The sequence below is a fragment of the Corylus avellana genome, chromosome ca9 (assembly GCF_901000735.1).
Source record: "Corylus avellana chromosome ca9, CavTom2PMs-1.0".
In the NCBI taxonomy this organism is placed as follows: Eukaryota; Viridiplantae; Streptophyta; class Magnoliopsida; order Fagales; family Betulaceae; genus Corylus; species Corylus avellana.
Window position 1 is genome coordinate 4,308,315 of NC_081549.1, and position 72,089 is coordinate 4,380,403.

Below are 72,089 nucleotides of genomic sequence, written 5' to 3' on the forward strand. Positions count from 1 at the left end.
AAGTAAAGTTTATTAAAAAAATATGTTTCTACTTTTTTTATAAATAAAAAATAAAATCATTATTATTGAATTTGTTGCCATGCCATTTTAAAATGAGGAACGTTAAGCTTACAAATAAATTTTATAGAAAAAAATTTACAAAGTAATGTGGCAGAACATGATTAGATATAAAATAAGTTCAAATTTTAAAAAACTTAATCATGTTGTGCGATATCAGTTTGTAAAATTTTTTCTATAAAATTTATTTGTAAGCCTCATATTCCTCTTAAAAAATAAAGAACAAAAGAAAAAAAACAAAAACCAAAGAAAGTTAAGGAAGCGAGTAGACCTGTGAAGGTGTAGACGGGCGAGTAGCGACGCCATGCATCTTCTATCCATAGGTCCATCATATGACATCGACCTCGATGATCGCAAAGCCTGTAAAAATTGTAATCTTGAAATATGCACCGTCGATTTTGGGATTTCATTGATGGACGGCTGTCAGCTAGTTCCACCTGGCCTAGAGCTTCTGTATCCAGATCCAGCATACGTAATCTGCTGCATCTTTTGTTCACCAATGACCTCGTGCCACGTAACAACTTATCTTAGTTTTCATGTGGTGCACTGGTGATCGATTGGAATTTACTACGTGGAAGGTGTAAAATGTCTCTCATAGACTCATAGCCGTAGGATGATAGGAATAAAGAAACCGAATATTATTTAGGCCTCCACCCAAAAGAAAAAGAAAATTGTTTAGGCCCAAAGGCCCATTCACTACACAATCGTCCAAATCTAAGCTTATTTGGGCCAACAGACTTTGAGTTAAGCTTGGAAGCCAGGCATATATGCTTAGCCCAACTCAACACTTGAGCTCAAACGACAAACAACATGTTGTTTGGTAACGTGTTTGTATAAATATTTTCTCTTTTTAAAAATAAAAATACTTTTTTTTTTTTTTTGGAATAAGTTACCAACGAAATACTTTTTTAAATAATAAAATATAAAATAGTGTTAGAAATAAAGTACAAAATACTTTTCAAAAAACATTTCTAAAAGTATGTGTATTTTTTACAAGCCTATAATCACCTCCACCGGAGGAGAGGGGTGGTCATACCTGGCAGTCACCGGCCCAACCACCCCCAACAAAATAGAGTAAAAGGGTGGTTGCATGGCCACGCCTTTTATTTTCTTTTCCATTTTAGAAACACTTTTTAGATATTTTTTAATTTTTAAACAACGCTAAAGCCTAACACACACTTTTCAAAAAGTTTACCAAACAATTTTCTTTTATAACCCCATAAATAATACTATTTGAATGTGAATATCCCACCAAAAATCATTTTCAACTTTCCATCACATTAACTATTTGGGTCTAATTAAATAGAAAAAAAAAAAAAAAGAATAGAAAAAATAGGAATAAACGTTATAATAGACCAAATAGACCTCTAAGAATATTTAAAAAGAGCTTAAGTACTACGCTATCCTAGCTGATGATCAAAGTTATGCATGTTTTATATGTAATAACATGCTTATAAGCCATGTTCGGAGTTGAAATGCATTCTAGAAACTCATAACCTCGTCTTTTTAGTTGAATTTAGATCGCAATCGAGGCATGCATGCCAAATAAACAAATATTAAAAAAAATGCAATGAATTCGGCACCCTCCATAAAAATAAAAATAAAAAATAAAAAAGCCGAGGTTTGTCTCATCTCTAAGTGACATTTCAACCACCGATTATTAGTTATTCCATTTTTAGCCCTAAATTAGGTTGATTTGTTTCATACTTAGACACGACTTGAGAACTCGATGCAAATTCAAAATAAAATTAGCGAATTAAAGTTAAGAGATTTAATCTGTTTAGTTAAATAAATTATATTAAAATTGACCTATATAATTTTATATTGCTATCGGAGTAAGACCCAGGCGCATAAACAGAAATTGCTACCGCACTTTTCGCACCATCATTATTTCGCGGGATCCCAGTGGGAAAACAATCCCATGGTTGGTGAGGAGGCTTAGAGAGGACAAAAGCAGCTGACAATTGGAATTAGAAAATGTAGAAGAAAGAAAGGGTTCTAATTAAATCAAGTCAAGAAAGCTCAGCTGCCCAACCAGAACTCCTTCGTACGTGTCCAAATGCCCTGCATTTCTTCCACCCCCCATTCATTACAGCACGTGCGATGCACGCTCTCATCGCTAATCGAGGGAGCATATATATGGGTCCCACGTAAATATTCACCCCGGAAGAGCTAGAAGCATTTGGTCAACCAAACTTAGTCTAAGAGATTGGCTATGATGAGGGTTGTGTCAGAACTTTACAGCAAATTACTGCATCCGGAGCCCTCATATGCTGACCAAAATGTTCATAGTTTGGTCAATAGTGCAACTCTTTTGGGAATTATAGGTGTTGTTCGGTACAATTCTTCAAATAAATAGTAATTTAACAGAGTATTAGAGTTGAAAATTTTGATTCTGTTATTCACCCGTGTCTCTAATCTCGATGAATTGAGATTCTCGAGAATTTGTTGTCCAAATTGTAATCAAGAGATCGAATTTATATAAAATTTATTTATCCAAATAAATTTTAAGATGTCAAACTATCTACTTGGACAGACAAATGAATCAATATGCTCAATTGTCTTGTTTGTCTTTTTGAATGAAGTGGTGGTGTAGTTATCACACGCGCTTAACTGGTAAGTGAGAGTAAATACTTTATAATGAGAGATTTTGGGCATGGAAATGATGGAATAGCACAGAAAGTCAAAGAAGTCGCTGTTCTAATGGAAAACTAAGAAAAAAGAAGAAGAGGGTTTTGTGATGGAGAATTGAAGAAATCAAAATTCAACAATGGAAGAAATTGGCACGTTGGATTGGGATTTGAGGCAACAAAGAATGTTGAAAGAAGGGCAGACCTGAAGGACTTTAACAAACATTACTTTATTTTTATAGTAGAAAAATATTACAATTGGAGATAATTAAGCCCACACGTGTCTGTCGATCTTGACCGTTTATCCAAACGGTTGGACCCATAAGATAGATGTGATACATGGGTTTTTCGTGAAATTGTTTTGATATGATTAGACAATTATCAATGCATGATTGTTTTTACACCTAGCTATATGCATGCATGCTGCTCAAGATTCCATCGACATCCACCATTTGACCCAACAATATAACCATTTCATATATATATAATGTTTTGTCGAGTTGTGCATTTCTATATATATATATATGCTAGATTAACTAGAAGTATTTGAAATTTGGAATATATAGGATTCTATTGGTTTCAGTTTTTACGGTTTAAATTTTATTTTGTTATATTAAACAGTGTACATGATACCACGTCAATTAAAAGATTTAAATAGCATGGCAAGATATTCACCTATGTGATAACATATATATCATTAGATTTGTAAAACATAATCTGACCCATAAAATGATAAGAATATGACTCAGTCATAAACTTACGAGACTGTAATGCATGTGGATAAGGATTCACAACATTTACGTGCCTAAATTGCTAATAATCTAGACAAATAATGTGAAATATCTTAATGAATCTCATATATCGTCTTTCACATTAATTACCAGATAATTATTGTAGAACCCAGTCCATTGAATGTGATATGTTGTTAATTGACCGGTCAAAATCACGACCCTAGCCATGGATCAGTATTTGAAGGTCTAAATAACAACATGATCGTATGGTGGACGGTGTCCATTCTTAAGTAAGAATACTTCTGGATGCACAGTATCCTTCCAAGACAAAAATGATGTACATAGTATAAATAATAATATGCATGAGCATGAATTTTCTCACTATAAAGAAGTGGTAGGGTTAGTACATACGTTTCAACCATTACCTTTAATTTCTTTCAGAAGGAAGATTGAGAGAGAGAGGGAGAGAGAGAAGAGAGAAGAAGAGGCCCTTGCATTTCTCATGAACTGTGGAGTCGTGTTGGGTTTCTATTGTTGGGGTTGGGAGTTCTTAACTGCCCTTCTTCTCTTCTCCTCTTATCATCCATAATCTTCTTCTTCTTCCTCTTCCTCTTCCTCTTCTGGTAAGAAACTTCTCTCTATCTCTTTTTCTCTCAAGAAAATATGGAGGGTGTGTGTGAAAAGGGTTTGTTGGAATATGTGAGGAAGTCAAGCCCGCCACCTTTCTTGCTGAAGACGTACATGATGGTGGAGGATCCAGCCACCGACGACGTGATATCGTGGAATGCAGAGGGGACTGCGTTCGTGGTGTGGCAGCCGGCGGAGTTCGCCCGGGATCTCCTCCCAACACTTTTCAAGCATAGCAACTTCTCTAGCTTTATCCGGCAGCTCAATACCTATGTACGTTTAACTAATTAATAACCCCACCACTCTTCCAATATATATACTCCTTTTTTAATTATCTCTCAAAACCCTAATTTCAAATCTCCATCTCATCATGTACATCAACACAAAACCAAAAAAAAAAAAAAAAAAATTCTCTATATTTTGGGCAGTTGATCACTGAGTTCTTAGTTTTCTTGTTCATAAAAATTATTTTTTATGAATAATTTTATTTATTTATTCCTTTTCTTTGGACAAATTAACCATGAAAATTCATGGGCTAGCTTTTTGGAGGAGGCTAAAAACAAAAGACATTTTAGATCTTAGATGATCATGGAATTCCTGTTCAACTTTTTTGATTAATATTGTTTATTTATTCTTGACAACTTCATTTATCATTTTGGGTTAGAATTTAATGGAATAGCGTGAGTGGGTTAAAAGTTAAAACCAAGCTTTTGGTATCAAACCATGAGGTTTTTAACTTAATTTTAATTATCACCTGGGTTAGGTGGCCGGCATCCCACTGTAGGACAGCTGGAATAATATTATGAGCTCCTGCTGGGTCAAAATTGGAAATAACTAATTAATTGACCATTAAGCCGAATAAAAGAGAAGTCAAGGCTCAAACCTTCGATTAATAAATTGCTTGTGAAATTTAATTTCGACTATATATATATATATTTTGTTTCTATTTCACTTCCTATTTCCAGCGTGGCCAAGTTGGATATTAGTCAAGACTCGAGAAGAGTCAAGAACAGGCTAGTAAAATATTATAAACGACAAGCCTATAATTCCAACGTAGGCTGTAAACGATAATATTAACTAAGGAAACATATATGTTTGGAATTCTTATAACATTAATTAAAATATCGTGGCATCCTTCAGCTTAAGGCCCACTTTTCTACTACTTTACTTTAATTTAATTGTTTTTGTATTTACTATTCCTACCAACACTTGGACAAACTTTTCTTTTAAATTGGGTTTCAAGAAATTATTGCAAACTTACTCTATTAAAAATTCCTGCAACATTTTGTAATAGGTTGTCTCACAGAATATTGTTGACTTCTTAGTATACAACTTACGTTCTTGTATTATGATGCATGCATAGGGTTTTCGAAAAGTTGCAACAAACCGGTGGGAGTTCTGCAATGAAATGTTCAGAAAGGGTGAAAAAGAGTCGCTATGTAAAATTCGTCGTAGAAAAGCATGGGCTAACAAGCAACAAGCGGCGGCGGCAGCGGTGGTACCACAAGAGTTTGATGAAGATCAAAGGTCATCGTCAATGTCATCGTCGTCAGGTTATGGTAGCCTTATTGATGAAAACAAACGTCTCAAGAAAGAGAACGGGGTCTTGAATTCCGAGCTCACGAGCATGAAAAGGAAGTGTAAGGAGCTTCTTGATTTGGTGGCTAAGAACGCACTTTCGGATAAAGAAGAGGAAGATGAAAGGCCAAAGTTGTTTGGAGTGAGATTGGAAGTTCAAGGAGAGAGGGAGATGAAGAGAAGGAGGGCAGAGATTCGTGAAAGTGCAAGCATTTTACTATCTCAACCCTACAAACAAGTTTCATGCAGTCTAATCTAAGTAGTTAGCTACTTCAAAAGTTTAGTGGCTTACTATGCATGTACTACACCGCCGATGAACGAATAAGTGTGTTAAAATATTAATTAAATTATGAAATCAACTATCTCTATCAGCTTAAGCTTTTAGAATAAGAAAAAAAAAATGTAATTTAACAATGTGAAAATAGTTTAAGGAATATATGTAAATTGTTATATGTACTCCTAGAAATTAAGGTGATAAAACAGGTACAAGCCTGTTAAACTTGTACAAGTATGCATCAATGCGATGTGTCTCTCCTTTGATGATAAATTAGATAATTTACTTTTCTTTTTCTGTTTTTTAAAATGTAGAGGTATCATTTATCCTATATTGTTAATGTTATATATATTTTCCGTATATTCTAACAGTTAATATACCCATGCAATACATAGACTAATCATAAAGTGAAGAATGTCGGATGCCAGGCCAAGCCAACAAGATGTCAGATGCTCTAGGGAAAGCAGTCTGTATTGATAGTGTGTTTTTCAATAAGATGGTGCCGCGTGACCCAAACTACTACACCCACTTTCTTATAATTCTTAAGAATCATTCACTAACTTAGGCATCAAAGTGTTCTTTGTCTGCACTTTCAATTGGTCACTCTTGTTTCCTATCTTTGCAGGTCTCATTGACTGAATTACTGGCTTGCAATCAACTATACTAAATATGAATATGAATTTGTATCGACTTAATTGTTGACTTTGATAAGAGGGAAAGAGAAATATAAATTTGTCACTTAGAATTTCTTGTAATAGAATTTCAGATGTTGTGTTTTATTTCTTTTTAAAACTTTTGGTCATGGAGACTCACTAAGAGTAATTTTTTCTTTTTCATTCAAATTTTTAATTAATAAAAACTAAAAAAACACAAGAAAAAACCTTTGTGAGTGACATGGTAAAAAAAAAGAAAGAAAGTGTATACGTATTATACCCACAGTGAGCCATTATCCATAGGTAAATACGACAAGTACTAAGACCCAATATATATATATATATATATATATATATATATATATATATTTTGAGAAATATTATTATTCTATATGTGTGACTAGCTCTCTCTCTCTCTCTCTCATAGTCTGGTATATCATTAAACAAAAAAAAATTGGGAAATTGGGTTGTTGGGTGAAGGGAGCTTGGGGTTTAAAAGCTATTTTCAGTTGACTCCTGTATTCGTTTATTGCGTTCGATATAAGCTCCTTTCATGGTTCCTTCCAAGAAATTAATAGGCAGCCTTCTTTTCCCAACTATTTCATATCCCAAATTGGGGGAACCTACACTTATTTTCCTCTGACTACTACCATATTTACAATATTTTTTAATTTATTCTTAGGGTTACAATCTCCTCCTTACTCTAGGATTTAATCTAATGGGAGGGGAATAATAATGGTTATTTTATGCGATTCAAAATGAAAAAAAAAAAAGAAAAAAAAAAAGGAAAAGCAAGTTAATCAGAAAAAGGAAAAAGAAAAAGGAAACAAAAAACCCAGAAAAGACAAAAACGAAAAAGGAAAAAAATTTCAGAAAAATGAAAAAAAAAAAAAAAAAGAAGAAGCAAAAAATAGAAAAAAAAAAGGAAAAAAAAATAAAAAATGAACAAAAAGCAAAGAAAACTAACGGCTAAGTGCCAAACCCACAACCTCGTAGTGGGTCACCTCCTGACCCACAACTAGGCCGTCAGCTAGAAAGTGATTGGACATTTTACGTCACATATAGATCAAGTGATTGCTCTTACCTTTTGACTTAATATAATTTACTAGTGAAAGGAGACATTGCAACCCCAATGATAGATTGGAGTTGGAGATATTGTAAAAAATTAAAAGATTGAGAAGATATTACAAATTTAGTAGTAGATTGAAGAGATAAATATAATTTTCTCTGAAATTGCATGCATTAGCTTAATTAGTAAACTTATTCAAGCTTGTGGCTCAAAGTCAAATTTTTCTAATATATAAAATATTAGATTTTACTAAACGATTAACAGGAAATCTGAGATCATACAATTACAAGTCATTCTACTTCAGCTTTGGTTCGCACCTACAAATACGTAAAACATGAGCTATTCGTTTAAGCATAAGAATTAATGGCCTGCCATCAACTAGATTTCATTTTCAGGGATGAAGTGAACGTGCAATGTACAAGAGATTATACAAGTTGCCGCATAATGAAAGAATGATTTTCATTACCACATTAGAGAGTGTGCACTTGAGATTGCATGAGGCATTTCTCATTTATAATTGATGCTATGAAGAAATGATGATTGATGGTAAGAATGATATTTTACTGTCTCCAAGTAGGTAAGAAAACTATCTACTTGGAAGAAATATCAGTAATACCTAATTAATCCTTCACCCTTTAGGGATGCATGAGTGGATGATCCTTCACCCTTTAATTTATTTAATTTTTAATATTTAATAAATAAGTTAATATTATTTTAATATGGTATAGCAAAAAATGCTGACATGGCTTAACAAAACACATACGAAAAGACCCATTTTAAATCCATGACAAAGTAAACAGTTAAATTCAATTCTTAAGAATTCAAACACTGATTGTAAAAGACTCATTTACTCAATCAATTATTATACATTTACCCTAATAAAAAAGACAATTATAAAACCACACATGCAGAGGTCATACTTCACAAATGACTTCTGTGATCCATTTGTTGTCTTATTTATTTTTATTTTTTAAAGATATTTGTTTTCTTATTTTCACTTTCAAGTTCACAGCTCTTCCCAATTCAAAACCAACCAATTTAGGATGTACTGTAGTATAACAATGTCATTCATATATAAGGCATGGAAAAGTGTTACCTTTAAAATCAATTAACTTGACTTTATAATCTAGGGATAAATGCATTTTTTGTCCATGTGATTTGAAGTTTTGACACAGCTCATTTGAGTTTTAACCGATTAATTTGTTCTTTTTTGCTTATTTCAAGAAGTGATTAATCATTTTTTTAAACTCGGGAGTTATTTGTCAAAATCACAAACCACATGCCTATATATATATATATATCATTCAGTACTAAGTGATTCATAAATATGTTAATTTTCATGAAACCAAGCTCAGCACAATGCACGTAGGACGACCAATACTATTTAGTTTTGACGTGGTAGTGAAAATCACCATATTATTTATATAAAGGCATGAATCATTGCCACACTTTGAATACAAAAACTTGGATTTTTTATTGCCATAGAAGAAGTCCAGTCCCACTCCTTCTATGAAGTATACATAAGAATTTGAAGCAGAATGTATGTTCCATGTACTGACAACGTTTAAAGCCATCGCTTGTATGATGTTGGGATGCAAGCTTTGATCAAGGCAACAGCCAACATTTCCATAGGCAAATGTTTCGACTTGTACACAATTATGTCACTTTCCGATATATACAAATGGCCTTAAAACCTTGTCAGACAGACTCAACCTTTTACAGGGAAACACGAGAGCTACATGTATAATATGATCCTCCTACACTGAGTGAGTGAAAAATGGTTCAAGAAGACCATAATACCTCATGGGTTTGCAGCAAAATGATTAAATATGGTCTCCAGAGTAGATTGACTGATACTGTATTCTGCAATGCCCAGCTGAACTCTGAGAGATTAAACGAAACACTGGTCAGCTTGATTGACAAGAAAGGAACATGAAAAACAAGAAATGTATGAACATATCTAACCTATTTTGTTCCAGGTGTCCAAAAACATCTGCAAGTGAGAGGCCTTCTCCAAATGGCAACTGCAACAAAATTCAAGATCAACCACTATAGGAGTTGTAGAAGCTCATAATAGATATACAATTGCAAATACTTGAAAACACACACCCACACATCTCCATACAATTGCCCATGTTAGGTCACAACTAGTCACCAAATCCCAAATGCATAGGAGGATTATTTGAATTGCAATATGAGTATCCGAAAGTCATTACTGATTTTACCTGATATTTAACACTCAACCCATTGCATCCTTTGAATGTGACACCAGGAAATGAAGAGAGTACAAATGAATCGATCACAGAGAACTTTTCTTTCGCTAACCACCACTCGGAAAATATTGGTAATGGTATGCCACCTACGCCAACTCAAATAATTAGTAAAACGGTAGCAAGACAGAAAAAATAGGAGTTGCAAAATGATTAATAATGTTGACCATCGATTTGAAGAACCAAACATACATGACATAAAATCCAGAACATAATGATTTTTTTCCTTTTTTTTTTACAATTGGTGGCATGCACATGCACGTAATGGGCCTTGAACGCAGACCTCACCTTCCACCCCAATCTTATGGATAGACAAGGTACTATTTGAGCTAGAATTTATTGGCATCCATAACATATTGCTATTTTGGAGCAAAAAAAAAAGGAAAAAAAAAAAAGTAAATTGCACTAGCCATAAGTGAAATTTATAGCGACCTCCCTCATATTATCAAAAAATTGATAATAACACCCCATGCTAGAATAGTTTTTCATATACAACTTCAGCGCTGAACATAAGTGGCAAATTACCACTTATTCCAAAAACTTAAAATAATAAAAAAATAAAAATTTTAAGAATTTAACCACTACTTTAACATATGTTTGAGACCCAGATTCCCCTGTATAAGTAGGGATACATGGAATATTTTATTATGTTGAAGGTATAGAATATAGATTGGGTTTTGAACTCATGATGCCTACTTTAATATTATACTAAATTATCCTTTTCCATTAACTTAAGTTTTGAAGACAAGTAGGCTTTCAACTCTACTGTTAGTTGAAGTAATGGTTTTGGTGTAGCAAATTCTGTAATAGGAGTTAGAAATGGTAATGAAGATGAGGTTCACAATATTGATATATGATATATCCTATTAAGAATTATGTTGTGATACAAATAAGAAGTGGTGAATGGGTGAGGATGAGAATGATATAAACTTTCTACACAGTTCAAACATGGCTACAGTGTAATTCTAAAAATGTGTGGAATGGTTACAATAATTTCACCTAATCCAAAGGAAGATTAGTGTAACTTACCCTAAAATAGGAAAGGAAAACATAAGAAAAAGGAAGAACTTAAAATGTTCAAGAAGCATAACTCACTTTCTATACTGACCAGGAGTAATTACTTCTCAGTAATTGGGAAAAAAAATATAAGAATCAGTTTGCTAAAGTTAGCTTAGGAAGTAATTTATTTCAGCATCTTGCTGTAAGAGATGGAAAAGCCACACAGATAAAAGTGTGCAAGTGAATCTCGTTAAATTGTCTTACGTTAAACAACAAACAATCTTCTAAAACATAAGACAAGCAAGCTGCAGATGCCAAGAAATAAATGCCTTAATTCAAGTCGGACTTAGATGAAAAGTGCAAAAAGTTTATTGAGAACACTTAATTCCGGTCACTAACAAAAATTAAAGGATAACTTGTATAGGAACAAAAGAATCAAAGATCTGGGAAAAAATACATGAAAGCTGGAAGTAGTAGTAGCAGTGGTGGTAGTAGTAGTAGTAGAAGCAATAATAATAATAAAAAGGAGACACTACATTCACCCCCTCAAACTTGCACTCAAATTGTAATGTTACCCCAAACTATTAAAAGTTACAATTGACCCCCTAACCATTAGCCCCTTTCACTTAGCGCCACCGTTAAAATTTTCTATAACTTGGATGACAAACGCATCACGTGATGTGAAATGTCCATTATGTGAGATGCGTGAAAATACCAATATGCCCTTAGATTAAAAAAAAAATTATCTGGCAATGACCCACAGCTGCCCAGGCAGGCCGTGGATGACATTTAAAACAAAAAATTAATGCAGGAATATTATTGTCATTTGGGGTCATGTGTCTTGCAAGTGGTCCATTTTCTGTTTGCTTTAACAAAAAATCTAACAGAGGGTGCTAAGTGAAAGGGCTCCTAGTTTGAGGGTCAAAGTTGACATTGCAATTTACTAACAAAAGTGATGATAATCATAACAATAATAGTAATAATATCGTTAACTTTGTGAAGATGGAGCCCAAAAGCTTATAAAACATTCCATACATATTTCCAACAAAGCAAAAGGTATCAACAGGGAAAAAAAAAAAAGCAACAACAAAAATGAAGCACATAAATCAGCATATGCAAAAGTGCACATACCATGTCGAACCAACTGCTCAGATAGCTGTTCACCAAAATTCCCATCAGAAACAGGTGTGGACAATACAAGTGCCTTTGTTCTTTCTTCATTGCCAAGATAGCGTCCAATTGCAATTATCATTTCCTTTGACAGACTAATCTCTGCTGCGGATGCATTCTCTGATGCTATGGAATCAATACCCCCAATGCAAACTTCAAGATCATCAAGTAAACTTCTTGGGTGAGAAGGAATGTCAAAAAGCCTTTCTCGAATAATTTGGCAAAGGTTTTCCAAGTCCACAGTACTGACTTCAGCAGGTTTAACCTGAAGACAGGGAACAGAGAATTAGATTCCTTAAAATGCTCCAAAAGTTCACAATTCAGCATACATACCTCTAGCTCAAGGTGATTTCCAAATCGTGTTTTCAGATGCTGAGGACTCCCAATGCATCTTAGTCGGCCTCCAACCTTCAAATCAAACACAAAAGAGGCAAAGTAAATGGTTATGTGACACAAGTTCTTCAAGCTTGTAGGGAGCAAAGAAATTGTACCATTATCCCAATCCTAGTGCACAGAGCTTGAGCTTCATTCATGCTGTGTGTTGTAAGAATCACTGCTGTTTTTCCTTGTCTTGTAGATAAACGAGAAATCACTTCCCACATGAATCGTTTGGCAAGAGGATCCATACCTAGGATTATTAATTATTAATAACAATGACAAAATTAGTTGATTGGAAATAGCACTGACAAAGAAGAGAAGATGTTACATGGAGCATGTAACATTTTCATAAAAGGCTTGGGTAGGGAGATGACTTCACAATTGAATCATGAACAAACAAATAATAGGATAAGTCAATGGAGCATTAACTACAAGATAAACTGTAGAACTAGTAAAAGAGAAGTTTTGTGGTAGAGACACGACTCATGTAACCTTATAACTTGAATTTCATGATTTACAGATGCAATTGTAGATAACAATTTGATGTGTCAAAGCTTTTGTGCTGTCAGACCATTAGATGCACTAATTATAATTTTACAAAAATCAAGGCTTTGGACTAGTGCCATAGGTTCAAGGATGCAATAGATCTTCTATCGCTCTTCAAACGCATTTATAAATTATAGGTAAAGAAAACATGATTCAGTTTAACCGATCCCTTTAGGGTAAGTGGTTGTGAAGGTTTGTTACGGAGAGGGAAGCTTTGTGGAGAAAGGTGGCAAACATTCAATATGATAGTATGCGGGGAGGTTGGTGTTTTAAGGAGATTGGAGCCCTATGGTGTGGGAGTGTGGAAATGTATAAGGAAGGAGTGAGACGATTTTGCTAATCATGTGAGATATGTGGTAGGAGATGGTTCTAAAGTGCTGTTTGGGTATGATGTTTGGTGTGGAGAGTAACCTTTGAAGGTCTCATTTGCTGAATTGTTCACTATTGCTTGTGGTAAGGATGTGTGGGTGGCAGAGAATATGCAACTCCATAATGGAAACATTCAATGGAATATTATACTTACTAGACCTGTGCATGATTAGGAGGTGGAAGTGGTTTATGAGTTTTTTGAGTTGTTGTATTCTCAAAGAATAAGGCAAGGAGGCGATGATACAATTTGTTGGATTCCATCTAAAAGGAACTTATTTGAAGTGAAGTATTATTTACGAAAGATGAATATTATTGTGGTGGAGTAGTGCTAGAAATGTGAGGAATTTAGATCATCTTCTCCTTCATTGTGAGGTTGCTATAACAGAACATATGGAGGTTGGCTCCTTTGTATTTGACGTGGTGTCTTTGGAGAGAGCGGAATGCAAGGAGCTTTGAAGATTCTCAAGTGAGAATGGATTGCTAGAAATGAAGAAGATGATTACAATACCTATATATATGGAGAGTGGAATAGAATAGTTAGCTTATTTCTAATTTTTCTGAGTTTTTGGAATTATGTTCTTTTTCTATAAGGGGGTTCTCTTGTATATTCTTTGTGTACTAGAATTGCGCCCCTCTGCGCAATATACATTACTTATCCAAAAATAAAGGGTAAAGAAAACAATATCTATATAATTAGAATGTCTACCAAAGTCAACAAAAGAATTTTGTGACTTAAATAGCCGAAAGTAATAAATGTGAACGAATCTCACCCATGTAAGAGCATAGAACAGGTTAACCTTTCATAATGCCAATTGTGTGCAATTTCTTCATAGACATACCTTGTCAGGTCATGGTAAGATTTTCTAGGGTTTCAGAGTATTATCAAAACCATAAGAAGCTTAATAAAGAACTAACCCGACACATATTTGATTTAGCAAAGAGAATAATTTAAACATAAGCAATCTAGTATTCCAAAACCACTTTAGCCCTTGGGCCAAGACTATTTTTTGAAGACCATCTATTAAATGAATTGCACCAAGAACAGTAAGAGAAGTTTAGCATCTTATTCAGATTCATTGGGCTTCAAGACCCACCAACCATGTTCACCAGTTTTACAAGCCGAAACTGCCTTAAAAACAAGGACACCAAGATTCTCCAACTCATTGACATGCTCACTTAACTGAACGACAGCAGATCCTGACAACATGATAAATGTTGCATTGACTTTTTTCTCACACCCAACCAAAATAATTAGAAAAGGAACCAAATATATATCAATAGGGCTGCGTCATTTATTTCATGCACTCCCTTTTAATTTTTGTTTACCTACACTGATGTGGTCATTTTGGGGCTTATTGTTGGATTGCTCAACCCTTTGTTGTTTGTTATAATTTCTTTGTTGATGTATTATAATAAAAAAAAACACAAAAACAAAAACAAAAAAACATGCCGTGGGGGGAAACTGGGCACAATCTAAGAACTTCCTCTATAACCCGTTGATTTTGTCTATGCAATTTCAAACTTAGATACTTTTAATGAGGCAATGGGCTTCAAGGGGCTGCTCTCCCATCTCCACTACCCTAAAAGGTATATATAATAATAATAATAATAATAATAATAATAATTTGCTAACTAGATTTAATAAAACCTAATATAACTCAAACTAAGGCAAGTTTACCATTTAAAAACAATATTGCTACCTACATTTGATAACAAAAGATTAGGATAGAAAATATTTGTCAAACTTGTCTAGCAAGGTGTAGAATAAAAAGAAGCAGTGTCTATACCTGTGGATGGCTCATCTAGAATGACTATTGGAGGATCTCCCACCATTGCAATTGCAACAGATAATTTGCGCTTGTTTCCACCACTAAGGGAAAATGAAGGCTTGTCCACATGCTTCAACAAATCAAACTCCTCTAACTTTTCCATTACAACCTGTTCAAATGGCTTGAGGCATTATGGATCCCACATGTGATTGACACTATGTACTAAATCATACAATTAAAGTCAAATTTCTCCTACGCAGAATATTCAATATTTGATTGTGCAGGAGAACAATAAACTAGATCATCATTATTACTACTTCTCTCCCCCGTTTTTTTTTTGAAAGAGAAACAAAAATGGCTGAGCACAACATACTGAACCAGATTCTCTAACTAATACATTTAACCCCAAATTGAGGAAAGGACCTAGAAGAAAGACGTCTCATTGATGCACAATCAAATTCTTGCATATCATCAGAAGAAAGAGATTCTGATTAAACCACCTGCTCAAGCAATAAAAATTACTGTAAGGCTTCAACTAAATTACATACATCATCTATCCTGTATTCTGGAACTCCTTTTATTCTTGCGTAAAGCTCAAGGTGCTCTCGGACAGTTAAAAATTCTAATAGAGCATCGAATTGTGGACAATACCCGATCTGAAAGTGAATTAAAAAAAAAAAAAAAAAAAGTCAACTAGGTTCAATCAGTATATTATAGATAGTGTACATTTCAATTTTTTTTTTTTTTTTTAAAAAAGGAAAGTTTAAAAATGAACTAAATAAGATTTACATGTCGACGAGCAGCCTTGGGATTGGAGCATATGTCTTTGCCAAAAATATAAGCAGTTCCACCAGTTGGCAATTCTTCTCCTGCATGGTAAATATTTGGACAAAAGCAGGCATCTCAGCAAATATTTCAAAATTCAGAAATATGATAACAAAATGCAAAAGCATGCAGAGTTGCAGATATTTCAGTTATTAGCTATTAAAAATTAGAACCCTCTATGGTGGTATAATTGTTGAATATCCACATCATTGTCCTGTTCTTATAAAGTCTATCATCCTGGGAACCGCATAATACCCTCAGGAAAAGTAAAATAAATATATGAATACTTAAAAAGAACAACTTTCATTATATACTTATCCCCTCAATTCTCATAGAAATATAGTCATTTCTTATGAAGTTGGCCCCTCCAAAAACTAAATCGAATTAGAAGTTATTTATGGCAGGGATAAGATATGCTTTGACATTCCACAGATACAGTATTCATGTATTGGCACATAATTTTTATATACCAGACAGCATTGAAAGTGTTGTGGTTTTCCCAGCACCATTTGTTCCTAAAAATCCAAAACATTCTCCTGCTTGAACTGAGAAAGTCAATGACTGTACTGCGACTTTTGTGCCGCAATGCATTCCTCCAGGATACACCTGAAATTGGTATAATACAATAATGGAATGGCATGGTATTGGTCTTACAAAGTTAAGACTTAAAAAACAAGAAATTTTATGCAAAGCAAGTGATACCTTCTGAAGATTACGCAAATAGATGATGGCATTATCAATTGAACCTGAAAGTACCCTGTTTCTTTCCGTTTTCACATCTATGTCTTCATCAAGATCAAGAGCAACAGCTTCTGAGGAAGGTTTCAAGAGAGGTTCTAAATAACTAGAAGTGCCTGGCTGGAGACCTTTCTTACTCCACCACTCCTTGATTCTGACAGGATTCAATTTGTGAGAAGGCCAGAGTTCAAGCCCTAGTGTCAAGAGGAAGTAAATAATGCTCTGCCAGAGGAGAGAAAATCGAATTGAATCAGAGGAAGCCCATTTCAAACACATTTTTAAAGAGAATATAAGAAATAAAGTTGTCAGCATGCTCCAAACTTTCCACTGATACATCTATGCATGGTTAGAGTGTATTGCTTTAAACTAGTGGAAGTCCATGCCAAATACCAGCAATGAAAAAAAAAACCAGAAAAGAAGAAGAAATTTTCTTTTATTGCGCTACATCAAATAAACATCTTGGGTTCCATGTGAAAATTTAGTTTGCATTTGAATGGCACCAAGCTAGAAGTAGTTTTGCCGCTTTATTACAAGAACCAACTAGACAGATCAGCAAAAATGGGTGTTTTTATCATTGATAAAAGAAAAGCTAAATTAAAATGAAACTTTCAGAACTTCTGAATGAGCCATATCTACATGAAGATAGAAAATTACAATTGTAGTGAATCTCAAGATGGATGTCTATAATGTGAATCCATGGCATGAGAATACTGGGGAGATAGGAAGGTGGTATCCTCAGTCCCTTACCGATTAGCCATAAAAAGAAGACCAACAGACTCAAATTAAGTTCACGGCTCAAAGCATATATAACTTTATTTTTCTTCTTTCTAGTCATTCAATGATGTAAACATAACATAATCATGTATAAATTTTATAAGTACCTTTACGCCTACATTTTTTTTTTTAATTGTGTAATACTCACTCAATTTTTTCATGAGCAACACACATGATCAAAGGCTAGTCAACATATAAAATTGTAAACAAGCATATAGCTTCGTGCAGGATTGAGATAAGAAATGAACCTCAAGACCGAGATAACAAATCGAGGCGCCAGTAACATTCCAATTAAAAACCCCATCACTTGATTTATCTTTCATCCCTTGTCGTAGAAGAGCCAACGAAGCAAGCCCATCAGCAAAGCAAAACGCTGGAGATAATCTGAAGAAATTCTGGTACGATATATAACAAATGTAAGGAAAGATGAGATGGTTATTATCAGCATAAATTCTGACTACATATAGAGGAAAAAAATATTTAGTTACAGGAAAATATAACTGAGCAGCCTTTTATCAAGTGATACGTAATTATAGATTCATTGCTCTTGCTATTGTTGTATAGCTTATACATCCATAAAACAATAGCAAAACTGGTTCGAAATTGCACATAATTTTGAAAGCAATCATATGCTTTTCCGATGGAGTGAAGCATTGCAGATGGTAATAATTTCCCAAGAGAATTGACAGCATTGAAGTCAATTTAAAAGGACATTAAACAAAATCTCCATCCTCATCAAGTTCATTCTCCAAAAATACATCAAGCAAAGTAGGCAATACGTAGCTTTCGAACACATTGTCCTATCAAGCATTTTCTAACTCTCATTACAAAGAACACAGTTTGGTAAACAGGTTTCTCATTTAGTTGTTTTAAAGTAAAATCTTGTCAAATACAAACTATATAATAACAATCAAAGTGATAAATGATTAGGTCAAGAGATAGGGTTGAGGACTTGATTTATCGAAGGGCTCAAGATGAAAGTTCTCAGACCACTTATGTAAAATTGAAGTTTCAATTTCTCAATGGTGCTGGTGATTAACAGGTTGTTTTGAGGTTTAAGGTCATCAATGAATGACATGTATGACCTCAATTAACAAATATCTGTAAATGAAAGCTTTAGTTCAATGTTAAAAAAAGAATTTGCTACTGCAGTTGTTGGGGTACAAAATAGGACCGGGGGCTTTATGTTATGGAAGGACTCAAGATAGACATTTCTCTGACCATTTATGTAACTTTAAGTTTAAATCTCTTAAATGTGAACGTTCATCACGGATAGGGAAGTTAAAGCCATCATAATGAATGCCTTTCCACACCCTACGTTGACAATCTAGAACAGGAACAGTATACAACCTTAAGAAAAGAATTTGCACTTGCTGTTGCCGGTATAAGCCCCATAATGAATGAGATAACCATAAGAATGAGTCCAGTGAAAAAGTGGACCAGGAGAACCACATTCTGCAAGATGACTGAAAACATAAGTACTTCATGGAAGTATGGGAACAATGCACCTTGGAGTATATTGAGAAATGAAAATGCCCACCTGTGCCATGGTGTGGTCAGAAAAGAAAAATGTAAGGCAATATGTTAATGACGCAATTGATAATCCATATTCCAAGAACATAAGGACTGTTGGCAAGACACAACCCCTTCCAATAAACTGATCCAGACCTACAGAAATTTAATACATAACACAAAAGAAACAAAATGAGCATTAATCATGACAATAATGTAAAACACAGTGATGATATAAAAAAACAGTAATTGTTAATCTATACTATAATGCTTTCAAAATGGGAGAGGGAAGGGAAAGGAAATTGAGGACAGTGGGGGGGTGTTGGAATGAAGGAAAGCTACCTTTCCTTTGTTGTTTGGTTTCTAGGATACAGCAGGAAATCAAGTGGACCCAAGGGTAATAGGACACAAACTCTAACGGTTCTTCCTCAACACCCAAATCTGCAAGAAGAAATATGGTGGGCCTAGAGGGGAGGAGAATCCATCCATTTTTGTTTTTTTGTTTATCAAATTTTCTCAACACAGACATGCACAAACAAACAGAATGCGGAGAGATGCCGTCATCCCTTTTTCTTTTCTTTTCTCTCACCCCCTTCGCTTTTCTGATTTTTACTCTCCAACAAAAATAATCTCAAGAGTCAGCTAGGAAGGGAAACTGGGCAAGAAATTCAGAAGTATTCTTTCCCTCTCTTGACATTGGTGAAATTATTATCATTGGAAAGGATGAATTGCAAGAACTGTGCAAAACATCAGTTCAAGGTTTATGTCGCTGCAACAATGGTCTGGCTCCATTGTGGAAGCCACAACTAAGCTTATGGGCCCTTTTTTCCAATAATTCTCCATCTATTATGTGGTAGGTTATTATTTTGGCTATTTATGTCTTTTAGATTCTTTTCATTAGGGTTCGAATGTAGGACCAGGGTTTATTAAATCCTAGGGCTGCAGTTTACGTTGCTTTAGGATATTCTTTCCAACATTATAAAAGGGTTGTAATACTCACATTTGAAAGTATGGCAGATTATTGAGAACATGTCCCCATTCAAGCACTCCAACATCCATGAGAAAAATAATGGATTTCACAAATACCAAGTTGAAAAACATATCTTCATTGATTGGTGATCTCCTTATTTCCATACACAATATTCCCAATCTTTTTTAATGGAAAAAATTATAAATACACTATAACATAACTCAAGAGATGGCAAAAGGAATGATTTTTAAAACATGGGGTCAAACATCTAACATATCCCTAGAGCATTGAAATCATTTAATCTCATCAAACTTTCGACAATGCCAGTAGCTGAATATTTGAAAAAATAAAAAGAAAAGAAAAGGAGAATCTACCATTGATTTTTTTTGTTTTCTTCACAAGTATCAATACGTTCACTTATAATAGTGATCAAAATTAAGCCCAAATAAAGTCTGAATTCATAGTAAGATAAAATCACAAGTGAAAGTTTACGGACATACCAAAGATGTAAAAAAGAACTATCGCAAAAGATGAAGGAAATAAGAAGCTGACGAAGTCCCATATATATGTAGACGACCAATACGAAAGTACAGAAACCTGTGCAAGGATATATTCATATAAAATAAATTCCATAATAGTACTGATGAAACAAATACGAGAAGCCAATTTTTCGTTTGCCCAAAAATAAAACTTACCCCACTTATTAGTTGTTGGTGTTTAGCTTTAACTTCGCGTTCCTGGTTAAGATCGTAGAAATTATTTTGCCAAGGAACAAGAAAGTAGAGAATATTTGCAGTGCAAAAGCTATACAATAAGTTACACATATTCTTAAGCAAGTAGTCACAAATGAACTTCATTAGGCAAGATTTCCATAACAGACTATATTTAAACACAAATAGATAATAGAGGATTAGTGTTGCATGTGCAAGTGTAGTGGCAGGAGAGTTAACCATTTGCCATTATAATTTTCCTTGTCAAGAGATCTTATTAGTTGATTGACCTCCATTAGAGAGTGCATTCTTTTAATAAAGTATACACAAGGTATACTTGTCAACTATATTTTTTTCCTATATATATATAACAGTGAGAGGGAGGAAATGTTTTTTTTTTTCCTTATTTTTTTCTATAAAACCCTAGAATTAACATGGTATCATAGCAATAATATACGATTAATATTTTTTAATCCCTTTCTTCTTCAAGGAATTCTTCACCTTTTTTTTCCATTTCTTTCTTTCCTGGCCCTCTTTCCTTCTTGGTTTAGCTCTTCTTTCTGCTCATTGTAGTTTTTCTTATGATTCTCAGAAGACCTTGAGGCCAATATTTTGTGCGCTAAAAGAGAACCCTTGCATCCTTATGCTATCAATTCCTTACCTCTTAGAGTTTCTTTGAACCACACAAGTTCACAAAAACCTTTAAGCCATATGAGTTCCAGGTCATAGAGAAGGCTAAATAGAATATTGACTAGATTTCTAGAGCTACTACGGTAAAAGATAAACGGGTTGTTTGTTGGGTAGAAGTTAGGTTTATTTTTTTTAATAAGAAATTGACAATTTATAAGGGCCCCCCTGTGTACATAGGCAGTATACACAGGAAACTCCTAACTAAAACGAGCAAAAGAAAAATCCAAACAAAACAACAAGAAAAACCCACAAAATCCGGAAAACCCTCAAAACACCAAAAGCCCTCTAACCCGAACCCACACGAAGCATAAACTGATTTTAATTTTAATGTTCTATAGTGGATCAGTTTCCAAAGTTTGGCTGCCTCGACGTGGTTTTACTTTTGAAGAGTTCTTCAAAAGGTTTCCACTTCGTCACCAAAATTGTTGTGTTTACTCTGTTTATTATTTTATTTAGTTTTGGTGATATTGTGTGTCGTTACAATATTTTTGTTGGTTGGGATTATTGAAAAACATGTATTCACCCCCCTCTGGGTGTTGTTTGGGGTCGTTGAGTTAATTTCACACTTCAAGCGACACTTTTATTGTTCTTCTTTTTTCAGATAAGTAGACTTTAAATGACAGCAAATGATGGGGTAAGAAATGCCATACACAGTTGCTAAAGTAGATATTTGAGATGTAGCTTTCTAGAAAATACCTTTACAATGGGAACCGCAAATGAGGCAGGAATGAAAGAGAAGGCAATGCTAACAATAACTGCTGCAGAAAATGCATCAAGATCCTACAAATTTAAAATGAAAATAGATGAATCTTAATGAAGAGAAAAAAAAAAATGAAGGTTTTAGCTGGCAGACACTATAAAGTCTATTGATTGGAGAATGTTTAATGACTTGTGATATGTCATTCAAAAGACAATTTGCATTCTAACACTCTTTCAAGAAGGATGCCTGCTTGACCCTTTCTTCCTAGAGGTAAACTAAAAGATATCTAGACTATTTAACTTGGTGCACTACAATTTTAGAAATTTTCCCACATTCCACATTCCATGGCATCCCTAGATAATCTATCAAATAAAAGTCACAAAATGACAGGAATGCATTAATCAAAATCCCAAAAGAGTCTAGTATGCTACAAGATAACGACGTAATGGAAAATAAAACATTATAAATGATTCAATTCCTAATCCACTTAATGAAAAGTGTCAAGCTTTTTCATGGTAAGGAGGAGCTAAATCATCTTGCCAAGCATGTCGATTTGATATTTCTTCTTGATATTTTCTTTTGAAGGTTTAATGCATCATTCTTTACATATGTGCAAAAGGTAACTTTGTGGCAACAGCTGTCAAATAATCATACTTTATGGATAAATCATATTAAAATGAAAGGAGTAGTGTACATGGCGTTGCAAGCGCTGGCTTTCCGTCATTGGCAAAGGATGATTACGTGTTTGAATTGTCATATTTTTGTTATGCGTAGCGAGCCTAAGAATCGCAGCATTCATTAAATTGATAAAAGTTGGAGCAGCATGCTGACAAGAGCTGTTGTGTAGTACAGTGTACCCTAGACTTCCATCTTCATTCTGGTCATCCATCACAATCGCCCCATACCTGCATGTAACCATGATTACATTCTTATATACACTTACAATACTCAAGTTTATTTCCAGTAATCCATGTTGTTGGATATCCATCTGTTATATTTTTATTTTGGCAAATTGCCGATCAACTCTTACAAGTCTCAAGAAAATTGACTATCATTAGTCCGATTGTACTTTCAGGGTTGAATGACTGTAATACTAATAGTATAAAAATACTGGGATGTACTACTCTCCAAGAAAGAATGTTGTTAATCAATTATTCAGTTATCAATATAAATCCTAAGAATTTCTCTTCTTTTCACATTGTGGATTCAAGGGTTCCTAGTATATTCTACGGCTAGTAGTGGATTCTAAGAATTAACTCGTTATAAAAATTGGCTATAGTCCTTTTCATCACTTTTGTCCATCATCAGAAGTGTACATTTCAGTTCTATTATTACAAAAATTGTTTCCATGACTGTGATTTTAATTTCCATTAGTCATACTAACATCATCTTAACAAATGACAGAAAGTCAAAAAGAATGAAGTAAATCAGATATTCAGGTTAACACACCTTGACTGGTAGGATTCGTTAAAGCTAGACATCAAAAATTCACTCATAGAAAGTAAAACTGGACCCAAAGATGGCCCAGCCGCCTCGATTGCATCAGCTAATGTCTTTTCTGAATCTGAGAATTTATATGTACTTGGTTTAAAGCTTTGAATCCACCCGCCTTCAACATACTGTGCAATCTACAGCATAAATAGCTTTTTAGAGGAAGAAATCACTACATTCTCATACCATCAACAATTAGTTAAATCTACTACTTTGAAGACTATAAGACAAGACATCACAAAGAAAAACAAGGAGCACCAACATGAATTAACGTGACTAACAAACCTCCTTTGCAATAGGCCAGGATAGATCAAAAGGAATTGGACCACCACCACCATCACCACGTAATAGAGGATTAAATTGTGAAGTTGTAAAGGTCAGAGGCCGCTGATCAGGATGTGGTTTGAGCTTGAGCAAAAAAAGTCCAAAAAGCAAGAAGACTGCAGGAATTAGAAGCTGGAAAACAATTGTTTTCCGGTCTCTCCGAGCAGATGTCATCCTTTTTATGAATAATGCTCTAGAATGTTGCCAAAATGTTGACCTTGAAATGAAACAACAGCAACAGCACTGCATACTTAAGAAGTTTATGAAACTCAAAACTGTAGCAAAAATTAAACCACAAGCTCTGCCCACTATGGTTGATATGACCCCAAGAATGCATTTGTAATTTCCATGAAGTTTTGAATACAAATACTTTTTGGGAGCATGATCATGAGAAGCAAGAGAAATCGCAGCATCAGGTAAAAGAAAGCCTTCATTACGCTCAATGCATTCCACTTCATCATAGTCACATCCTGCAACTCTCAGGAATACCTCCTCCAGAGTTGTTACAGATATACCATAACTTTCAATGCCCAGATAGTCTTTGTCCTCACACCCACTTGTTTCAGAGTTACCAACTGATCTACTCATGCAACTTTCAATTTCCCTAAACATACTTTCAAAAGATGATGAAGATGCTAAAGGAAGCTTGAAGGAAATCTCGGTTCCAACCTGCAAGTGAAAGGGAAGATCAGCAGTAGCAACATCAGGTCTATCTACTTGAGTTATAAAGTGAGAGCAGTACCTCACTCACACATGTTGCCGATGGAATATGACGGTGTACAATATCAGAAGCTACTGGGGCAGTAGGTGCAGACTGAAAGGAGGAGAACATAAAGCCAGCAGATAGCATGTCAGTGCTAAACAAATATAAGGAAACAGCCATCCAATGAATGAAGAAGAAAATAAATGAAAATTGGAACACACCTTCACTAGTGTTAGTGTATAACCAACCCCATACTGATGCTTCAAGAAAAGGGAACTGTTGAAATAATGAGCATTCAGAACAAGGAATTTTAGAGATATTTAACACTTTTCATAAACCCAAAGACAATGTGTTGAATTTTTTTTTCACATATTATTCAATTAGTTACAACATTTACATTCCAATAATGGAGGCCAACTCGAAGGGCTCAAGTTTGACAAAGAGCTTTGATCATCCTCAGAAGGACTTTCGGAATGACTGTACCGAGGAATGGTAAGAAGGGGAAGAGCAGAAAGAGGAAGATATTCAATTAAACTGGAGCTTCTTATTTTCTTTTCTTTTCTTTTCTTTTTTTCCTTTTTCATTTCCTTCAAGAATGATTACATATGAAAATAGTTGGCAACAAAGTAAATGAGGAAAGAAAGAAAGAGATAATTTTCATTATACTATAATATAACCTATAAGTAAAATAAAATTGATCAACACACTTCTTAAGAATAAGAATTTGTCAGTTCTCCATGTTTATCAATTCAACAACAGACATATCAATGTGTCATCTTCTAGATCAAAAGCACATTCCCATCATCTCTTTCCTTTTGTAGAGAAACAAAAGCATTAAAGTGAAAAATGTAGTGAAAAGAATATAAGATCCTTTTTTTTTTTTTTTTTTTTGATAAATAAGTAATTCATTGAAAATTGGAAAGAGGAGCGCAACTCTAGTACACAAGATATATACAAAGATAGGCCCCACTAAAGGTAAAAAGAAGAACATAAAGCCAAAAAAGAATATAAGATCCTGTAAGAAGGCAAAAAAACGAATGACTACTTTCTATCATAGAATGTTAGTCAATTCACCTTCCACAGCCTACAGCAAGGTCGTTGAGCTAACTAGATTTCCTCCACTGGTTGTGATGAGGTCTACTTTCCTTCTAAGATGAATTTCAAATTGATGTACTTGGTTATGATGAATCTTGCAAGTGATGACAGACAATAAAAGCAAGTTATGCTTGTTGGCTTATTTCCTACTGGCCTAATGAATAAGGATCAATTGATAGACAAGAGTCTTACACACTGATGAAATCGCATATGAACTAAAAGTTAAAGAGTAATGTGATGCTAATTGTCCTGTATAACTCATGAATTTTACATAGCAATAAGAATGCATACATAATTCAGTAATGCCTAGGGGAAATAATGAGGCTTTCTATTTGGTTCCGTCTAAGAAACTTGGGCTTCAATGGAAAATTGAAGTATGCCATCTTCTTATCTTGCACCCTACTACGTCAAGGAAGAAGAAGAAGAAAAAGAAAATGAAGATCAGAAATTTATTTATGAGAGGATATACCTTCCACAGCATCTCAATGAACCATTCGCCATAATAGCTATTCGATCTCCTAGTTCATCAGCTTCATCCATCGAGTGTGTTGTCAGTAATATTATCCTGCCCTTTTTTATTTTTTTTATTAACTGCCACGTCAAGCGCATTGAGTATGGATCCATTCCACTAGTAGGTTCATCGAGAATAATAACCTGTAATGACAAAAAGAAGGAACCATCTCAGTAAACGCTTAAGTAACAAAAATGTGCAACCAAATTGTTTCACCACCTTGCTATCTCCGATTAGTGCAATTCCAAGAGACAATTTCCTCTTCATGCCACCAGAAAGAGCCTTAACAGTTGTACTGGTTTTATCAGCCAAACCCACCTGGCCATAATAACAGCAGAAAAAGAACCATCCTACCTTAATTCCAAAGCATAGAAATCACAAAAAAAAAAACAAAAAACAAAAAACAAAAAAACAAAAAACAAAAACAAAAACAAAAAAGGACGAACTCAAATGTTTTACAGTAGTCAAATATCATAGCACATCGGATAAGGGGATTAAATAACATAAAGCAAGCCAGCAGAATAAACAGCAAAAATAAATATACTAAGATCTACAATTTCAATCAACTCCATATGATGACCATGTATGTCATAGAAAGTCCATACTACACAGTATGATGTCTATAGAGTCTAGAACAATCAGTATATACTGTTGCCAGGTACTCTACTTTCCATTAAGATGTTGACCATTCAAACAAGTTGGAAACTTGGTTTTCTTGTGATAATTGAATCATTTTATAACAAACAAAAGCAAGGGTTTACGTAGAAAAGAAAAAGAAATCTAACTCATAGTAAAACCAATTTAGGTATAACCACAGAAAAGAGAGGTTATAGAGGATGAACATCTTTTTTGGATAAATTAATCTTATTAAAAGTGGGACGCAATCCGAGTACACAAAAAGTATATAAGATAGACACCCAATTAGAGAGAAGAAAAAAGCAAATCCATAAATTCTAAAAAATATGAAAAGCAAGAATTAATGATAGCAACCATCCACTCGTAAAGAATTTTGAACATTATAGCTTTTATCTCTACCAATGTTCTCTCATAATCTTCAAATTTTGGAATTGTACTCTCTTCAGATACACCACATCACGCAAAGGGAAGCCATCCTCCAGACTTCTAAATTACAGTGACTACTACTAAACTTGCCTCTCCAAGTAGCCAATAACTCCACCCACCCAATGGGGCATTACCCACTTTATCCCAAAAAGAGAGAAAACTAAAACCCACAAGTCTCTAGCTATGTCACAGTGGAACAGAAAATGATTGAAGGATTCTCTGCACTTCTTGCACAAGCAACACCAATCCATCACTATAACGTGCCTCTTTCTAAGGTTGTCCAAGGTCAAGATCCTCCCTCATGCTGCTGTCCAAACCAAGAAAGCTACTCTCGGATGAGCCTTATTTCTCTAAATGCTCTTCCAAGGGAAAGAAAGATCAGCAAGGGGCTAAGCGCATGATAAAAAGATCTGACCTCAAATGTTTGCCTTTTGGAAGGGATCTAACAGATCCTATCCTCACACCCTCGATTGAACCTAATGGAGTAAAAGAGATTAACGAACAAAATGACGATTTCCAACTCCCAATCATGCACGGATATGATAAAAGTAATGTTCCACTAACAGGTATTATTCAGGAATAGCATATGTTCTGCCACCGAGGCCTCCTTGAAGCAAACAATATTAAACGACACCGAGAAAGCTTCCTTCAAAGTCTGATCTCCGCACCATACGTCATGCCAAAACCTAATCTTAGACCTATCTCCCATCCCAAATCTCACAAATTTAAACCACCCATCCCACATGCTCTCATATATGCTTCCACCACCAATTGCCACAAAGCCCCCCTCTCTATGGCGTAACACACGTCATTTTCCCAAGAGAGCTCAGTTTTTTGTTTTTTGATTTTTTTTTTTTTTTTTTTTAAATACATAAATAAGTAATTCATCGAAAGAACCTATAGGACAGAAACATTTCTATCTAAATGAACAAGTCACGCAGTTTCTAAATAAATTCTAAATTGTACCAGGCTTTATCTAAAGGAACAAGTCATGAGATTGCTCAATTTAGTTGTATATTGTGCCAATTCAAATGGTCGGGGACCACATCTTTAACTATTATATTTTATCCACCAAGGAGAAACATAATAAAAGGGGAAACGTTCCTTCACAGTCTATCATTTAGCATTAGCAAATATCAAACAATTCCAGGAGTCATAGACCTGATAGTTAAAAAAGCGCACAGGAAACAATAAACATTTGAGAATACTAAACTAACACAAGCAAGCAAGACTCTAGTAGAGCGAAGAGGAACTCACTTCATCAATCATATCTGTAACAACTCTCTCCAAAAATTCTTCCTTCACACCCTTCAATATAGCAAAAATTTCCAAATGCTCTCTCACCTGGATAGAGTAATTCATCTCATCAAAACTAGAAACCAGGGTATATAAGTATCTAGCAACTTAATTAGATAATACCATTGAATAAGACATTGCTACTAAAGAAAATGCATTCAATAAAGATCAGATAGCTAGAGCTAAAAAATCGAAAATATAAGATGTTCTATTAGCATCATGGAAGTCATTATCTGCAAGAAAATCAGCATAGAATATTATTGACAAGGGTAGATTTAAGATTCATTAGAGCAATTACTTACACTATTATGTTAGAATATAAATTAAAATGATTAAATTCACCATTTCCTATTAACTTAAACGATTGGTACAACTAGTAATGTATATTCATTACTTCTGACATTGTGGTAACAAAAAAACCAAGCATTCAAGGTGATATCCATTGCAAAGTGAAAAATTGAATTTTATGATGTATCTGCACAAGACCTAAGAGAGTGAGTGCCTACGCTGTATCTGCATAAAAGGTATCCGGCATACAAGATTGTGAAGCCTGTTTTCTAGTACAAGTGAGAAGATTAAACATGCAAAACAATTTCTAATGATCATGTATAGCATTCAATTTATTGGACAAGCTTCGTCATTCTGTAACAACTGCCAATCAAGGATCTAACTTGAAAAAAAAAAAAACTTCATGTTACTATCTTAAGAATACATCTTAAAGCTATTACAGTTTCAAATATGTTACTATACGGAAAATTGAAAATGAAATATGCTTCTTACTTACGGTCAATTCTGGAAAAAGAATATCATTTTGAGGGCACACACCTAATCCCTTCCGTATCTCATCCTGCAAAACAGATTCAAATTGATCACAAGATCAAACAAAAATTCAACTCTACTTCCAAAAGAATAGGGCAAACTTTACCAAATATTAACAAGAATAGATTGCTAGTAAATGGTTTAAATTGTGAACTCCTAAAATTAACAGTGTAAGCACCACACATTTGCTGGAATGAGTAAATAATACAAATGATAAGATAATGGAGCATGCCAGTTATAACTATTATTGGACGCTTCAGCAGTATAATCAAACCAAAGATAAAAGATAAAAAAGAAAAAAAGAAAAAACCATTCTTTGAACACTGCTTCATAGATTCTCATGTCAAGTTTGACTCCTTAATAGTTACAGAGCCTGTGTGCAACACAAACTCAATGGGTATGTACAAAGCTGCATGTAGTGAACAAATAAAATCTGCTCAAGTGACTTCTTATTTAGCATACTTGTGCACTCATATCAAACCAGGTCATAAAATCAGGTGTCTAAGAATATTGTAATACTAATCTAATAGGATTCCCATGTTTCCTTACCAGCTATGATCTTCAGCAGACATAAATATCTTGTTTTGAGACATATAGAGGGTGTAGAGCATGGCAGCCGTCTGAAATCCAGAGACGAGGACACAACTATGCAGATGCAGGTGATATCTTTTAACCTTATTTTTTTACAATTTCAAAAAAACAAAAAACAAAAACAAAGCTCATATATAGCATATGAAATCCATATATTTTCAAATTGTAAATGTTTAAGTGATCCATGCAAAAGAACAAATAAGGCCAAATTAAAGAAGAAAAATATTAATTACAAAGGAGCTCAAACCATCCAGATACAGCTAGCTGCTTGGAAGTATCTAACAAGTCAAACACCCCAACAATTGGTGTCTAATTTTTGTTATGCTCTTACAAGAATTTTGGGTAATTGTCCAACTCAAACAGCAAAACAACCACAAAACCAAATGTAAATACATCTAACCACTCTGCCAGAAACCTTGTCTCTATGGGCAAATAGTTTTAAGCATGGGAAATCATCAAACATCGAATAAAGGGAGAAGAGTGGAGGCGACTCATCTAAAAACACAAAACTCACCATGTCTGTTATGATATTCTTTCCAAAAACCGTAGCATCTCCTGAAGTAGGATGAAGAAGGCCAACAAGCATTGAAATGGTTGTACTTTTTCCAGCTCCATTGTGCCCTTCAAAAATCCAAATTCAACACACCAAAGTAATGATATATGTCAAGAAATGCAATAGGCAAGCTTCTAATAATGGGGGTAGGTAAAGACAAATGCATTTAGTATCTAGCAGATAAGGAAGCACAACCATAGGTATTTCTGTCAATTTTATTTTTGCTTCTTTATAAGAAGGGAAAAACTTAATCTCCCCCCTCCCAAAAAAAAAAGGCTACCACGCAATTTGCAATGTCCTCCCAATCTTTTGATTTTGTTAACATACCCAATTGATCTACCATTGGAGTCTCAATGTGCCCCTTCTGTGATCCAAAATGACAAAAATACTTTGTATAAAATTAAAAATTTCAGAAAAAAGGCATCACTTTGGTCTATTCAGATTTTTTTGCTTTTTTCTGAATTTCTTGTCAATTTTTTTTTATGCAGGGTATTTTTCTCATTTTAGGGGCGGAAGAGGACATTGCAATCCTAATAGTAGATCAGTAAGGTACATTGTCATTAACCAAATTGAAAAATTTGAGGGACATTGCAAATTACGTGGTAGATTGAAGGGGGTAAGTATAATTTTCCCTTATGAGAAACTCCAAGGACCAACACCCAGTATTGTTAAGGAATTCTACTTCGGATGGATGTATGCTTGGGTACAAGTATACGTACTTAATGGGCCTCTCCACATACAAGCTGAAGCTTTTGGGTTGGCTACTTTAACATAGTATCCTAGTACATAAGCACCACCGAGCTACTTAACAATGAGGAGAAAAGAAAAATCTGAAGAGCGAATCTTAAGCAACTGAGGAGCTGATGAGTAAGGTTGTCTTCCTCAACCAAAAGGTGATATTATACTTAATCCACAATAAGCTTATTTAAGTCCATGAAGTCATCAAATGAATAAGGTGTTCTTATGGAACAATGAGTGTGTGGACTATGAAGGACTACTTCAAAAAACGTTATGTTAAAGGGAAGCAAATGTACTCTAGAAAGTAATGTATTATTGTAGCAACCTTTCTGGGCTTTTACAGGCCTCTTTGGCTAGGTTTTTTTATTTTGTTCTTCTTGCTTCTTTTTTCTAGGCGTTCCTTTTGTATACTTTATGTGTACTTAGGGGGACTTTATACTTTTAATGATATTTCTCATTACTTATCAAAAAAAACCAGGCCACTTTAAAAATCAACTTCAATTGTACACTTGTATTAGTTGTTTAGCTATTTTGCTCTTTTGACTAGTAAGTTATGCATAATTTATCAAAAAAAAGAGTTATGCATACACCCGATGACTAGACTTTTTCCTGTGAATATGCTCTTTATGACAAAAGGGACTTAATGAGGATAGTCGCTCTAAGTTTATCTAGGCTAAAATTAAACGGGGCTGAATCTTCTCTTCTTTTTTTTTTTTGATAAGTAAATATGCATTATCAAAACGCAGAGGGGCGCAACCCTAGTACACAGGAAGTATACAAGAGAGCGACTAAGAGGGAGAAAAAGAAGAAGAGAACATAAGAAGGAAATCAGGGAAACTAATCACTAAGGGTGCTAGCCAACCAGCAGTCCAAGTGAATAGGGTGTACAAGAAAAAGTGAGTGAGATCCTCAATGTTCCTAGACAAGTCCTCGAAACATCTAGCATTTCTCTCAATCTAGCATTTCTCTTAATTAATACCTTATACATACACCCATTGATTTTTAAACACACAAGATCACTCTCCACCATATTCTTTTTTTTTTTTTTTTATAGATAATATCAATGTATTAAAAGCGCAAGGGGTGCAACCCATGTACACAGGAAATATTCAAAAGAGCCCACAAAACAAGCTTTAAACTGAAAATGACACAAAATTCTAGGAATTCCGCAAGCGTTGAAACTTGAGAAGAATGCCACAATACTCTCCATGAGAAAAGTGTTTGGAGCACCCTTTTCTTCAACTCTATAACTCTCCACCATATTCTTACAAGGGGGAAGGTGCAATTTAAGCTAGAGCTCACTGGCATTAAACAGGGTCACTCTTGAAAAGGACATGTAACATGTTAGAAATGGTTGAAACTCAGAATAAGAGTCAAACAATGTTGTCAAGCGTGAAAAATCTTAGTGCAGTTTAATGGATTGAAGGCATTAATCCTAAGAATGATACATTAGAAGGGTGACCATCTGACCATGAAATTCTTATGCTGAAGTTTATGGCAGCAAAGCAGGGAAGAGACCTAGATAGATCACGGAGACAAGTCAGTTCATGTATGGACAAAGTACCAACCATACAAAATCATAATATTGGTCAAAATCTCAAACAACATGGTCAGGAATGATCTTAATATTGTTTGGAATGTAATCTCTTCTTGTTTAATGCGGTGCATTTGGAGAGAAAGGAATGCTCGAAGTTTCCAGGATTGAGAGAAGACGAGCTCGGATCTACAGCTAAGATTCCTTAAATCCCTCTTCTAATGGAACTCTGTTAATGCCCTTTTTGACGCCTTCAACTTTGCAGATTTTTGTGGTCTTTTTCCTTGTTCTTCTTGATCTTATTGGGTGTTCTCTCTTGTGTACTTGGGGTTGCACCCCTTGCGCTTTTAATAAATTTGCTTTACTTATATATATATATATATATATAGACACACACACACACATTATCGGCAGACAGTTTAACATACTTTTTTCTGATCCAGGTAGATCTGATTCAATTAGTCTTCAACTTTTGAACTGGAGACCTCAGACTAACACAGTTTCTTCTAAACATGGGGTTTATTCTTTCTTTCTCCAACAAAGAAAGAACAACAAAATGAAACCAAGATAAACCGTTGAGTTACAAATACAATCCTATAACCTATGGTAGGTATTAATCACAAACTAAAGAGAAAACACTTGAGTTATGACCATTAATAAGGATATTAGGATATTGGGAATCAGGCAAGCAATTAAAAAAACAAAAAATGAAATCGACATACAATGAAGAAAGTATAAAGAATACACTCACCTAGAAGAGCAAGAATCTGATTTTCATACAAGGTCAACTTCAACGAGTTAACAGCACAACATTTCCCCTTCTTCGTAGCATACACCTTATGCAGATTCCTAATTTGGATGCATCTACAGGTTGAATAAAAGACCTTTTTTATTAGTAATAAATCTATGGAGAAGTTCTAAAGTAAACAACCCAAATACACATGGAGTGTACAAAATAAGAATGTGAGGAAAGTATCATTTTAAATGCACAAACACTAACGCATTCAAAATTTTTTTTTGATAAGTAACACTAACGCATTCAAATTATAGTGCATATACCTGCCATCAAGCTCTTGTTGCTTCATGTCCAAGCTTATCGCTTCCACGGCAGGTTCAAAAGTATCTTTACCAGAAAAACTTGCCTTTTTCTTCAAAATCTTATCACTAAATGTAACTTTTAAACTGGAAGCATGATGTTCAACAATACTTTTCTTTTTCCAGAAGCACCTATGGAATATGAAGTGCCATGGATAACGTAGTCCATTCTCCCTGGGAAGGACCTGATTACATGAACAAATTTTGAACATTTTCATTGCATGTAAGGTAACGCAGAAAGAGGAGGCACAGTAAAGAGGCTTATCCATAGCCTGCTAATGGAATAATGACAACACTAACAGTTTTTTTTTTTTTGATAAGTAATAATGAAAACACTAACAGTTAATCAAAATCACTTAATAAATCTATCAATTGTTCAAAATAAGAGCCCATCTGAAAGATTCCTGGTATAAAATGTCAATTTTTTTTTTTATAAGTAAAATGTCAACATTTATCAACTGATGGCCTTTGGATAGCTTGATATAATTTGATATACATTCTTTAGACCAAGACATACCACATCACATATTTTTTGTTAGTTTTTTAAGGGAAAAAGAAAGGTCTAACACCTTCAAATTATTATCATTTTGGAACAAACTAAAGCCTTGATCAACCTCATATGGCTTGAAATCTTAGCTTTTTAAGCTGATGTCATTATGAACATAATCGGTAGACCAAGAGTGACTGCTCATAGTATAAGAAAATAAATACCAATCTCTCCAATATGGTAAACTTAAGAGAAAAATTAAGAGGACAAGAAACCCTCTTTAAAATATAAATTTGATTATATAAATTAGCACAGGAGACCAGACAACTTGACAGGACAATTTATCCACATCAACATAAAGCAATCTTATACCATTTGAACTGTGAAATCTATCCATGTGTAAAACTCTACCAACAACAAAATGGATTCCCGTAAAATTCCAAGTTAGCATTTTTTTCCGTGCTAGCAACCCACAGAATGCCAGAAACATCATACCAATATGCATATTTTCTAAAAATAAACACACAAAGCAGTAAGACAACTATTCACTAAAGCAAACTAAACAATCTTGATAGAAAATATTTAGAGCTTAAAGATATACCTTATCCAGGTAAAGACCAATCACACAATACAGCAGTGCATCAAGCAACATCATCAGGAGACAGACCACAAAATTCACTCCAGATGATGCCTATACAGATCAATTCCTCAAAATGTTAGACACGCACACAAAGAAGGTTTAAACTAAATAGCAGTAGCACAAAACCCCAGATACAGAGCATACCCGCCATATGTTGCTCCAACGAAGTCCAACTTGAGCACGCTCATAGTCAGCAAAGTTAATTGACCCTAGAGCAAAGGCTGTAGGAGAAAGAAAAGAAGCAAGGACCTTTAATATCCTGAAATAGGAAACACAATTGAATTCCATCAGCCTTCTTAAATTTCAAAAGAAAAATAAAATAAATAAAGCATAAAGTTGTAGCCTGGTCGTTGACAGTGTAATAAAGAAAAGAAGCAAGGACCTTTACTTACATAGGGACAGCCTGGTCGTTGACAGTGTAATAAGGAAAATAGGCACCTAGAAAAGATAGGGTTCCAACCGCCACAGCTGTTTTGGCTCGTGTGAAGAATGTAGAGATCAAAAATGATAGCATGATTGCACTTAGTCCAAACGAAAAGAAGTACATAAAAACCACCGACTTATCACTATACTTGAAAAGGCTTGTCATGGTGCAGGCTGTAATAATCCCAGATGAAATCGCAAACTGCAAAGGGAGAGAGAGAGAGAACTCCATGACAATCTTTTTATTTGGAAAAAGCAGATACCTTCTAACTTCCAATAAAACCTGAACTAGAATATCAAATGCCAATAAATTAACTAATCCAGCACTTCTACAGTTCATACACATTGATCCATACTGGCAACTCTATGAAAAGAAAAGGAAAAAAAATGTAAATAATGCAAATCAATCATTTTTTTTTTTTTTAAGTAGTCGAAATATTATTATATATAAAATTCAATCTCAAAGATAGCGCGGAGTGGCGCAACTTTGGAATCATATATGATTATATTCAGTTTCTCCCTTTTTTCTTTACTATATCTTGGTTGTCTCCCATTCCCAACAAAGCTAAGATCACTAGAACTCTGCATAACCAGGCAGCTAGAACCAAAAAATCCCAATCAACAAGAAGACAAAATAAAACCTAAAACCAGAACCAAAGTAAACAGCCATCCCCTTTTAACTTCCTAACCCGAGCCTTCAAGGCTCTCAATTTCAGGTGAACCACACTACTACTTCACACACAAACCCACTCCATAGTTCCAACTCCATCCTCAATAGATTTTTCATCTCATAATTGATCCAATAGAATTCAATCTCCATTTCCCCCACAGTAATTTCCTATTGCACCATCTGGTCATGGATGTGTACCCCATGACCGAACCTCAAAAATAGCAGCCGTGATGTGTGGGTATGTGTGGGTCAACACCTTGGCAAGTAGATGAAAATGATGGTTAGGGGGGTGTTGGGGGTGGCTTAAGGAGGCAGTGGTGGGTTTGGGTATGCGTGGGTCAACATCAGGTTTTGGTTTGGTTTTTAATGTTGATGGCTATAGATTTTGGTTTGGAGCGGGCAGTCAAGACTCAGGATACTCATTCCTTCCTATAAATCACTAATAAAAATTCAAATTACGAGGTATCCTGTCATTCATGAAGCATAATTAAGATAATAACTACAATGAAAGAATGCTCTAGATCAGCATCTTTAACTACTCCAAGTAGATGAGCAAATTTAACATGTAAAATGGTTAACAAAAATATATTATTCATAACACATAAACATAGGTACACCTAGGGCTGACCATTTCTAGTCAAAAGAACCCAGAAAATTATACCTGGACAGAGAATTCCTGTCCAAAAGCTTGGTCTTTTTCCATTCAGACAAGCAAAACGGTCCTCTAATTATCCCATCAAACCATAACCCTTACTTTCAGGCAGGGCTTGGACATGCCATATAGACATGATGCCCTCCTTTGTCCAAAGACTGCAAACCATACGCACTACTGTAATAGTTTAACAATGTCGAAATTGCATCACCTGATCCTAATTGAATTAATCAACCAAAGAAGACATTTAAATTCATTGAAACTTATCATTCTCAACCAAGTGTCTCAGTAATAGAGACGTGCCAACAATATTCTTAAATGTCTACACTAGAAAGCAAACACCGACAGATACTAATACAATAGAAATGAGAGAGAAAAGAAACCATTTCCTGAACTCTATGAAAAATGCAAAGAGAACGTAGACAATTATGATAATTCAGTCAAGGAAAAATGACAATATACCTGCAAAGCATATGCAATAAACCACGAAAGATGGAAAATCCCCTCTTTTAGGCCCATCATGTAGAGACCTTCTTTTATTTTCTGTTCCTGAAATATAAAACAATTAAATTGACTTCACGAACTTAAGGCAGATAATAGATCATTTTATACTAAATTGTAAGAACAAAGAAAAAAATTATATAAATTATCTAAATGCATAGATAGGTACTCAGCTTTATGCCAATTTCAGTAACATAGCCATTAACAAACCTTCTCAATCACAGAATAGCTTATCAGGCGAGAGATTGGATAGAGAAATCCCAAAAGATACCTGCCCATCCCAGTTGCAGGTCACCAAAAATAGAACATTGTATAAAATCAAAGCTATAATCATTAATTTCTGATAAATATAATACAAAACCAAAAGGATCAATAACAAATACATAAATTTCAAGAAGTACATACAATACACCCATAACATTCTTAATGATGGACTGGAACTCATCATCAGTGTATTCACGAGTTGGAAAGGGAGCTATTCTTATGCTTGAAGGGCTAAATTGCATCAGTGGCAACTTAAGCGAGGAGGCTGTGCCGAAGGATTGCGCTGAAGTAAGTTCTATATTTTGAGAGGTAGAGTTAGTTTCAGCTTGCTGGGAAGCAAATATAATGAATGCATCCATTACTTGTTGAAGCTGCAAAAAGTATGAAATCATCAATTACAACTGTCACAAATTTCCACAAAAGTGGTCTTCAAAAATGATGTAGTTGAGATAATAATCCGACTTCAAAAAAAAAAGAAATAGGACTTGAAGCATGATTATGGAACAATGCATGCAATTAATTTAAAATGAAACTGAGAAAGAGATCAAATCATGATTACTACATATACATAATATGCATGGGAACACTTTTACTCTTCCTTTTGAATTTTAAGGACCTGAAAAATGATAAAACGACTTGAAGAAATTAGCTCTTCTATTCAAAGGACCTCATGCAACAGCATGACACATGTGTGCGCATGTGTGTAGGCATTGTGACCTACAAGGTAAGAAGACACCATACTTCGATTTTCCATCAAAGCCAGTGGTTCTCAACAGGAAACAAAGGGACACCCCATGCTAAATCAGAACTTAGGTTCTCTTTAGAACCTAAAAGCCAAAATCTAATTTCATTGTTAATACATGTTATGAGTTTAATTCAACTGACTTGAGAGTTTATAAAACCATAAAACCCAAATAATCATTGATCTGAACAATTAAGATGAGGCGAATCCTAGTGGTAAAATATAATCCAAATTGTTGAGAAAAATAATGTTGGGCGTATATTATTTTCTCCTACATTAATGTTTACTTTTTTGATAAGTAAATGAAATAACATTTTAAAAAAAAATTGATAAGTAACGTTGAAAAGCACAAAGACGCAACCCAAGTACACAGGAAATATACAAGAGATACACCTAGACAGCAAGAGGAAAAAGATCAAGAAAATCATAAAAACTAGGCAAATAAGATAGTCTAAAGCAGTTGTTCAGTGGTAAAGAGTATTGAAGAAGAAAGACTTTAGTTTCACCACTATACTCTCACAGTCTTCAAAACTTATGTCATTTCTTTGAAGGATTTCTTTTCCTCCAAAGACACCACATTAAGCAGGACAAAACCATCTTTCACACTGCTGCACTCTGAAGACTATCACACAACCCCTTCCAACAAGTGAAAACGTCTACTACTCATTTAGGCATAACCAAAATAAACCCAACATGACTGAATAGCATTCCATAAGGCACTAGCAATTTCACAAAGGAGTAGAAGATGATCCACATACTTTCACTCTTCTTACACATCCAGCACCAATCAATCACTATGACATACTGCTTCCTTAGGTTATCCATGATAAGGATCTTCCGTAGGACAAACGACCAAGCAAAAAACACCACTCTCATGGAGACCTTGTTCCACCAAATGCTCTCAAAGGGAAAGAAGTACTATTATGAGGAACAAGGACATTGTAGAAAGATCAAACACTGAACAACCCTATCTTGGAAGGGGCTCAACAAAGCTTGTCTTCACCTCTCCATTTCAATCTAAAGGTGTACAACAAATTTAAAAATGAAGCAAAGACATCCATCTCCCAATTGTGTGCCACTCTGATAAAGCTTACATTCCACTGAATAACTCCAAATGATCTACCACGGAGGCATACCTAACATAAGCAATATTGTACAAATCCAAGAAAGCTTCCTTAGGGATCTAATCCCCACACAACATGGCATACTAGAATTCAATCTTGGAGCCATCACACACTTCAAATCTGGTATGACTAGAAAACTCCCTCAGTCGCTCCTAATATTTTTCCATAACCTCACCCTATACGACCCATGAACCTCATTTGAATACCACCACCCCACGAGTTGCCATATTTAGAATCCACAAGGCCTCATGCAAATAGCACCATAGCCACTTCCCCAAGGTATGGTTGAAAAAAAGCAAGTTTCAGACCCCAACCCACCCTCAGAGATAAGAGAACAAACCATAGACCAATATGGGATTGAGCTGTACTTCACCCTCCATCCCTTATTCATCAGGAGATGATATATCTTGGACATCCACCTCCCAATTATGAATTGCTCTTATAAAGCTTACGTTCCACTAAAGGGAATCACTAGAAAGCTCCAAATGAACTGCTACAAAAGTATCCTTCACACAAGCAATACTATATAAATCCATAAAAGCTTCCTTAAGGACCTTCTCCCTACACCACACATCATGCTAAAATCTGATCTTGGAATCATCTCCCAACTCAAATCTAGTATGACTAGAAATCAACCTCAAACCCCTCTTGATATTTATCCATAACTCCACCCTATACAGCCCATGAGGCTCATTAAAACACCACCCACCCTACAAACTACTAAATTTAGAATCCACTACAACTCTCCACCATGTCTCTCTCTCATGCACATAGTGCCACAACCATTTCCCTAAAAGAGCACGATTGAACATCAGCAAGTTCTAAATCCCCAACCCTCCCTCAAAGATCAGTGAACAAACCTTGGACCAGCTAACCAAGTGAAATTTGAACTCTTTACGTAGCCCACCCCATAATTAATCTCGATGAAGCTTCTCTATGTGGTTTGCAACACCAGCAAAAAGGGGGAAAAGAGACATGACGCATGTAGGTAAGTTGGAAAGGGTGCTCTTGATATGGGTAACCCTATCTTTTCAACAACACCATCGCAAACAAACTTGTCCTTGTAAGGGGCTCTCAACGGAAGACCAAGATACTTCAAAAGCAAAAATGAAACCCCGCAATCCAAAATGCCAGCCAGCCTATCCACACTATCAATATTACCCACAGGAACCAATTTCAACTTAACCAGATTAATCTTCAACCTGGAGACAGCTTCAAAACATTAAAATAAAGCATGTAGATAGCGAAGGTGATCAAGATTGGCCCCATAAAAAACCAAGTGTCATACGCAAATAACATGTGTGATACATTAATCACACTAGAGTACTTATCAAAAAAAACGTTAACCACACTAGAATGCCTAAACCCCAAAGAAAAGCCTGAGAGAAAACCCCCCATCAATAGTTGCAGAAAGCATTTTACTTAAGGCCTCCATGACAATAACAAACAAAAAATAAGACAAAGGGTCTTCCCATCTCATACCACGAGAGCTACTAGAGAAACTAGACAGATTTATAAGTGAATAATCATATTCATGACCTTAATTTTTATAAATGATTTTAAATTATAAAATAATTGAAGAATTTATGATTAAACCAAATCTGTTAATGATTTGGTTCAGAAAACGTTAAGGTCTAGGTCAAGCCAGGGACATCCCAAAGAGGCAATCTGGAAAGTTATTCCTACTTTATTAATGTGGAGCATTTGGAGAGAAAGGATTCGACACCTCTTTCAAGACTATGAGTCCAACGTGCTTTTTCAAAATTCCTCTTTTCTGAGATCTTTTTTGGATTGGATTGTTGCACACATTCCTAACTTTTCCTCATCGGATTTGGCAAATCTAATTAATTTTTTAGATTGTAGAAGCCTTTAGGGTGTTGGGCACTCTTGTATGTTATTTGTGTACGAGGGCTCTATCCTTTTCTTTCAATAAAATTATTATTTCATTAAAAAAAAAAAAAACTATTACCAGTGTTATAATAAAGCAGAAAAACAGTAGTAAAAAAAAGAAGAATGTGTTTAGAAAAAAAAAATGAAGAGGTAACAATGCAATCATACAGTCAAAAATCCGCTGAAGCTATACTGCATTGTTGGTACAGGACTGACACCCAGTTCCAAGTCATTGAGATAAGGACCATTTACGTCCATGATGGATTTAACATTAGGAAATCCCGAGAAAGCCCATGTGTGGTTGAGGCGTATACTGTAATCAAATAACTGAGGACCTTGATCATGAAACACTACTGCGCCTTCGATCTTTGGATTTGAACAATTCCTTAAAAAAGAAAAAATCCATTAAATTTGTCAGTGGATGGCCCAAATAATCTTGAAAGCATATGCAGCATATGTTACAAAGACATTGGCTATGTTTGTTTCTGCGTAAAACATCTTCTAAAAATATTTTCCTGATTCCCCAGTATTTAATGTGGGCAAAAAATGTTAGTCAATGGAGATTTTTTTTGAGCAAACCAAAAATACATGCAACCAAACGTAAAATGGCTTCCACTTTTTGGCTGGTGATGGTCTATTTGGGGTCTTTTAGGCCATGGGTGGCCATAGGTGTGGAGAGGCTTCACTATGTTGTGAATCCTTAACCACAGTGTAGGCTTTTCCTTTTGGTTAAGCGGGGGACGAAGAGAAGTTTTGGGGGGGCTCATAGTAACTATAGTTTTGAGAGCCGCCACATGGTTGTGTGTAAGGAAAGGCTGCAGTTTCAGCTATGGGTAGGCGAGCGATTGTTTTAGGTGATAGGGGTTCTGGCATTTTGGATGTCAGTTTATGAGTGTGAAGTGGTCATTAGCCACAGTGCTATCTGTGGGGGTTTGGGTACTGATGGGCCTGTATTGGCGGTTGGATCCAAGAATGTAGTATCATTTTTGGTCAAAAGGGGTTGTTTTGGTTAGGAGAATGCCCATGTTGCAATACGAGTCAATCAGTGAAAAACATTTTCAAGTCCATTTTCAAGAAGGCACTTCATCAACTACGGAAAATCAGTCATTTTTACATTCCAACAGAAAATGTTTTACGTCAAAACAACCACAGCCATAAATGAAAAAAACAAAACAAAACAAAACAAAAACAAACCAACACCACCAACAACAGCAACAACAAAAAACAAAACAAAATAAAACAAATTAAGAAAGAATGGATAACTCCAAACTACTAGACTAGTTCATATGAGTAATTAAATGTGTTTTCAAGATAATAAAAGCAGATTGTAAGATATTTGAGTACATCAGAAACAATGCATAACAAGGCCCACATCGTCTTCATCCAACATGACTTTTCATAATAAAAACATCTTAAGTGGTCATGTGGTACAAAATATAAAGAAGAATTGAGAACTTAAAACAAATTTAAACTTGAATCTATGGTTGAACTTATAGTTGACAAAAAAACTAATCAGTTTTGAAGAGTTCTTAAAGTTTATGCAACAATGAACCAACACAGTGAAGCCTTCGAAATAATCAAGTTTGTTATCCTCTTTCCTTCATCAAACGAAAGAAAAAGGGGTCAGTTTTCCTTCTTTTTTTCCCTTAAATTACTTTCTATGATCACCATTGAGGCACACAATAAAAGAACTCCATCTTCAGAAAATGGCCTAAATATAAATACCATTAGAGTATGACTTACTTGACTTGATTATAGCTACCGTAGAGATCCGAGCGTATGTAGGTTTCCAGGTCTAATTCATCTTTGTAAACTCTAGTAACTAGCTGTAAATATGAAATGAAATTCATTAGGCTTGAAGTTAAAAAATAAATAAAATCTTACCAAGGAAGTAAATGAAGATGATACAAAAACTGTATTCCATGTGGGTTCATGATACAAGAAAAGCTCAATAAGAAATCTCACTCACATGCCTTATTAACACATATGGGGGAAAAAGCTTTTTTTGGGTGGGGGAGAGGAGGGAGGGGAATGGGAGCCTTTGTCTTATTTAGGAATCTGATAAAAAGAAGCCAGTGTAGTACATGACGAATCCATCATGTCTCCACTAGTGTTTTGGAAAAACAAAGGACTGGAAGACTTAGCTCACAACCCAAGATATGACATTGACATGGTCCCCTTTCATAAAATTGGTTAAGATCACTAATTTGTAGTCCTAAAGCCCCAACTGAGAGCTAGCAGCCCTGCTCAAAAAGGGGCCTTATGCCAGCAAATTTGTAGAAAGCAGAAACAACATATATATCATCGTCATATCCACAGTATTCACCCAAGCCCATGCTGCCAAGAACTCCTAAAAAACAGTCATGAAATCTCAACACTAAAAACCCATCACTAAGGGAAACCCATATATGATGAAATGCAGCTTTAGTCAAAACCTATCATTTGTGCACATAGACATAACTGTAATATTAGAGAGTTCTCATGAGCAAAAGTTGTACAAAAGCCAAAAAAAAAAAAAAAACATTCTAAAATCATAACACCTCCTTCATGAACTTGTTTGCATTTAGCTGCATAGCCACAAGTAAGGCCCACACATGAAAGGTAGTCTTAAAACATATAACTGCACCATCTTCTATAGCTTAAACTTGTGTCTATTAGTAAAACCAAAAGCCCCCTCTCAATTTTAGTTGGTGTGAAATTCTCCATGATGCACATGGATGGAGCAAAACAGCACCACCCAAATGACCTTACCTATGACCTATTTCGTTATTATATCCATGCTACCCATCCACAATGACTTGGAATAAATAAACTAAACATGATGTAAATCCAAGTTGTCCAAAGTTAGAGTCTATCCCTCTTAAGGCAAAAATGAGATTGACAAGTGCTTTTGTTAAAAAAGTGCACTATCGCGTCTAACACTATGGTAAGTTTGCCCCAAGATCATATTCTAGGGTTCAGGCCACCCTGCAGTGTACACCATTTTAAAAATGGAGATGGAATGTTAAAGTCGATAAGGCAAACAGGAGGAAATCAAGACACAACAGTAGGGACCTTCAACTGTCTGTATTTAGTAATACATTGCTCATATGAAAGTCACATTATGTGTTAACATATTACAAACTTTAACACTAAATTCACATAATATCAAAGATTACTTCAATGCACCATCCTCATTCCACTTCAAGTCTTTAGCAATTGTCTTAATTGATTGGTTATGAAGAATTAATACCGTAAAATAACCTCCATGGTGGAGAAAAGGAACTGAGAATTGATACCATAAAATAACCTCCATGGTGGAGAAAAGGAACTGAAAGCATAGATAGCTGAGGAAAATATAAAAGCATGTCCTGAACATATAAATATATTTTTGATGAATTGAATATATACATATATGTATTCATCAATGCATAAATATGGGGACCTTAGACTTACCCATGTAGGATAAGAGAGACTAGCAATGAAATTTAAACATACATACTTGATACATAAAAATGGATACCTTCAACAAGGGAAATTTCATTGAGATTAAGTTAATCATTGTCCTCGTCTCTTCTGTATCTGGTGCAAAAGCCAAATACTCTCCCTTTGCCAACAACGATTCTAAAATTTGTTGGAAACTAGGAGATTCTCCTTTGCCCACTTCCACAAACATTCCTTTCCGGATATACCTGGTCCAATTGCATAGTGCCATTATTTCTCACAAAACCATAAATGTCTACCCAATGTTAAACTAAAGACTTGCAGGCAATGAAAACCATTTTGTCTCTTCCTTTCCTTTTCATTTTTACAAAAATTACAAGGAATATGTTTCTAGGAACAAATGTCATAATTTTAATACGAAAATTTTCGTATTCAAAGATCATAGTGCCATACCCAATATCGGCATTAGTTAAGGTTAAATCTATTTTTTGTTCAACTTCTAAAATGCAAATAATTACCAACTAGATTTTTGTTTTCTTTTGCCTGTTTCTAGTTTTTTCAGACACCAAACAGAGAGTAACACAGATATACGCATATGAGAGGATAAAGAAACATCAGCATGCAAGAAAATCAGGGTCAATGAAGACTCACGGCTGTGCTGGGTGAATTTGGGTATCGACTTGCGTCCTTACTGCTATTAACAACAACATCACAACCGTAGGGAGCAATATCTGCCAGACAATTTATATGAAAATTTCAGGGGTTTTATTGATCCTTCAGTGCCAAATTTCCAAATGCAAAAACACCAAAGTCAGCATACACAATATCTCCTTAAAAATACCACATTATAGCGAAAAAAAAAAAAAAAACAAGATGAACTAACTTCATTACAGATATCAATTACCTCACCAGAGAAAATTAAAAAACAACATAAAAAAAAAACCAAGCTCAACTGCAAAGAGTCGCAACAAATTAGTCTCACTAAAGCAAGATGATCATCGAAGATATTAACACAGAAACAAAAACATAAGGAAATGAAACACAACATTCAATTGCAGTGAACTCGTAACACAAAATAAACTTCGCAAAGAAAAACAAAATAAAACAAGTTCTTAATTGCTGAATGGTCAAGCATAAGAGTCAAACAAACAACAAGAGAATCAGTAATTAAAAACAACCAAGTCTAACGAATTCACAACCGAAAAAGGAAAAGAGACCTCAGCAGCGGTAGTGAAAGGGTGACGGATTTTGAGGAGCCAGTTCTTGCGGAGCATGGCCTTCAACTGTCTCCGCCCAGTTCCCATCTCCGCAAAACCCTAGAGAGAGAAAGAGACACAGTTTTTTCTTTTGAGAGAGAGAGAGAGTTTCAGAAAGGCATGGTGGTGGTGGAGGTAGGGAAGAGGAAAGGAGGAGGTGGCAACAGGTCAAGACATTCCTTTCGGTTGGACATTGGAGTTTGCACACTGCCGAATAAAGATCATTATTTCTGAATTAATTAATTTAATTTAATTCGGTCCAATTTCTTTAGTCGTTTATTATTATTCCGCCCAAAAGGCCAAAATAAATAATAATAAGGATTTGTATGTTTTCGGTGAAAATATTTTATACGAGATAAAAGCGGATTGGTGTAACCGTTGAAAGATAATGAAACTGATTAGTTTATTCAATGTCATAGTCGCTTTTTCGTTGATGGCAATTCTTATTAATTAACTGTTGGACGATATCGTGAGATGAGAGATGTTTAATGAAGGCGATAAAATGGGAATTGAGAAGGAAAGTGATATTCGGGTCCCCGTTTGGCAAACTCTTTCTCTTTTCAATGTTCATGCCACTTTTTTCGAAAGAAAAAAAAAAATCTCTAACATAAAGACCTTTTTTATTTTTTCACTTTCTATTATTGTTCAAATAAAAAGAATTACTGCAAAACAAAATTATTATTATTATTATTATTATTATTATTATTTTCTGTTAGCAGCCTATGTGTCTGAAGGCGATTGGTTGCAAATTTGATTAAATAAATTATTGATAATTTGGACAACGAATGGGGAAAGAATCTTGATAAGGTTTCCATGTCCGAACAGGTAAGCTTTGAACCTTAAATACTTGTCCACAAAAGTAGACCCCATCAAAACTCTCTCGTATTGACTGTTTTAATTAATTATAATTCGATTAGGAAATTGCTATCAATCCCGATCCTTATATGTTAGGTGGATGCGATCCTTCAAATTTGTTGCTTAAAGTGCATATAATTCAAATAATCCCACTAAGAAAAAGGTTTGAGGCTTAGCTGCCTGTGCGATTTAACCAACAAATTTGAAGGAATTCCAACCAAACGAGGAAAGTTTGATTAAATGTTCAATTTACCATATATTAACAAAATCTTGTACTTAGTTATGCATACAAAATTTCTCAACACTATCCAATAAAATCTTATGCAATATTTGTGAATTGTGAGGTTGTCACACTTCTAATTATTTGGATATGTCTCATGCAGATTCCAATTTTCAGCAATTTGATGTTTCTATTGCTAGTAATTCGAACAGCAAATATAAAATGGTCGAATAAGAATAGTGTTTGGCTAAGATTACACATCCCTCCAAATGATCCAGTTCAATCCCTTCTTTTTATAGAGTGTTTTCCGCACATTGTGGTTAAGGGAGAGGTCCATGGGGCTAACTGAATTTGATTCTATTGATCCTCATTATGTTGGACATATATTCGTCATTTTTCAAAAATAACAGAATGTCAGTAATTTAAGTGACAATGACTTAAATATGATAAATGTGGCTTCTTTCTCATGCAACTGTGCACTCGTTTTTCTTACTCAAGCTGGTCTAGTCGGCTTAGATCAGGTTGGGTTGAGCCAACTAGCCGACCTATTTAGTTGGGTTATGTCGGCCTAGATTGGGAATTGACATACAGCTTAAAAAAGCCCGCTTATAGCAAATTTATAGTGTGACACACGAACTATCAACTAGTGAGTGCAACCTCAGCATAGCCGCAGTGAGCTTCTAGGAATTTTTTGTCCAAATTTTATAAAAATCCGACAAGAAATGAAGGGGTTAAGACTTAAGAGGCCTGAAATAGTTGGGGGCAATTTGGAGTACTGCAGAATTCACCCGTTTTTAGTACACCTCCACAAATTCCAAGAAATCCCAATAAATAATATGCAGTATATGGACGGACGCCTACGAGAAAATAAGCAATAGGCAAACGAGAAATTGGGAGTGAGAATTCAATAATTCGTGATGCGCAAATAAATAGCAAAAATGGCCGGTGTCGGCTTGTACCCGTCTTCAATGAAAGCCATCAAAAAATAATTCTTTAGGCTTGAGTGCAACTGGGAAGGTGGTTGTATACGTGTAAGTGGTAGAGCCAGCCAAATCCGATGGGTTGTAACTTGTGAATTTGAAATGCTATTTTGGTAGCCCCCACCAGCATTACCAAAGGTCCAAAGCTTCTAAGTCGGTGGTAGATTATGGTTTATTGCGTCATGGTCCGCATAGAATATTCTATGGCATCTGGTAAGATTTTTTTTTTTTCCTTTTTTTTTTTTTTTGAGGTGGTAAGATATTTTTGATATTAGGATTGTGTACGTCTCACTTGAAGTGCTTAATGGCCAACAAATCACTAAAAGGTTAAATTTTTAGATTTTTTTATTTATTTTTTATTTTTTAATCCTTATGATTCATAACAATTCATTTTTAAATTATTTACAAACTAACATAACAATTCATAACTAATAAAATAATTAAAAGAAATTGATAAATCAAATTTTATGTTTGATTATTTCACCACCGACGCAACATTTTGAAAAATAACTGTATAGTAAAAATTGTAATATTCTTATTATTAACGGGTCATAAATACCGATACAACGTGGGATGGTCAATTATTGTTTATTTTCATTAATATGATTTAAAAGATGGGCCACATATCATAGGATATGGTATCGACAATTTCAGCAACTAGAATGGTAGGTTATACAAGAAAAAAAAATGGATTTATAAATAATTAATCTCCTCTATTAAATAACAAAAAAAAGGCAATAATTTGTTACATAAAAAATAATTGTAATCTCTCTTTGTGTCTCTATTATTAGTCATGTACTTAAAAAAGTCATCAATAAGCAACTTTCAGAGGAAGCAATGCACCGTCTTTTTTCTTTTTCGTCACTTTAAAGGCAGAATAAGACATAACTGATGATGGAACATCGATATATTATTAAATATTATCCTTAATTTTGCCCTTTACGATAAATCACTTTAGAAGCTTTGAGTTCTTCTATCTTTCGACGAATTATCATTTCATCCAAATTTTTTATTCCGACTTTAACTAGTGTTCTATGTTCAATTACATAATAGGGTTAATAATTTCTTTAGTATCTGGGTTTTAATGTTTTTATTTTTTTTTTATAGGTTTTAAAAAAGACAAATCTAATATTTCAAATTTTTAAAAAGATTGAATCACCACCTCCGTTAATTTTCGTCTATCTCTTTGGCTTTAGGAGTGGTTTTGGCCACTCTTTTTTAGCCCTTGGGGGTGGCTGAACTATCCCCTTTGGCCTTGGCCACCCCTAGTTTGACCTTGTGGGTGGCTGCCGTTAATTGAGATGGATGAAAATTAACGGAACTGGTAATTTGATCTTTTTCAAAATTTGAGGTATCAGATTTGTCTTTTTTAAAATTTAAGAAAAATAAAAAATTAAAACATTAAAACTCATGTATCAAAAAAGTTATTAACCCTAAATAATATTTAGTTTAGTTATATTTTATAAGTATTTTTGTCTTTTTACTTTTTGAGTAGACAAAAATATATTTTTCAATATAACCAACCGAATATTATTTCTTTAAAAAAATAAAAAAAAATAAAATTTTTTTTAAAAAAAGTAAAAAGTAAAAATTACTGTTTAGCATGATGAACCTTTTTGAAGCCTCACGCAAAGCCTCAACAGTAAATCCATCCACAACGAAACTTCAAACAAAATTTTGACGTCCCAATCCGACTAAGTTCATGGTATCCGTCACAGACACAATTTATAAATATCATCAAGGTGGTTGGTATGTGCGGACAGCCAAAAGTTCTCCCGTGGATCCCACCATTTGAAAGACCGCTCAATGGGGTATTGGTTCGGTCAGTGTCATAAGGGCATTTTTGCTTTGAAGTCAGTTAAGTTAATTAGTTAATTAACCGAATTTATACCAACAATGAATGTTTTCACTTTTAATTAGTTAATTAACCGACTTTATCAACTTTTTTCTAACTACATAATTAATAAAGCATATGCTTTATAAATAAAATAATAATAATAATAATAATAAATGTATAGAACACAAACCAAAAGGACAATCACAAATCAACAAGACAAAAAAAAAAAAAAGGAAACCTACAAGATAAATTCAAATTTCACTTGAAAAATTGGTTAAGTCGGTTTACCGATGAAAAAAAAAAAAAATTCTACCACCTACCGAACCCATTGCCAATCGGTAGGCAATAAACGATTAATCTGCTCATCCCTAGGAATGACCTAAAAGAGTTTAGACCACATTTATGCTATCACTTTAAAATAATTAACTGAATTATAATTATACTCTCTAGAAAGTACAATCACCTACTAAGGAAGTTAGAGTGAGATATAATACCTACGAGCATATTTATAATCCACCCATTTAATATGGAACTAAATTTATGAGGTATTACAATCTTTTCCACTCAAATCCATTGTGTCATCATTAGGGCTCATATAATGCAGTGACTCAACACTTCATGGTATTACTAAATTGCTCTAATATTATTTATAACGATCTAAGAAAAACAATAGTCATATCTAGGTTAACATTATTACTCTAAAATGATTAGTCAAATTATAATTGAAGCTCTAAAAATTAACTTATAAAGCCTAATCTCACGTAGTAAATAATTAATATGAGATTTAGCATTCACGAGTATTTTTATAATTCACTCACCCAAAGTGAAAAAATTAATATTTCTAATATAAGACTAACCTTTTGGGGTGTCACAAACTTCTCTACTCAAATTTGTGATGTGCTCATCAAGGTTCATGTCATGTAGTATTTAAGCGTCATATGGTGCTATTGAGTTACTCTGATATCATTTGTAATGACCCGGAAAAAAACAATAGTTACATTTAAATGACCCCTCCTAATTAAATGACTAATAAAGTTACAGTTGGAGCTCCTTATAATCACTTATAAAAGCCCAATTTCATCCAATAAGAAATTATTGTGAGACTTAGCACCTATGAGTTATTTTACAATTCACTTGCTTAACGTGGACAATCCAAATATAGGACCATCTTACAGAGGTCACAATCTTCTCCACTCAAATATTTGACATGACCTATATTATGTAGTGGTCTAACACTACTACATTATGTTTCTAGTTTGCTCTGACTTCTTTTATAATGACCTAAGGAAAGCGTTAGCAACATATGTAGTATCACTCCAAAATGACTAATCAGTTTATAATTATAGCTCCATAAAATCACTTATAAAGTCTCACTTAATAAGGGAATCAATGTAGAATTAGCACTTATAAACATATTTGTAAAGCATCTACTCAATGAGGGCAATCCACCTATCTAATATAGGACTAACTTTACTAGGTATCACAATCTCCTCTACTCGAATCACTAGTATCTTTGCCAACCCATGTCATGCAGTGCCTCGACGCCATGTGATATTATCAAGTTGCTCTAATACGGTTTGTAATGATTATAAAAAAAATAAATTAAAAAAAAAAACGATAGTCACATTTACACTGTCACTTTAAAATGATTAGTCAAATTACAATTGGAGCTCATAAAATCACTTATAAAGCTAAAGCTCAGTCTCACATACAATCTCATACAATAAAAAATCAATGTAAAACTAATTAGTACATATAAAACAACTTTATTATCCACCTACTCAAGATAAACTATCCACACACCTATGAAACTAATCTCCCGGGTGTCAAATTTAAAAACAACACATTAAAGGCTTCTCAAATTGTGATTAATGCCATCCAAAACTACCCCCAACCAGTTGATCACACATATTGTGTAGTGACATTCACAATTTACTCTCACTATGAACTTTGAATAGTTCAAAAGGTTCACAGAGACACGCAAATATTATAGCAACGTACGCACAACTTAGCCAAGTGGGCTGCATGCAGCCAGCCGCCTTGCCTATCATCCATCTACTTCCCCTGAAGTAGGTGGGAGTGATCATGGATGAGTTAATTAGAACCCTTCTAATTATCTTCATCAATTTTAATTTTCTTGTTAAAAAAGAAAATAAAAGAAGAAGTTAATAATTTAGACAAAAAATTAGAAAAAAAAAAAGAAGAAGAAAAGTAGGGGCCATGACTATCACCTCCGACCGGCGTCCACCATCATCAACACCAAGATAGAAGTCGAGTTCTGGTGCTTCTTTCTTTGTTGATGCCTCATGACTCAACTATGAAGGGTTTGGAAGCAAAATGGGTCTCTTTAGTTATACGCATGCATGCAATTAATTAATTATAAAAAGTTTTACACATTTCAGGTGAAAAAGAAAAGAAAAAAAGGACACGTACATAAATTCCAGAAAAAGAAAAGATACATAAATTAAGAAAGAAAAAGACGAGACAATAAAACAATTTATCATCTCATTTCATATCACAGATCGAGCAAAAGGCACGCGAGTTGTCCCTTTCTCTTCTGGCCTTTGAATAAAAAATCATTAAATAAATAGTAACATCTCTTCCTCATTAAGTCATTGTTGTTTCTATTATTCTCACCAACCCAAAATGTTGCAGGAAAATGAAATTTCTGCTGATAAAGGTTGCAGACAAAAGGAAGGTCCCTAAGCCTTTTTTATTTTTTATTTTTGAGTAAAATCTACTTAATCTCTTCAAATTATCACTCTAATGACAATCTGCCTCTCAAACTATTAATTACGATAAATTACTTCCAAAACTACTAAAACAATGACAATATACTCTCCAATGCTAACAAAATGACGAAAGTACCCCTATATAATTTTCAATAAGACAAAAATATCTTTAAAATTTGAAAAAATAAATAAATTTTAGTATTTATTTTTTATTTTAGTAAAGATAATTTCGTCCAATGTTAATTTAACAGGCTAAATTTAAAGTTATTTGATCCTTTTGGTTTTTACAGCAACATATTTGTAAGTTGCAAGAATGGACGGGCTTGATTTGCTCAGGAAAGAAAAAAGGACGGACTTTATTTTTTTTCGAAAGACGAAGTTTCGTAGTGGGCCCAGACCTCTAGCCCACATTAGGACTGCAGTTCTCTTGGCTGTCGTATGATGTTTTAGTTCGGTTTGACACGCAACAACGTTTGGTGGGACCAAAAGGAATAAAGGTCTCTTCAGTGGACAGTGGAACCCACACTGATAATCAGGCTTTTCTCTTCTTCTTTTTTTTTTTTTTTTGTAAGAATCTTCTTCTTTTTTTGAGAGGTAAAAAAGTGATAATGCTGGAATTATTCTTGTGGAACTTTGGATTTTGGAAGCCAAAGAGAGAATATTTCTTTTTCTTTTTTTCTTTTTTCTTTTTAAATAACTTGGCTACAAAAAAGAAAAAAAAATAGACATGTTTTATTCCAAACTTCTTTCAATCAAATTTATGAAATTGATATATATTTTTAGAGTATGTAATTTATATGTATTTTTAATAATGTACGTGAGGATTAAATGTTCTATTACTTTATAAAATTGCACGTAAAAATTACATATTTTAAAGATAAATGTCAATTTAATAAATTGTGTTTGATGAATTTATTCCTGACATAGTTTGAAGAAAAATTTTATATAATATTTGAGATATATAATATTTTCCCACAAGTTTGGTTCAAGCATAAACTCATCATCCATATATGAAATTAATTGTTTTTTAGACAATATTTAGTGGATGATCTCGGCTTATGAGAGTGGGCCTTAAATTCGCTAAATGTCTAATCAATTATGATTCATATTATGGAAAATATAAAATCAACAGTTTTTTTTTTTTTTTTTGACATGTCCACACAAGAGGGGGAGGGAGAATTCGAACTAGTGATCTCCACTTCATGAGGCGTGGTTTCCAGCAAGAATGATTAAAATGATAATCTACCACAACAATATGATTTGATGGGTTAGTTTACATATATATCATTAACATATGATTTTGTTTTCACCCAATTTAGACAATTTTATGTTGCATAAAAAAAAAAACAAAAAACAAAAAAATGTATTTTCAGAGATATTATCAAACAAGACCTAGATTATTATGCAAATTTTTTACAATATAGGAGAAATGCAACTTAAATCCATAAAATATCTTAGGGTTAAACCACCATTCTCTTGTTTTTGATGGTTTGGTCAGCTTAATTGTTTGTTGCAGCCTTAGTGTTGAATATTTGTTTAAGATTCAACGTGGACTGACGGTTCTCTACCGTGCCCCTCCCTATTGGTCCCTTTTTCAATTTCTTTGAGGACATCAATTGCACAAAGAAGAGATGAGAGAGAGAGAGAGGTATAAAGTCTGTTAATATGTTTTGGGTGCATTTTACATTTTTTTGTTTGAAAATGTGTTTTAATGTGACATAAATGTGAACATTGTTTTTGCGTTTTAAGGAACATTTTGTGTTTTTGAGTTGTTTGTTAATGTATTTATCTTGAAAATAGAAAACAAAAGCACAAAGAAAACATAATATTTTATACTCTGCGAATCAATATAATATTAACATACCGTGTAACCGAAAAGTTCTGTAAGCAATTGTGATTCCAATGACATAAACATTGCGAAATATCAATTTCAAGGATAGAAGATTTAGGTTTACCACCAGGTTGATGAAGGTGGCAGAGTCATGGATAATCCTTTGATGCTCATCTACATATGTGGTGGATTGAGACTATCCACATTGCCATCGCAATTTCTTGATCATCTTAAATCCCATGGTGACTGTGTGGTTAGAAAAGTTCCTATTTTTGTATTGTCAGCACTATTTTATAACGCAAACATGATGGTCTTTATTAACTCTGTAAATTTTCTTAACAATAATTAATTAAAACTGTCATGTCAGCATTGTAAAATAAAAATGTGATACATAATATTATTCGAGAAGAATAGTGTTGCCTCATGTTCACCATTTTGTTGCGGTCAATATATTTGTTTAGAGAACAAAGGGGTAATGCGGACTTTTGGGATTGTTTTATGCAAACTAGTCCAAAAGCAAGTTTACTTTTTCGTCTAATTATTATTTTCTTAATGAATTCAGAAGCAAGTTAGCAATAGCAGCCAATATAGGCCTAACAGAGAACAAATGGGAAGGATGAGGTTAATGGTTTTGGAGTGTTTTCTTAGAGACAGATGTGATGACAATGATCATTCAACTACTACATTTACCTGGTTTAATTTTTCTTCACCCATGTTATGTTGTGTCACGTGTACATCTCAAAACAGTTTTCGGTTTGGAGATGTGCTTTAATTTGTTTGCAATTTGCTATCATGTGTTCTGTTTGGGTTCTCCTTTGGGCTTCTTGAAGCTTGGTTTGCATTGAGTTTTCATCAAGTTCAATAGCCCAACCAAAAAAAAAAACATCAAGTTCAGTAGCCCAACCCAAAAAAAAAAAAAAGTTTCTGGTGTGGACCGGAAATTGATTGAGCCATATGGTTTGGGACCATTACTTGGGCTTCCTTTTGGGCTACATCGGGTACAGCCTTAAGTTAGAAACTTAAGCAGAGCTTGATTTACAAATTTGGGATGCCAGAGGTCCCCCACACATTAACCCATTAAGGTAGTTTCGCCCCCTTTATATATATAAATATATATATATGGTGTGGCTCTCTCTCAAGGTCCAGGCAAGTTTTTTGTAGAGCCAGTTTTTCCCCTCAAAAACTGGTGGAGCAATTGTGGTATCAATCTGAGAATATAGTTCAATGTAAGATGCATCTTTAACATGGAAACCATAAGGTTAGGTAACAAGGAGATCAATACAAAAATAATTTTCTGACTTATTAACCAGAAATTAAGCTCCATCATCTTACATACTCAAGTGTTTGCTACATGGCAGTAAAGCCAGAATAATTGCAAACAAATTAAGCCAAATGCATTTGAGATGTTACTAACAAGAAAATAAGACATCAGCATCTGCAGATACACTAATTTGCGCATGTTACAACTAGCTCCTCTTATTTCTGTACAAAAATATTCAAGAAAGACTGAAATTTTCCCTATTCAATTTCTACGTTATTATGAACACGAGGACATATTTGTATTTCCTTTCTATATCCCTAGATCTGATTGTAGAAATAAGCCTGCAACCATCAAGTAAAAATCCTCATTCTTAAGATAAATAAACTAAGCTCTCCATACTCTTGAGTCTGAGCTCTTCATACACTTCCTGAGATGTTTGCTGATGTTTGCTACAGAGTGCATAAACCCTTCCAGATAGAAGAAGTCAAGGCCGATTTCCGCCTCTCACCAAAATTTAGATAAAAAGGAAATGTGTTGTTATTCCTCCGCATGAAAGAGTGTGTAAGTTGAACTGGTCTCAGTCTTTGTAACCTGCAGGCAACGGTTTAAGCTTTTTTAGGGTTGTATGGGTATAGGAAAATGCATTAGGGAAGAGATCTCCCTGATGCCATCTTACCATTAAACCTGGGACTGGAGGGGTAATATTACAATTGTTTTCAAATAACTCATGGATCAGTTATTGTCCCTGCCATCGCATTATTGTTAGATACTAAATGCACAAGGTGTTAGGGTCAATTTCTTAATGTTGTTTACTGATAATTAGTCTCATGTGGTATAAAAGAGATGCACAAACTCTTCTCCTGTCAAACTTTACTATTAGCATCAATCTCTCCTGTCAGATATTTTTGGAAATAATGCATAATAAGAAATTTAAAGTAACAATCTCCATAGCTTATAGCATTGTCTTATTTTTTTTTTTCTTTGGGGATGAATATTTTCTTTAGTTCTTAAGAAAACAAGCTCTCATAAGAAATATACCAACCTCAGCTGTGCGAGAAAGTCCAGTCGGAAGAACAGGAACAAGAGACGTCCAGAGAATAGGATCTACTAAGGGATCAACAGTATTGTAGCTGGTCATAAGCGGTGCAGATAAGAAAGGAGTCAATGGGTAGACATTTCTCTGAAGAGACAATCCCCCACTCATTCCTAGTGCAGCTCCAACTCTCCCAGTTCCAACATCACTTGTGGATTTCTCAACTGCCTTGCCATAGTCCATCTTGTTGATGGTATTTTTGTCTTCGTTCTCATCATTATCAACGCCGTTTTCTTGCTTTTTTGATGCTTTCTCTTGCAAACTCTTGTAGGCAGCTGACCGTGACAAGATGCTCAAGGCAGAGACGGTAGAACCTTTATGCTTTCTTCCTTCATTGGGCACACCCAATCGTGGCATCTGGTATGGTTCGGTAGGCTGAACTTCCCATTCCAGTGTTTTCAGTTCAACACCAATATCTCCGGCATGCTTTGTTTCTTCCGATGATTTTGTCCCAGTGTATCCTTGACGAGTTTTATTGGCCCCCCACCACTTGATATAACTTGTCAAGTCAATCCTTCTTTCACTGCAGAAAGTGGCAAAATATTCACTTTCTGCAGCTGGATCATCGCCTGTACCTTTAAATAAGATAGACCAGTAATATAGTTGTTAATGCTTCACGAGCAAGCACAAATGGAAGAAATTAAAAATAAAATAAAAACAGAAGCTTATATTTGCTAATTTTTAGGCAAAAGATGGTGTACTCAGTTATTAGGTGAATTTGTACTCTCATAAAAAAAAAATTGAAATTTGCTTGAACATAAAAGTCATCAGAACTTACTATAATGCATACTGTTGAAGTAGTCAGATCCAGCCATACCACCAAACGGCTCCCATCGACTGCTTTGTGATAGCATCGGGTATGGAGTAGAAAGCAAAAGCATAAGATCAGTAATGATCAAATCAAAGAAACATCAAGTACTTCAAGCATCTACCAATAGGAAAGGAACAACACTATAAAAGAACTAGTGATTTAATCATTCTGTTCCAGGTAGCATGCCAGACAATTAATCATAACTCTATCAATATTTTTCAAGGAATATCACACTAAATTATTAGATTTCTCATAAATGAATTCAGAGAAGATCATTAAAGAAATTGATAACATATGTTATACACTTCCTGCTGAATACTTCACTAAAATTAAATTTGATTAACAAGAAAGAATTTCTTTCTCCCCTTGGGGTCAATTACTTATATATAACACACACACACACACAAAAAAAAACCTTTAGATGCCTAAAACTCCCTAGTGGGTAAGAAACCGTTACAGAGTGATTTCCACTAAGTGCTTAAGATTTTCCAAACCAGCATTCCTTGGGAAAAACATGACTTACTAACTTATACTCTGGCAGCAAATATTATATATTTTGCATGCATGAAATTACCTGGAAAGCCCACGATATTTAGAAATTCCTCTTGAGAAACCACTGCTCTTTCTGCAGAGAGTATCAAATATAAGGGACACTGCAAATTCAGTTAAACAAAATAAATTTAAAAAGTAAATCACACCTCCGCAGGGATGCAAGGTATTCTTCTCTTGAGACATTCTGCATCTCTTCAAGATCCCTTGTATAATCAGTAACCTGCAGCAAACATATCCCAAGTCATGAAGATAGTAATATAAAATTGGAAATGGGAAGAATCCTATGAGCCAAATAAGGAATACAAGAAAACACCTTTTTCCTTTAACTACAATATTTATACAAAAAGATCCAAGTTATAAATAATTAGATCAATAAAAATATCAGTATCAAGTTGACGGGGCTAATAAAAATCAGAACCAGTGATCAAAAGAAGTTCATGAGACCTAAAAATTAAAGAGAGATCAAGAAAAGAAACCATTCTTGAACGATAAGAGAAGGACAACAAGTACAAACGGATTCAACATAGAAGCTTATTTTTGTCTTGAAAAGTGGTTAACTAACAGGAAAATTAATGAGAGTGCCAGGGCCCCAATATTTTAAGGCAGCAAGATCATAAGCTCTAGCTGCAGCCTCCTCATCATCATATGCTCCTGTTACACAAACGTCCTTTATATAAGATAACGTCATTAGCAAGTTTACCCACTAAAGAAGAAAGAAAGAAAAGATGGGAAAAGATACGTTACAGCCACTAACTCACCCAAGTAAACTGGAATAATGATTTGTGTACCAACCATCCCATGCAAGAAACGAAAAACGGTGTCAGCAACACAGATAAACAAACCTATGGGTAAATTGTTAGATATTCCTGTGGAGGGCGAGAGAGACCTTGTTTTCCCTTCTTATTCTGATTCTGGTTCCAGGTACTTTTGTCCCAAAGGTGAGCCTCATAACGACCAGTCCATCTATGCCTTTTGTTCCATCAAAATTGGAAACGACGAAGAAGAGTCAAAATTCAAACCAGCAAGCAGATTCGACGCTAATACAAATTCTCGGCGCAGAATAAACTCCGATTCGCGTGAATTTTCTCAGCAACCAAATATATTTCAACAGAAAACTAAAATATTGAGAGCCGGAACAGTACCTGGTGACTCCACGGTAAATGGAGCTGCGTTTTCCGGCGGCGCAGGGAGGCATTTTGCTGATGCGCTCCTTGGCAGTACATCCTCTCTCCTTCTTTGCTTTCTTCAGTCCTCTGTACAGCAATAGCTGATCGTTCGCTATCACCGCCTCAGACGCCTCTGCCCCGCCGCCACCACCACCGACTTCCGATTTCAAACCGGGATCAGAGGAAGACGAAGCCATAGCTGAATCCAAACCCTAACCCTAGGAGAGAGAAAAACAGAAATCCAGCAACAGAGGAAGAGAGTGTGTTTATCTGAGTGTCTGGGGATTTGGTTTGCTTTGAATTGTTTTTTTGAGCGACTGTGGAGGGGAAAACTACAGTTAGAGGGTGGGGAGGACTGAGGAGAAGTTTGGAGGTGGTGAATTTACGGATACGTCCTGATGCTGATTAGGCAATTACGTAGGGGGGAATTAGATCAGTTGGGGGTAGAAAAGGGTGTAACGGCTAGGATGGGTGGAAGGGTAATTGTGTAATTGGGGTTGGTTTGAAAGTGTAGGAGGCCACGTGGAGGTCCATCGCCACCTGTCTGCTGCTTTGTCAAAAAAGCCAGTGTAAACCTGTCAGAGGGCCACATTTTTCTCCGAAAATTCCACCGAAGCCAGTCGTTATCTCTTTCACGAATCATGAGTCATGCAAAGATAGTGGGACCCACCCGCCTCCACGTACAAAATCTATTGATTATTGTTTTTGTGAATCATGAAATGTTAACACCTTTATTGACCATATAGTATAATCATTGTCATTATGTGATAATTACTTACAGCAAAAACCCATACGACTGATAACGTGGGATTTATTTATTTATTTATTTTTAAAAAGTGGTTCATGTGGGATAAGAAGGCAAATAAATATTATAATTAAGTGTGAAAATAACATTATTTTGTGACACTTCGTAAAGTTAATTCAGTAAATGAATCATTAAAATATTTTATGAATGTTAAATCTCAATTTTTTATAAAATAAGGGTGGATTTTATATATAATATTAGAGTTCCTTAATGTTCACAACCTAGGGAATCCTGCTTGATAGGTGCCCCAAAGCAAACAAGCCTTTGCCTGGAATGGATGTCCTTAATGTGGAAAATGTCAAACATGCATATCCTGCAGCAACTGGATATCTAACTCGAATCGGTGACTCTTGCAGGTTGTGGCTTTATGCTTCTGCTCCACTTGTCAATGGAAAGGTGGGATGAAGAGCATCTTTATTTGCTCACCAAATTTTGATCTGGAACTTTTCCTTTCAAGGATTCTGTAGAATTACACAATTCATATGAAGTTCAATGGACCAATGTAAGGAAGAAAGCAATAGATTGATAGAAGAAAGTGTGACAATGCAAGTCCTAATGACTCGAAGAAAGAGAAAATATGGCTCTGAATATAGACCTTATAGATCATCAAGGGATTCCCATTAGAAGTAATTTTTCTTGTATGAATCATACAAACTTGAAGTTCATCAGTTTGAATGGTTTCATAAGTGAAATACTGGAAACAGGATCGTGAGCCACAACTTGGTAAAGATTCTTTTTCAGCTCTAAGACACCCTCCAATCTAGATATAAAGAGAAGGCAACTAATTTGAAAAACATATCTATGTAGGTCTCATGGTAATACATAAGTTCATTCACTTGGATAAATGACATGGGAAAACATACAACAGCTCATAACTTTTACAGAGTGCACAATGTTCAAAATCTGGTTCTGCAATTAATTTGGTCCTAGTTACATCAGCATATGGAGATGGCTTCAAACTTTATAGGCATGTGTTTTGCAAGTGAAGTAGGAATCTTTTTGCAAATCAAAACAATAAGAAATTGTGATAAAATTTCTATAAAGTTGAAGTTAGTTCAATTTCCTAGCTCCAAATCATTGTTGCAATGCTTGAAACTGCATTGCAACTCCTTACAAGGCTAAAGATCCATCCTACCAACATGTTATAGCATTACCTTCTGTTCACAATCATGTAATCCACCTAAGAAAAGAACCATATTTTTAGATACTAGGCATGATTATAAATTTGTTGAAACCGTAAGGAGCACTGAATTTAACAAAAAAAAAAAAAAACCATAAAGAGGAGGGCCCCGAAGAGGATACACTCTCTGACCCGCTCCCTGAAATGTAGGATCCCACTTTGCAGAGCCAGACATTGCCTCAAAGCCTTCTTTATCACTGTTCTAGAAAAGCCAAGAATGATATTATTTGAATGAACTCCTACGTTCTTGTGTCTAGAAATTCCACAAGAGTAAACTGCATGACAAAAAAAAACGTGGAGACAAAACCAACAAATCAGGAGCCTACTATCTATGTTTAGGCATGCTAACATCATAACTTTATAATGTCAGTAAACCCCATTAGCTGCTTTAGGTGATCCGTATACATTAGATAAGCAAGTTTAAAAAAAGACAGAAGTTTACCAGAGAACCAAAAGGAAAGAAAAGAATAAAAGAAAAAGAACAATTAGAAGACCCTAAATATAATCAGGCAAGAATGTCATTCATTTTGCTTGAATGGTGCTGCTACATACAAAGAGGTGACGCTTCACAGACAATAAAGTCAATTTGTGCAACTGCGTCAAGGTCAACAAATAAAGAACTGCCCAGACAAAAGTTAAAGAAAAATAAAATTGAATCAGTCATAACTCAATGTGGATCAGCATAGCCAACAAAATCTAATTACCAAAGCCGTCACAACTGAAATCTAGTTACATGCTGCAATCCAATCCATACACCCCACTACCTCTTTCTCAGCCATGTCACAAAACATCCACACACCCACTACTGCCCAACCAACCAAAAATGCTAATGAGTGGCCCTTTCCATTTGTGCAGTAGATGTGCTGCCTTTGTCCTTGTCCCTGGATCACACCACTGTCCTCAATAGGTTGGAATGCCTACATCAAACAATATAATGGTTGAAAAGTTTGAAAGACAATAAAATGTTAAGAGCACTCACTTGCACATGCTAAACAAATTTTAGAAATTTTCTCCTCATGAATAGAAGAAAATGTCATAGACAAACAAAAAATAGAAATAGCTAAGGACATTCATAAAATTTCATTAGAAGAACAAAAGTTCACAAATTGAGGCAAAGTAGAAAACTGGGAAACGTCATGCACACTTCATATATTTCCACACTATTAGCTAGAAAAACAATTTGGTACACTTTAATAGAAAATGACTCATTAATAAATCCGACCGAATCTAAACTAACATGTAAAAAGAAAGGAATAGCAAGACAAAGCAAGCAACTTACAGTAAAAAGGAATTTTGTATGACAGAGGGGCTCTCCACCTTATATTTGTGGGTGCTCACCACAAATATTGCCAAACTGTCGTCCAAAGGAACCACATCAATTATGACACAATGAACATAACCAAATGCGAATTGTGTCATATTGAACCTCTTGTCCTCTAAATGGAGTATAATAGGGGGAGAAGGCTCCTTGCATTTATCAAGAAATGAAATTCCACGACCTTTAAGATTCCCTAAAAGCCACTTGTCGTCGTCCAAACAGTAGACAAGCAACATTGCATCATCTGTTATCCAATACAATTTGTAGCCCACCGCTAAAGCCTTTCCTCCATCATATCCTAGAGGGCATTTGGGGTGGATGTAGCGCTCAGACAAAATTTCCCAATATCGATGGCTTAGGTCGTACTGAAAAAACTTAGCTTTTCCATCTAAAAATGGTTCGCCACTTTCTGTAAGCGATGCAATTAGAATCCTGTTTGGGTTCTCAAGGGCTGCACAAATATAGTGAGATTCCATAGGAAATGGAGGCAGGGCCAAGGTATCCCATCTTCCAGTGATGGGGTCATAAACCTCAATCGGAGGGTGAAGGCGAGAGTGATAAAGCTTTACAAAGGAAACTTCCTCGTATTCCTCTATGAGCCCTTCCTCATATTCCTCTTCCTCATATTGCTCTTCCTCATATTCATCTTCCTCATAATCCTCTTCCTCATATTCCCAACAAATATCCCAACAAGTAGTAGATTCAGTTAAAATATTCTCACCTACAATAAAGAGCTTACCATCTAGCAATAAGCTTTGAGGGTCAAGTCTCGGGAAAATCATGGACGCAGCAGGAAGCACGTCATCGATAGGCCACCGGTAGACATCCAGCACATTCAGATTGGGAGAAAACGTAAAACGATCCGAAGACGACGAGTGAAGTTGGCCACCAAAAGTGTATATATTGGTGCCTAGGGCCGCAAAGCTTGACATGTGTGGCAGCCTTCCCTCCCAGTACGGAAAAAGCTCCGGTACCTCACTCCCTACCGGTCCTTCTGCAAAAATCTTGATTTTATACCATTTGTAATATAGCATTCCATAAGCTGCAAGCACATAAGGGATATATCCTTAAGTGCCTTCTTTCACCCGAGTTCTGTGAGCCACAGAGGCAACTCCTTAGATTAATACCTTAATTTCTCTATTATTTTTTTTTATCAAATATGTATCTTACTTGCATATTGCTTTGTTTCTACCTAACTTTCTTGCTGCTGTAAGATGTAAGCTAATTTCTGCTTGCATTATATTTTCTAGATATCTAGCTACTGCGTCTTCTGATAACTCTGTCAAGATATGGAATGTTGATGGCTTCACATTAGAGAAAACTCTAACAGGTATTCATCAAGTTACAACTTTCTATTGTGCTTGCCGTTTTCTTTGCTTGTCAAAAATAGACCCGATAGTTACTATTGAGCCAAAGTTGATATTGATTTTGCTTCTCCATGCATGTACTTTCCAGGACATCAACGCTGGGTATGGGACTGTGTGTTCTCAGTAGATGGTGCCTATCTTATAACAGGTATTTGTATTAAAATCTCTTTATTTTGAGTACCTGACCCTTGATAATTTCTCTTTCAAAGCAGCTTGGTTCTACTACTTAATATTTAGGATTTAGGCTATTATGATCTATTAAACAAATCTTCTTTCAAACCATTTGATTTGGCACGCACTCTCTCATATACATTTTCTAGAGTAATACAAGAAGCAGCTCTTCCTAGATTATATTCACTCCAATTAATTTTTGCACCTCCATCCTTTCTCCGTGCAGCTTCGTCTGACACAACAGCGAGACTTTGGAACATGTCAACTGTCGAAGAAATCAAGGTGTATCAGGGACATCATAAAGCAACTGTTTGCTGTGCTCTCCATGATGGAGCCGAACCCTCTCCTTCGTGAATCTACAGTACTCTTAGTTTGCTTCATGTGAATTCGTGTATGAGCATGTGGCAGTAACATTTTTGTACATTGATTAAACATGTATACCCTGAATGAAAAGATCAGTTGTTCTGGAATGGGATACGGGTCATTGTGATAAGTCAACATGGTTTTTTGCCATTAATAATTGCTATGGAAAAAGTCTCAGAATTTTACTCTGCCACTGAAAAGGTTATCAAATACTAGCAACTAGTAATATTAGCAGAATGATGCAAACTTGAATGTGAGTGAGATCTTGAAGTCACTTACCCCTTTAGTTTGTGATATTGTTGTGTATGTGAGTTTCCATGGATTTATTGCCTTCATGGGCATGAACATTTACATTGTTAGATGAACCGCATAAATGTTGTGTCGTTTCTTTCAAAAAGCGTGATTTTCCCAAAAGATTGAACATCTCAAAAGAGTTTTGGGTCCGATAGTGAATATGCTGGCAAGAAAACTTAGCATTACGAGCAAAGAGGTTGAGTTTTTTTTTTTTTTTTTTTTAATTATTATTATTATTATCAGAAAACATTTCTATCATTTTGAATCACAGAGAAGGACGTTGCATCATCATTGGAAGATTGAGGTAACATTGAAAAAATTGAAAGTTAAAGAAATTGCAAATTTGGTAGTTTGAGGGAGGTAAATGTAGTTTTCTCCCAAAAAAAAAAAAAAAAAATTGGTCGATTGTCATTGTTTTCTGAGATTTAGCAATACATTTAGAATTTGCCTAGTTCCATGTACATACCTAATTGGTTTTCTGTGAAATTGAAAATTCCATCACCTTTTGTACTTCCATCAGGTATGAGATGCTGCAATGAAGAAATCTCGTAGTGTTTGATCAATTCAAGATAGATTAGGATATCTTGGCAAAAATTTTACTCAACAACCAACTTTCCGAAAATCTTAAACAATGCACAGTTATGTAGTGCTTCCGACCAAAATTTGCAACAATTTAAAACATAGATAGTTCTATACATCAGATTTTCAACTTCTGCATCAAATCAACACATCCAGTACCCATCTTCACCAGTAATCCAACACAGATCCTAGCCGACGGAGTCTCCAAATCATCTGTCTCCCCATAATATGATGCTCCAACAATGAATTTTGAAGCTGTTTCAAAAGACATCTTACAAAAATGAGATATTGATTCGGCTATTCCCCCAAGTCTATTCATCGGATGATAGCTACACGAATGAGTCATATAGTTAGCAATAAGGGTTAGGTGGCGCATATCGACAGAAATACCATAAGAGCCGAAAACGTGTTGTATTTCCCTGATGGTTTCTCTGGCAGCTTCCACTCCATAAGTGGTTAGCATAGAATGTATGTTATTGGAATATAAATATCTGACATCAAGAGCATCCTGGAACTGCCACAATGTACTGAAATCTACTACGGTGGTTTGCAGAGCCGGAAGTTTTTTTTTGTTTGTTTGTTTGTTTTTGTTTTTGATGAATAAGCATTTTCATTCAAACAACTAAACCAAATACAAACCGTTCCAACGGGCCAAGAAACACAGCCTCACAGAGGCTAAACCAGCCAAAACAAATCAACCACAAAGCTGCAAAAACCAGCTAACAGCAAAACAAAACAACTCAAAACAGAACAAGCCCTTACAAAGGACTAAAAGCAAAATCAGAGAAAACCCAACCAGCAACTACAAGAACTTCATCAACAAAGCAAGTCTGCCGGTAAGTTCCATAAAGAGCATAGCACAATATTCTCCCTAGTTTTTGGAAGTTTTTCTTTTTCTGCTGGTGAGATACTCTTCCGGTCTTTGGGATTTACACCATAGTATATCACTTGTTTTTCTTTGCATGAAATGACTTTACACTCTTCAATCTTACCAAAGCTCTGGATGTAAACTTTCTTGGCAGTTCTTAGAGCAATCTACATACAATTTTGCAAAAGAAATAACGTAAATTTCAACAAGGGGCAGTACTCATAATAATGTATCATTCTTTTCAAAAACATAAAAAATGCCAAATCACAAAATGTGACAACCAAGAGCAATTGCATTTATAGAGTCATTATTTCCAGGCCAATAAATGGTTGGATAGTAGTTAGACAGTAGACAACATTTTGGGCTCTTAGAAGACCAGAATCCATGTATCAGCACTACCTCCATTGGACTTGCATAACACACAATCAGCAAAAAAAAAAAAAAAAAAAAAAAAAAAGATAAACTTTTTCTGATACTCATGGCAGGGGGATATTAAGCAACTTCAAGTCAGAAAGACATCAACATATACTTTAAACCCCATGTTTAAGTTCTGGAATTCAGACCCTAGACGTAATTTCTACCAAATTCTAAATCTAAGCAGTTATACATACATCACTAATGATCTCCTTAAATATTTTATAAAATTCAAACAACAATTCCAAGAAATAGCTTCAAGTCAAATCTAAAATAGAAACATATTTTAGACTCAGGGATACACAAACACTGCTAAAATTCACCAAAATTATGAAAAATTAACAAAATCACATCATACCGTCTCTACCCTGACCGGCCGGCTCTACCACGACCTGATCTGCCACCATTACTAGGGGAACCCCTCGGACTACTACGACCAGATCTGCCACCATTACTAGGGGAACCGGCCTTCGGACTATCACCAGCATTACTGAACGAACTTGTACCGACACCGCTACCCCTGCCCGTTGCTAAAACAGCAACCTCACTAGGATTCCTGTAACAAATTAAGATTACTATTATCAAATATATACCATAAATATTATCTAACTCATGAAAATAGATTCAACCTGTCAGATAATACAATGTAAAAAAATGACTTACTAAAATAAATTATGGGAAACTAACCAAAAGTTCCTGGATTCAAATCCATTTGGCAGCTGCTCGAAGTAATTTATAAAACGATGTTCATGGCCATTTGCACTACCCGCACGTATCGGATAATTCCATCTAAAAACTTTGAACACGCTCCCGGAAACAAGTTGACGAGCTTCAAATCAAATTCTCTATGAAAAGCATACTGTTTTTAAATAACAAAGAAAAAAATGCATTAATATAAGTGGGCCACCCCCGCCATCTCTGGGGTGGCCGCGGCCACCCCATGGCCGTTCGCCACTCCCAAATCTTCTGGTAGTGGCGGCGCGGCCACCCCATGGACTAGGGGTGGTCGTGCGCCACCCTCAGATGGGCTGCGCCGCCCCTCTGGGTGCTTCTCCTCCACCAAAAAATAAATAATTAATTAATTTTTTTAATTCAAATTAGTATATAATCTTGTAGTTGTGTTTGTTTTTGGGTTTTGATATTGGGATATCTTAAACCCTTAGATTCATCTGACGGCTAGATTAAGAAAATGAGAAACTTGGATCTGGATCCGTTTTTTAATGTTTAGAAGACACGTGTTTTGGTTTTAGTTTCTTAAAATGTACTAGATGATGTGTCAGCATTTGAATGGGAGACAGAAAAACATAAGCCAAGACTGTATAGAAGCACCTCCTGCATAGAAAAATATGATTTTCTTTTTTTAAATTTTTTTTTGAAAAATAATTGTTTTTTATGTGTAGTCTTTTCACGGTTGGCTGGAATTATTAGAAACCGATCCAAATGCAAAAGCTCAGCAACAAATCTTCACAAAAAACAAAAAAAAAAAAATTATGTGGGCTTGGACTAGGAGCAAGAAAAATATTTAGAGAAATTGTAATTAATCTGCACAATTTCCACAAAGCTGACTTGTTTTGCGGTGATGTAATTGGACGGATTCAGATAAGTGTACCATCACTGAATGTTACGTTTCCATTTTCCCTGTTGAAGGCTAACGTGATGCATCCATCCAAAGAAAATAGATATGGCGAGATTTCTCTTTTTGAAGGGATTAAAGGAGACATTGTTAACTTTCGTCATATGGTAGGCATGTTAGTTAAAAACTACATTGAACTTAAGAATATGTGCACTGACCTAAAGTTTTTTTTCTCAAAAATATTTATTGAAGGCATAGAAAATGGGCATGAACTGTTCGAAATGAGTTGTTATCAACTCTTTCACCCAGCTTTTTATGATGGAAAGGACCGTGTAGGTTTTATTACTTTGGCAAATGAGTATAGGGACAAAGTGGAGTTGACGTTCGACGAGGAGCTGCAACTAGTGGATGAAAAATATGGACTCACGTCTTGGTTTGACACTGTAAATGACCCTAAGCATTCTAAACCTCTGAAACTGATACTTGGCATTTTTACGGCAAAAACCCAATATGCCACCCTTCTCCGTTCAATTAAATTATTAACTGAACGGAGAAGGGTGGCATATTGGGTTTTTACCGTAAAAATGCAAAGTATCAGTTTCAGAGGTTCAGAAAGCTTAGGGTCATTGACAGTGTCAAACCAAGACATGAGTCCATATTTTTCATCCACTAGTTGCACCTCCTCGTCGAACGTCAACTCCACTTTGTACCTATACTCATTTGCCAAAGTAATAAAACCTACACGGTCCTTTCCATCATAAAAAGCTGGGTGAAAGAGTTGATAACAACTCATTTCGAGCAGTTCATGCCCATTTTCTATGCCTTCAATAAATATTTTTGAGAAAAAAAAACTTTAGGTCAGTGCACATATTCTTAAGTTCAATGTAGTTTTTAACTAACATGCCTACCATATGACGAAAGTTAACAATGTCTCCTTTAATCCCTTCAAAAAGAGAAATCTCGCCATATCTATTTTCTTTGGATGGATGCATCACGTTAGCCTTCAACAGGGAAAATGGAAACGTAACATTCAGTGATGGTACACTTATCTGAATCCGTCCAATTACATCACCGCAAAACAAGTCAGCTTTGTGGAAATTGTGCAGATTAATTACAATTTCTCTAAATATTTTTCTTGCTCCTAGTCCAAGCCCACATAATTTTTTTTTTTTTGTTTTTTGTGAAGATTTGTTGCTGAGCTTTTGCATTTGGATCGGTTTCTAATAATTCCAGCCAACCGTAAAAAGACTACACATAAATAACAATAAAAAACAATTATTTTTTAAAAAAAAATCATATTTTTCTATGCAGGAGGTGCTTCTATACAGTCTTGGCTTATGTTTTTCTGTCTCCCATTCAAATGCTGACACATCATCTAGTACATTTTAAGAAACTAAAACCAAAACACGCGTCTTCTAAACATTAAAAAACGGATCCAGATCCAAGTTTCTCATTTTCTTAATCTAGCCGTCAGATGAATCTAAGGGTCTAGGATATCCCAATATCAAAACCCAAAAACAAACACAACTACAAGATTATATACTAAATTTGAATTAAAAAAATTAATTAATTATTTATTTTTTGGTGGAGGAGAAGCACCCAGAGGGGCGGCGCAGAGGGCGGCGCGGCTCATCTGAGGGTGGCGCACGGCCACCCCTAGTCCATGGGGTGGCCGCGCCGCCACTACCAGAAGATCTGGGAGTGGCGAACGGCCATCCCTAGGCCATGGGGTGGCCGCGCGGCCACTCCCAGAAGATCTGGGGGTGGCCGCGGCCACCCCAGAGATGGCGGAGGTGGCCCGCGAGCCACCCCAGTGGTGGCGGGGTGGAGCGCGGGCCACCCCAGAAGGGAAGAAGTGGCGGCGAGCCGCCCCCACCCCCCTCTGGGGTGGCTCGCCGGCCACCCTGAGTGGACTCTAAATTAATTTTTTTTAAAAAAAAAATAATAATAAAACCTGATATATAATCAGGTGTGGTTATTTTTCTTTCTTATTGAGTCCTAAGCAGAAAGTAAGTTAAAAAAAAAAAAAAAAAAAAAAAAAAAAAAACTCAAAAGACAGACTTACGTAATTTTGTCTGGCATGGGATCTTGTGTAGAGCACTGGAATCTCTCCATGGTAGAATTCTTGAATCTCTTCAACCTCCTCTGTTACACGTATATTTTGGATGGTTTTCTCGTCCCGGAAGGCCGGATTTGAAGGTAGAGTCGCAGTCGCCATGGCAGTTGGTAGAGGCTTTTGCCTACTGAGTGATGTGAGGTGAGTTTGTTTTATTTTTTTTCCTGAAGACATGTAATAGCTTTAAAGAGTTGTAAACGTTGAGCTGTTTGGAAAAAGACCAATATTTCTCAAAATGGAGCACTTGTTCTGAAAGAGCCATTTATGATTTTATGGTGCAAAGACCAATATTTCCAGAAATGGAGCCCTTGTTTTGAAAGAGCTGTTTGTGCAGACTGCAGTCTTGAATACAGCTGTAAAAATCACGTATTAATGAATAAGATAATAAAAATGTACTATATATTTAATGGTCTAGTATGAACGTACTCTGAAGAGCCATGCTTTAATAGCTGGTAAATACAGTAAGTACTACTTAAGTGTACATATTTTTGCTTTAGGGACCACAAATGTGTACGAGATATTTGCTTTTGGACCTTTCCTCTGACCGAGAGTGGTTGTAGTAAAGGAATGTGTGTGCGCGACAGTGATGTACAGTACAGAGTCTCAAACCAAAACTTGGAGAATCTCGCTCATAAGAAACTGTGACGTACGGAGCTACTTATAACTTAACCCCATTGGAAGCAAAAAGTTATAGCTTTTGTCTTTTTAAAGATTTAATGGTATTTTGGTCCAAATGTTAAATTGATTTTTTTTTTTTTTTTCATCAACTCATTGCATCGATCATCAACTATTAACCTTCTATGGAAGCCCCAAAAACGTTTCAATCTTGTTTAAGTGCATATTAAAATACATTCTACACAATTAAAATATTAAAAAAAAAAAAAAAAAAAAAAAAAAAGAGGCTAGTGTTTTTTTCTAACTTTTTAATCCAAAAAAAAGTCATTATGAGCTGATATTACATCACACAACACGTGACTTGTACATGCCTATCAAGCAGAAAATGATCTTCTCAATTTTACTTGAAATTGAGAATATCCAGCTAGTGTATTTTAGAGGGAAAAATTGTCCAAAAAATTAAAAAAACAATTTTACCCCTCTAAAAAGCACTAACCGAATAAGAAAAAAAAAAAACTATTTATCATTTTGCTACTTAGTCCTCTCCCTCTCTCCCTCTCTCTCTCTCTCTCTTACATTGTATATATTTCTTTTCTTCTTCATTTTTTTAAAAATCAAGCACTCACTCCAATCATTAACGAGAATAAACTTACAACCCCTCCTTTTATCTTCTTTAATGCCTTTCTTTGTCATATGGTACATTTTCTTTAATGTTAGGTAATTTGGTTCTCACAATAATCATATGAAAATTATTTGATAACTATTAGAATTATTTAATTGAAAAATATTTATATCCTTTCTTTTCATATCAGATTTTTTTTATATATATATATATAAAAAAAAAAAAATTGGAAAATACATTCATTTATAAATTTTGTAAATAAATTGAATTAAAACAATATTTAATAAAAATTTAATTTTTCCATCTATCATAAATATTAATTATAAATTTAAAATACATTAACAAAACTAATAAAACTATTTGAACGCGTGTCTTGCATCCGCCCAAAAAGGCATGAAGAGAGAGGGGGGGTAAATTATGTAATTGGGAATATCTTCCATTCGGTCATGGCATAAAAGTCCCATTTCTGGCCCACCAATCAATAAATGACAAATCAGCTTATCACAAGTTACAAAATGACCTTGGCTGCACCAGATTATCCCT

The 72,089-nt window shown here is 35.0% G+C and overlaps 3 protein-coding genes and 1 long non-coding RNA gene across 7 annotated transcripts; 1 reads left to right on the forward strand and 3 right to left on the reverse strand.

Moving 5' to 3' along the window:
* The first annotated feature begins 3,854 nt into the window (after nt 1-3,854).
* Nucleotides 3,855-6,188, forward strand: LOC132161782 (heat stress transcription factor B-3). Its single transcript, XM_059571966.1, has 2 exons — nt 3,855-4,318; nt 5,409-6,188. Exons 1-2 carry the CDS (start codon nt 4,082-4,084, stop codon nt 5,880-5,882), a joined length of 711 nt encoding a protein of 236 aa, XP_059427949.1. The 5' UTR covers nt 3,855-4,081; the 3' UTR covers nt 5,883-6,188.
* A 2,886-nt stretch (nt 6,189-9,074) lies between these two features.
* On the reverse strand, nt 9,075-46,118 carry LOC132162608 (ABC transporter A family member 1). Of its 2 annotated transcripts, XM_059572881.1 has the most exons (40): nt 45,885-46,118; nt 45,319-45,398; nt 44,747-44,915; nt 42,988-43,070; nt 41,413-41,629; nt 37,630-37,859; nt 37,435-37,495; nt 37,186-37,272; nt 35,371-35,603; nt 35,123-35,237; nt 34,940-35,029; nt 33,816-34,036; nt 33,508-33,620; nt 30,446-30,552; nt 29,306-29,368; nt 28,483-28,569; nt 26,383-26,481; nt 26,122-26,306; nt 24,779-24,833; nt 24,597-24,668; nt 23,816-24,523; nt 23,489-23,667; nt 22,734-22,944; nt 22,036-22,119; nt 20,635-20,676; nt 20,440-20,536; nt 18,998-19,125; nt 18,808-18,912; nt 17,706-17,852; nt 16,648-16,905; nt 16,416-16,551; nt 15,910-15,989; nt 15,669-15,776; nt 15,139-15,289; nt 12,550-12,686; nt 12,392-12,466; nt 12,020-12,323; nt 9,845-9,978; nt 9,585-9,643; nt 9,075-9,502 (listed from the first exon to the last, which is right to left on the reverse strand). In XM_059572881.1, exons 1-40 carry the CDS (start codon nt 45,969-45,971, stop codon nt 9,421-9,423), a joined length of 5,679 nt encoding a protein of 1,892 aa, XP_059428864.1. In that variant the 5' UTR covers nt 45,972-46,118; the 3' UTR covers nt 9,075-9,420. The 2 variants fall into 2 exon arrangements, with proteins under 2 accessions (XP_059428864.1, XP_059428865.1); XM_059572882.1 differs by lacking the exons at nt 37,630-37,859; nt 41,413-41,629; nt 42,988-43,070; ... (1 more) ...; nt 45,319-45,398; nt 45,885-46,118 and having other exon boundaries at nt 37,399-37,470.
* Nucleotides 46,119-55,655: 9,537 nt separating this feature from the next.
* LOC132191750 (AP2-like ethylene-responsive transcription factor At2g41710) lies at nt 55,656-59,594 on the reverse strand. The gene is made up of 9 exons (XM_059606840.1): nt 59,238-59,594; nt 58,982-59,064; nt 58,854-58,862; nt 58,658-58,746; nt 58,242-58,315; nt 58,118-58,168; nt 57,511-57,569; nt 56,682-57,307; nt 55,656-56,230 (listed from the first exon to the last, which is right to left on the reverse strand). The coding sequence occupies exons 1-9, from the start codon at nt 59,456-59,458 to the stop codon at nt 56,177-56,179; spliced, it is 1,266 nt and encodes a 421-aa protein (XP_059462823.1). The 5' UTR covers nt 59,459-59,594; the 3' UTR covers nt 55,656-56,176.
* A 5,768-nt stretch (nt 59,595-65,362) lies between these two features.
* Nucleotides 65,363-70,466, reverse strand: LOC132161937 (uncharacterized). Of its 3 annotated transcripts, none has more exons than XR_009438187.1 (4): nt 70,259-70,466; nt 67,308-67,416; nt 66,979-67,176; nt 65,363-66,373 (listed from the first exon to the last, which is right to left on the reverse strand). It is a non-coding gene; the product is annotated as an uncharacterized LOC132161937 (long non-coding RNA). The 3 variants fall into 3 exon arrangements; XR_009438186.1 differs by having other exon boundaries at nt 67,308-67,465; XR_009438185.1 differs by lacking the exon at nt 70,259-70,466 and having other exon boundaries at nt 67,308-67,517.
* Between the last annotated feature and the right edge of the window lie 1,623 nt (nt 70,467-72,089).

What these genes read in the sequence shown, in the direction of transcription:
- LOC132161782 (XM_059571966.1), top strand. Translation starts at nt 4,082, where the DNA reads ATGGAGGGTGTGTGTGAAAAGGGTTTGTTGGAATATGTGAGGAAGTCA. An exon ending in TCCGGCAGCTCAATACCTAT is followed by an intron (nt 4,319 to 5,408) that starts GTACGTTTAACT and finishes ATGCATGCATAG; the next exon opens with GGTTTTCGAAAAGTTGCAAC.
- LOC132162608 (XM_059572881.1), bottom strand. Translation starts at nt 45,971, where the DNA reads ATGGGAACTGGGCGGAGACAGTTGAAGGCCATGCTCCGCAAGAACTGG. An exon ending in GCTTCAGCGGATTTTTGACT is followed by an intron (nt 37,860 to 41,412) that starts GTATGATTGCAT and finishes TACTTTTTGCAG; the next exon opens with CTTCAACAAGTAATGGATGC. An exon ending in CCAAGGCTGCTCGTCGACAT is followed by an intron (nt 15,777 to 15,909) that starts GTAAATCTTATT and finishes ATTCACTTTCAG; the next exon opens with ATCGGGTATTGTCCACAATT.
- LOC132191750 (XM_059606840.1), bottom strand. Translation starts at nt 59,458, where the DNA reads ATGGCTTCGTCTTCCTCTGATCCCGGTTTGAAATCGGAAGTCGGTGGT. An exon ending in TACCTTGCATCCCTGCGGAG is followed by an intron (nt 58,169 to 58,241) that starts GTGTGATTTACT and finishes TACTCTCTGCAG; the next exon opens with AAAGAGCAGTGGTTTCTCAA. An exon ending in AAATATCGTGGGCTTTCCAG is followed by an intron (nt 57,570 to 58,117) that starts GTAATTTCATGC and finishes ATCACAAAGCAG; the next exon opens with TCGATGGGAGCCGTTTGGTG.